The sequence below is a fragment of the Astatotilapia calliptera genome, chromosome 13, assembly GCF_900246225.1.
Source record: "Astatotilapia calliptera chromosome 13, fAstCal1.2, whole genome shotgun sequence".
NCBI classification, from domain to species: domain Eukaryota; kingdom Metazoa; phylum Chordata; class Actinopteri; order Cichliformes; family Cichlidae; genus Astatotilapia; species Astatotilapia calliptera.
Window position 1 is genome coordinate 9,294,775 of NC_039314.1, and position 54,763 is coordinate 9,349,537.

General features: G+C 38.7%; 2 protein-coding genes across 7 annotated transcripts in view; one reads left to right on the forward strand and one right to left on the reverse strand.

Annotated features, from left to right (window-relative positions):
* Positions 1-1,945: 1,945 nt before the first annotated feature.
* On the reverse strand, positions 1,946-30,284 carry tasp1 (taspase, threonine aspartase, 1). 6 transcript variants are annotated; one of them, XM_026190220.1, is made up of 14 exons: positions 30,266-30,284; positions 29,313-29,517; positions 29,052-29,119; positions 27,674-27,742; positions 25,332-25,452; positions 24,504-24,588; positions 24,348-24,427; positions 24,081-24,187; positions 20,226-20,345; positions 17,524-17,602; positions 13,144-13,254; positions 10,390-10,497; positions 9,040-9,113; positions 1,946-2,112 (listed from the first exon to the last, which is right to left on the reverse strand). In XM_026190220.1, the coding sequence occupies exons 2-14, from the start codon at positions 29,473-29,475 to the stop codon at positions 2,020-2,022; spliced, it is 1,278 nt and encodes a 425-aa protein (XP_026046005.1). In that variant the 5' UTR covers positions 29,476-29,517; positions 30,266-30,284; the 3' UTR covers positions 1,946-2,019. The 6 variants fall into 6 exon arrangements, with proteins under 6 accessions (XP_026046005.1, XP_026046006.1, XP_026046007.1 ...); XM_026190221.1 differs by lacking the exon at positions 30,266-30,284 and adding an exon at positions 30,019-30,229 and having other exon boundaries at positions 29,313-29,478; XM_026190222.1 differs by lacking the exon at positions 30,266-30,284 and adding an exon at positions 30,015-30,229 and having other exon boundaries at positions 29,313-29,478.
* Positions 30,285-41,385: 11,101 nt separating this feature from the next.
* The window catches only part of macrod2 (mono-ADP ribosylhydrolase 2), a 401,770-nt gene continuing 388,392 nt past the window's right edge, over positions 41,386-54,763 (forward strand). The window contains exons 1-3 of the mRNA XM_026190215.1: positions 41,386-41,628; positions 48,623-48,724; positions 51,554-51,667. Of these exons, the coding sequence (XP_026046000.1) occupies positions 41,592-41,628; positions 48,623-48,724; positions 51,554-51,667 (253 nt within the window). The 5' untranslated portion in view covers positions 41,386-41,591. The remainder of the gene's footprint in view (positions 41,629-48,622; positions 48,725-51,553; positions 51,668-54,763) is intronic.

A 54,763-nucleotide genomic window follows, 5' to 3' on the forward strand; every position in this document is an offset into this window, starting at 1 on the left:
CGCCATCCAACTCCTGCATATTATTCCACTTCACCAACATCTAATGACTGTAACCTGTTCCATGTGATTGGAAAACTGGCTGGGAAGCATTCCACAAGCAGGCACGGTGCACTGACAGGGAGGCATTTCAGCCTTCAAACAACAAATATATATTTATCTTCTTGAGCAGCTCTATTGCACATTCCTCCTAGACACTACAGTGACCACAATCCAGAGCGAGGGCTAGCACTTTGACGAACCCTGCCCCGGAGCCTGATACAAATCACATAAATAGCTTCTCTCTCCAATCAGAGGCTCGAAATGTTTATTTATGAGGGATCAAAACAATACAACTTAAGAAGAAAACACATTTTGAGAAACATTTAAAATGGAAAATTTCAATGCCTTCACCAACACAGATTTCTTTTCTTCTTCTACTTTTTCTTTCCTCCTCCTGCAGATTTTCTGTTCCCATTTCAGTTACTTTCCAGCATGTAATTTATTCTCAGACTATACATTTTTGGGAGTCCACACTTTAGATTATATTTATTCTGTCTGCGAGGGCTTACACAAACTGCTCTCCAAATAGCAGTGAGCGTCTTATTTCGGAAAAAAGGTACGGCTGGGAGAATACGCCTCATGCCATGGAGTTTAAAAGGACTCAAAGACAGACGCGGATACGTAGCAACATACATTTTATTTTACCTTCTGAGCACTTTAGAAAGCGGTGCACGTATGATTTACATAGCTTATACCATTTTATATTAGTTGCATTTTTTCAAGTAAACAATAAACAAGCTATACCGTGGTTTCGCTGGGACTGAAAGTCTGAGCAAAGAAAAAAAGAAAAGAAGCAAAACCAGAGAAACCAAATATCCCAACAAAAGTTTCAATTCAGACAATTATTCTTTTCAAGTACAATTCTCGACAGCACCATTTCATGGGCTTGATGCATACATTAGTTTTTAACTGTACTTTGTTTTAGCAAGAAAATACACGTCTCTGTCACTGGGACTGTACAAATATAAACTGCGATTTCTATATGATGACTAACAGTCCTGTTTGGCGCTTGGGTCAAATGTTGCTGCCTGAGCACTATATATAGATATATATGTATATATAAGCATCACTCTGGAAGTGCATAGCTTCCTGCTTCTTGAGCATTTCTGCACATCAGAGAAAAGAAAGTGGCTTATTGTGGATTTTGCACATGCAGTATCTAAGTATTCACATTTAAAAAACAAAAATAAAGCAAAGTCTATGGCTGAAACGGTTAGAAAGTTCATCAAAGATGCACATGATGCTACATTAAACAATACGCTGGAGGATTAATAAGAGCATGTGTGTACGAGTATGTGTGGAAGTTGTACGTGGAAAACTAAGTAGGCTTTGTGTCACCGTCCAACCCTTGCAGCTTTAATTCTTAATTCCTGATAACCTCGAGTCGCAGGCATTCCACTCGGTGCAATCTGACATCTTTTTAACATTGAAAAGTATTTGAAAAACGCAACAAGGTTTTGCATTTGAAATTCCTAAAAGTTTGAAAATAGTCACATCTGTTCAGTAATATAAAATAATATGAATATCCACCCTGTTTTGCCAAAAAAAAACAAAATTATAGCTTATATACAAAAGGAAAGAAGCCACTTTTAGTTGAAAAACAGTAACGAAGAAAAGAACATAAAACGGCGCATCAAGGCAATGGTGCATCAAGTCTAGTCCAGGTGACACTGGAGAGCTCGGGGATAAATTGGCATAGAGTACATGCTGGAGGCAGACAGTGGCAAAGGGAAGTCCTGTAAGTGCACTAAGTAGAAGCCAACACTCCTCCCTCCTTCCTGGACACCTGTTTAAACAGCGAAACCTTATTACTTCTGGCATCACAAAGGCCATGGGGAGGTGAGGGTGGTGTGTGTGTGTGTGTGTGTGTGTGTGTGTGTGTGTGTGTGTGTGTGTGTGTGTGTGTGTGTATTTGAGGGTGGATGGAAGAGTTTATATTGGAGTATTGCTGAAGAAGCCCAGAAGGAAGGAAAACACGCTTCACTCCACTACACCCGTCAGCCGACACACCCCTCCCTCGATGGCCAAAGACTGTCCAGGAACTGTCCCAGGTGGCAATCTGGATATGTGTGTCTGCAGGCAGCAAAAGAAAACATTCACACAATGAGAAAAAGAAAAAGGCAGATCTATATGGAGAAAAAGAAATGCTGATAGGATTTTGATTTCTTAGATTCCTGTACAATCATCAAAGTTCAGTTCAATTGGCACCAAAGAACAACATAAGCTTTTTCAGGGCACTTTACAAACTAAGGTCTTCTAATACCGATTTCAGAGAAAAGCCCAACAATTTCCTCTGAGCCAGTATTTGGTGAGAGTGGCTTAGCACCGAGCTTAACTACTGCATCCCACTCAGTGAACTCCAAATCCAACACCAGCACCCAAACCCATTACGCCTGATGCTGCACAGCTCCCGGAGATTAGCGGCACAACCAAACCACACAACCACAATGAAGTTTTTAACTGCTTGGTGGGTAAACAGAAATGTTGAGAAAGTATCTACGTAAGAAGCTACTTTTGGATCATTCAAGGGGTCCCTACAGCAGATAGCTCTGCGTGTTTGATGTGACCGATCTTTACGCTGGATGCCCTTCCTGACACAATCCCACAAGGAATTCGTGTCTCCTCCTGGGATCAAACCAAGGATCTTTCCCTTTTTAGGCAAATGTGTAAACCGCTACATGAAAGGACACATCTAAGTAGAAGCTAGAAAAAATAAATACAATGCAATCAGAGGGAGCAAAAACACACACTACTACTGTGCCATCATGCATTTTTACCTTTGAAGTCCAAAGGTGCCAAGTCGGTGTTTGCAGAGACACAGAGTAAACGGAGAAAGAGAACAAACTGCTGGTGTTTTCTTTTTTGAGTTTCTTTTCTTTCGTTTGAGCAAACACTGAAAAGGAGTAAGAAGAGGAGGGAAGGGGCAAACACAGCTGTGAAGACGGGAGTGATACTTCCACTGGGGGATCAAAGGTGACCGACACTCCCTGCGCCAATAATGGCTGTCATGCTCCTTCCTCTCTTCCCACAGAGGGTAACGCTGGCTCTAGCCTTAGGGGAATAATACAGCCACTTATTTACCGGGGCACTGAACTGGCCTGACATCTCTCTTTCAGTTCCAGGACTCTACTGGTCTTTTTCTGTGTAGCCAGCGACTATGGCCCAGAGCACCCTGAGGGCAACTGTCACTTCAATGGGACAACAGCCAGACAAGGCCACGCACACATGGTAACACTCTGAGGGGCCCATTCTGCCTCCAGTACACGTTTCTGGACTCATCTTCTTCCCTTCATTTTCTGAGGACAAGGTTAAGGAAAGCCCTAATTTAAATGGTTTTGAGTGAAGGTCTGTAGTGAGTTATAATAAACTAATGTTGACAAGCTAAATGTTTTCCTTCAGATGTTTGCATGCCAAGGAGAAAAAAACACGTCTTTACCTCACTGACTATACAGCTCAAACTGTGTGCAGTTACCTGCTAGCTTTCTCAATGCATATATCCGTGCTTGTGTCTGACAATGATCTTGTGCCCTGCTCCCACTCCGATTCAAATTCGTGCCACATGTTAAGATCTTAATTTTGCTTTTAGCTGACAGAAAGGACAGCGCGACTTAGTCAGCAGGAAGAGTCAAAGGCTCAGTAAACCAAACAAGTGAGTAATGACAGCACTGCAGGGCCAAGAGCACTGCATGTGTTTTACATGAACTGGGACAAAGTAGCGAGGATGCTTCAGGCTCAGAAATCACACAACAGATGTCCCGACACTTTGGTGGCACAAGTCAGACAAATAACGCTGCAGCCTTATGTGCAAACAATAAAAAGCTCACTCATATTTAAAAGGTCTCTCTCTATCTGGAGGAATAATCAAAAACTAAAAAGGTATAAATATTCGTTTTTAAAAAGGGAGGTATGAATGAAAAAAATACACTACAACCTGTGAAGTGTGGAGAAACAACTGCAAACAGAAATACTGTAAATAAACAACCGTTCCACCTCGATGTTTGGTTAAATGCTTAACGGTTTATGGGCTGGTACTTCAATTGCTCATTAATGCAAATACCTAATCAGCCAATCACATGGCATGCAGACATGGTCAAGGCGACCTGCTGAAATTCAAATTGAGCAGCAGAATGTTGACGAATGCAGAATGCAACGTGGTTTAAGTGACTTTGAATGTGCCATGTTTGCTGGTGCCAGACAGCCTGGCCTGCATTTCAGAAACTGCTGATGTGCTTGGATTTTCCCACATAGTTATCTCTAGGGTTGTCAGAGAATGGTCTGAAAAAGAGAAAACATCGTGTGAGCAGCAGTTCTTTGGGTAAAAAGGTCTCGTCGATGTCAGAAGCGAATAGTCAAACTGCTTCAAGCTGACCTAAGGCAACTGTAACTCAAATAACCACAACCAATGTATGCAGAAGAGCATCTTTGACTGCTGAACCTTGAAGCAGATGGGCTATAACAGCACAAGACCACACTCGATGTCAATGCAATTAGCTAGGAACAGGAAACCAGGGCTAGAGATCACATGGGCTCACAAAAATGGAACAATAGAAGACTGAAAAAATGCTCTCTGATGAAAAATGTCCGGCATCTCGTTGAATCTACGCCACGAGGCCCTTTTGCCTTCAGACTTTTCATTGGCAAAAGTAGCCAATGAAGTGGACGGTGAGTGTATACAGGCCTTTTCCAAACTTAGTGACTACCATCAGTTGAAAAAATACTCCTTATCACCTTGATAATAACTTATTTTAGTCTGCAGCAGTAATTTGACTCACAAGAACAAAAACAATACATTCTTTTAGCTATTATGCTCATTAATACAAATGCTAAGACTCAAACCTTGTCGCTGTGCTAGTCAATATCAGTGACCAATTCACTTCACAGCAACCGGTGATAACCAGTTTAATTAAAAACAGGAGCTTGTAACCGTGATTGTAACACCATCTGTTGGCGATCCCCAACATAACTTGTCTTCCAGTTTAGTTTGCAATGATTCCTTGATGCAAAACCCAGGCTTGCAAAAAGCAGCACAAGCTAAATATAAAAGCCAGACAGGTTAAAAGTAAAGCAATGAGATGTAGAATTATGTGACAGCGGGGCAGGACAGACAGAAAGAAAATGACAGCATGCAAACCTACAGTGAGCCTCTTGTCAGTTCGTTACCCTGTGACTAAAGTGACCACATGACAGGACTACGACTGAGTTAAAATATCACATGAAAAACACATTTCCATTGTATCTGTCAGAGAAAAACAACATTCTTTGGAGATATGAATGTGTTTAGGAGTGAGGAGAAGCCACTCATTAACACCACAGCATAGACCAAAGGGTAAATTTAGCTCTATGACTACGCTGTTGTTTTTCTCTTGTGGTTTCCACATTCTTTGAAAATATAAAAATAAATAACAAAAACAATCATATGCTATTTATTCTCCCTGCAAAATGGATAATAAAAACAGCATGTAACATAAGAAAAGACGTCTGTCGTGTAATACACAAAGCAGACAATAACCATAAGGCCTGAGTTGCACGCCATTTGATTGTGTCTGGCCTTAAAAATCTTTATAGTGGTAATGATGTCCACAAGGAGGAAACAGAGCCATATTCGCTGTGTTGTGGATCCTTTACTTCTCTTTCATCTGTCCAATCATGACAATCATCATATAACAATGGTCCGTTTCAGAAGTACCGCCACTGGCTTGTCCGTGCAGTTTTGTGTGTTTCTGTAAAACACAGCTTGATGTTCTGATGTCTATCCAATGCAAACAAAGGTGAGTGTTTGAATAAAACCAGATGCTCTCACTCTTCTGCACCGCTGCCATTTCACAGTCTAACGTCTAAAAGATTAGGACGCAGACTCGACTTTCCTTAGAAACAACATCTGACTGAGAAGAAAGAAAAACCGGAGCAGAGTTTCCAGCAGTGTCAAACAATCTGGCCTGAGATTTTTTTTGACTGGCCTGCAGCAATTCAATCTAGATATTGATCGGTCATAAAAAATACATGCATGTAAATCTCACTAAAACACTGTAAAAGAATAGAAATCCAACCTGACCTCTGGCCTAAATACTCCTGCTCAGCTCTTTCATGTTCTTATCATGGAAAAGCAGCGGTAGATGGACTCTGGGTGGTTTGAAATGCCCAGCGAATAGGAATGGGAGGAATGTCTGCTGAACAGCAGCTGAGCCAGTGTATGGCTGTGACTCTTTATGCTTAGAAAACAGGCAACCAAATGCACAGAAAATTGGCTTAAACTCAGAAATGTTAGGCCAGCCGACTAAAATCAAATCAAAATATGACTCCATACAACTGATTTTCTTTATAACAGATTTACAGCAACACAGTCAGCCAAATCTTCACTAGAGGCACTCATTCCCTGTTACTTGCTCTGCTCCTGGTGCTAAAGAGCAAGATTTAGACTCTAAGACTAAGGCTTTGCATTATACTTGCTTCCCCTAGCCAATTTTATTTGAAAATGCCATTACTATGCAGATAACACCCTACTGTATTTATCTATGAAGTCAAATGCTACAAATACATTAGTTAAAGTACGGGCAACTCTTAAAGGCATAAAGACCTGAATGATGTTTAATTTTCTGCTTTCAAATTCAGACAAAAGTTATCAGACTTGGCCTTCTAACCTGGTTCTTAATTCTTGATAGCTTGACCTTAGCCTTCCATATTAGTGTGAGGCGCTTTGGAGCATTTCTGATGAGGATATATCCTATAACAGTCCCATTAAACAAATACACTGGACTGCCTTCCTCCATCTGCTCTCTACTGCTAAAATTAGAAACATCCTGTTCGGTCCGAAGGTTTAAAATTCTAAACTAGACTACTGTAATGCATTATTAAGCAAAAGTACTCAGCAGGACGTGAAAAGGAAATCATATTTCTCCCATATTAGCTTCTCTCAATTGGCTCCTTGATAAATCCAAAATACTATTAAAATTAAAAATTTTCTTCTTACAAAGTAAGACCTAAACTGAACTGAATACTCCCTCTCAAGATGACTTATGTCCCCCAAACTCATAGCCTATTCTCTTCTGCTTCCTGCCTGTTAGCCAGAATCATCACAGGTCTGCCGTAAAGACACGCAGGTGGCACTTCCTGTGCCTCCATACTCTAGAGACCACAGGAGACACGACTGGAGCCCGGCAGCATTAAAGTGCTCCTCTTTGGCTCTGTTCTCAGTAGGCATAAAGGACAGGATTGCCACATTGCTCTGGTATGCAGATGGTCAGGCACAGAGACACATCATAACTTCAGTTTCACAACAACAAGCTACTCAGTCTCTGTTAGAGCCGTGTGAGATTTGGTGGAGCAGCTGTCTTCTTGGCTGCACTCTCCAATATCACTGTATCACCAATCGCCCCACAAGAGGAAGTGGATACCCTCCCCCAAGAGACCCAGAAACCACTACTGACAGATGATATTTCTGGATCTCCACCCACTGAGCACAAGCACTTTACAAAGAACATTTTTGCATGCATATCTCAATGGAGTGATGCTTGGTGACTTCACCACAGTAGATTTTAAAGCTACTTGAGTGCTTCTTTGGGACCCAGACCCTAGACGTTTCTGCTGTTTAGATTAAAGGGTAGCCTACAAATGCTCTTCCCGAGCACACTGCACTACTTCGAACTCTGTCAACACAGCAGCTTGAGCCAAAGGGGCAAAAAGAAAATGTGTGGAACAGTAAAAGACCACCACATTTGAATCCTGCTTTCATGACGCTAGCTGTCTTGGGAATCAAATTCTTCTCTATTATCTGGTTAATATCAAAACATATTGTGCTTCAGTAGTCACGTGATGATTTAATGCCTCCTACCTGTCACTGACATTAAAAAAATAGCAGCAGATGGATTTTGATGTTGTACTTTATTTATGGCTGAATCATTCACAAATGATTATGGAACTGACATTTTGCTGTAGCAGCAGTAAACCCACCCCACATGTTAACTTTATGTGAGTGTGTGGGGCGGAGGGAGAGCGGGTGGAGGACTGCAAATTGAACATAACAAAGCAAACAAAACAGAGTTACAAACAGGGACTTTATGTTCACTGTCCTCTGCTTACCTCTCTCTATTGGCACTGCCATGACAGGACAGCGTGCAAGCTCACATTCCATCCCAGAGCCCCATGCACAGAGCAAATCTGACAAATATGCAGATTGATACTGATATCCCCAGTGGCGCATGACTTTCTGTAAACTTTATGGTACTTTAAGACCAGGTAGTGGCCACAGAGAGAGGGTGATGAGAGAGGCAGACCACGAGAGAGAGAAATAAAGGGAAAGAAAGAGAGAGAGAGAGGGTGGAAAAGACGGGTGAGTGAGGTGGAGCCAGGGGACACAGGACAAACACTTTGAAATCTGAACCAGACTTCAACAACAGTGCCCTCTCTTCATACAGAGTGACAAAGATACATTAGCCAAACAAATCAGTGCGAGCTGAGACTCCACTTAGAGCCAGGAGACCAGGCCACTGGCCCCTACTGCTTAAGAAACCACAGCAACAATATCTTAAAAAGGCTCAGAGATGCCTTTTTTAAATATCATTCTATGACAGCAGACATAAAAGTGACATTTATTACCCAGTATACCATACCAATACACAATGCACCCCACCGCAAAAAAAAGAAAAGAAAAAGTTTTTTGTTTTTCATAAGAAATTAAATAAAAAGTGCTCGGCTAAAATACAAAAATATGCTTCATTTCATTCACTCAACTCATAAAGCACTGGACCCTCTTGAGGGAGGAGGGTGGACCCATGTGGCTCCTGTTTGGTGAACGTGGGCAAAAGTTCCCGTCACAATGCACAGGACCGAAGCATATACCACAAACTACCAAAAAATCTTTGAACTGAAAGCTAAAAAAGGAGACAAGCTATTTAAAGCCAGCCTTTGGCATTGGTCAAAGATGCAACCATTGTAAGCTCACTTTAAGACTGTATTTAATTATAATATGTTTCAGTTTAGTTGGTTGGCTAATTCAAATCTCACCTTTGCTTTGCTATCTTGAGCAGACATGTAGCCAACACACATGCTTTCTGTGGTGTGACTCCACAGGAACTCCACTGTAAATAAAGACAGATACAGGTTACAAACACCAAGTCTTCATACACAAATATCCATACACAGATTTAGCAGCCGGAGCAAAGGTTTGATAGAAACAGGAAACCATACAGAACGAAAGGTTCGATTTCCTAAAGCGAACAGAAATGAGTAATCCTGCCGAAGAAGAACATCAGGCGGGTGAGCCGGTGGACTTAGCACCGAACATGCCCATTACAATGAAAATATATGACTGGCAGTTGTGACATAATTGCATAGAATAGCAGAACTTGAGAGGTGAAATGTAAACTCAATTACTGCACCAAAAGGATGTGGTCGACATGATGTTTATTCATGTAAATCAACAGCAATCTGTGGTAGGTGACACAGCACAAAAGCTGCGCTACGTACACAACATCAAAACGGGGTCTGCACATCATTCAGTGTCAACTGAAAATATTTTATTATCCATGCAGACTTAATGTTTTATGTTGCACTCCATGATTTGGAGTTAAAACAAAAGATTTATGAAAACATAAAGAGCCCAAACTTTGAACTGGACACAATGAGCACTGAGGTCAACTCCATAATAGTAGAAATCCAGAAAGTAGGATCATTCTCCTAAGCTCTGGGCAGAGAAACCAAATCTATCAATACAATCAGTTGGCAGTATTCAGAAGGCCTCCACTTCTCTGAAGATTAGTGGTTGATTCCATAGTGGGAGGTCTCTGCTTAAATCTGAGATGAAGGGTGTGAAACCAAAGCCTGATTGTGCAAGTTAAAACACAGACCACCTGCCAGGAAAGCCACAGTGCCTTCTCTTCTGTCTTAACATCTCACTAATAAATCAAGGAGTCACCCTATGTCTGTGCTTTCTTCACATTTCTCAACAACACTTCATCCTAACCACTTCACTCTTGGTGGGTGCACTACAAGGAACCCAAAGAATTGCAGTGTCGAGTTTGAAGTCTGGATCAAAGTTGTCTTTTTCTTGTTTTTGTACTTTCATAACTACTGCAGTCATGTGCGGCATTTAGGGAACAGCTGTAAATTAAATTCCAGCTGCCAATCAAAAAAATGTAACGTAAATTTCTGTAATGATGCCGTCGCAGGCACGGAGGAGATGGACTGGACACCAGTGTTACTACCGTCTGCTTGGATTTAAAGTTTTTATATATGGCTCACGAACCATCTGATGCTGGCAGCTGCCACGAAAAGAGACGACTTTTGTCTGTTTATCCATTTTATTACCAACCTGTCAATTTAACCAGCCAAGTCTTGAAATTATTAACATCTTACCCAGTATACCCTGAAAATTTTGAGACGGCTGAGCCTCCACACATCTGCAACATCGCAAGACAATTACTCCCCCCAAAACACGATCTTCACTGGCCAGAATGGGTGAACCTGGACACAGAGGAAAAACAATACATTTAAGATGATTGAAAATGGCATATGTGTTTAAAAAAAGGAAAAGAAAGGTTCTCGTTAATCAATAATGTCTCATACTTTTTTCGTTTTCCAACCCTAAAACATAAAACCAAGCATAGCATGACATAATTAGGCAATACACAACCTTTGATGTACGAGCAACAAAACTTTCCAATCCAATTCTCTCCCTTTATATCCAAATTATACAAATTGAAATAATTACATCAGTTTTATCAGGATTTAACCCAGAAATAGTGAATAACAGGTAGTGTCATTTTAACTCTACATACTGTATGTACTGTTATAACACAAGGCTTCATTTTAAGATCTAAATAATGCTCAAATATGTTTCAGCTGACTTTAATAACACATAAAGAAAGGGCCGTTCTTGCTCCCTGACTAAATTCCAGGAGAGACAAACTTCAATGAGGTGTTGTATATACAGAAAAACTTGGACGCGGCCATTAGCCTAGCGCAATAAAAGAAGAAAGGGCTCGGTTTGGAAAAAAACAATCTATAAACAGCTATAGCATGACTTGAAATGTCTCAACACAGCAATGAGCAAAGGAAAACAGGACTATTTGGTGCAACTGATATAAATATTGTTGTGTCTGCATACCATTGTTCTTTTGTTGCATTTCACTCAGATTTTGGTTCCATGTCGTAATGTTCCCTTCACTCTATAAAACACTGTGTGTGTGTGTGTGTGTGTCTGTGTTTGTGTAGCTTGGACAGCGTTCACACACAAGAACAGATATTTGTTCTACATTTTCAAAAAGGCAAAATATTCCATCAAAAACTCCATTATTTAGCCTGCAGCAAGAATTTAACAATAAATAAACAGAAATGAACATTTTTGAAATATCACCCCATTCGATATGTACTTGGCAGGTGTGTCTATGGCACTACAATCTTTTATTAGCATTAAACAAAAATATTTTTTTGAAGTGTTTAAAAGTGTTTTATTCTGTAGACCAGCGGACCGGTACCGGTCCAGGGCCTGGGGGTTGGGGACCGCTGCTATAGACTGAATCACCTGACATTGCCGTGTTCTATCTACGGTTTTGTGTAAAGGTTTTGAGCCACCATCATGTTTTAAATATGGCTGTAAAACACAAAACTCACTCTCCCTTTTCTGACACTTCATACACTGAACCAGAAATGTAACATTTCATAAGACCTGTTATCACTGATTTTCAGTCCACTTCTTGCAGATTTTCAGTTTTTCTCCCCGTTTCCCTTCATTAAGAATGGCTTCTTGACAACCACCCTTCCACTGAGACGATTTCTGATGAGGCTTTGGTGAACAGTAGATGGATCAGCTGTTAGTCAGATGTATCCCTCAGGTCCTGTGTCAGGTCTGTGTTGGATTTTTTCCTGTTTCTTACTTTCAGATGCTGTTCATTTGCTATAGATACTGTTTTTTTAGACCTGCCACTTCTTTTGTCTTTCTTTTCACTTTTCTTTTGTAACCCACTTGACGAGTTTCATCAAAATTTTTAACAACACACTGCACACCACGCTGAGATATGCCAAGGTTTGGGTATATAACTCTTTGGAAATTACCTTTTTGGTACAAAAAAAAAAACTTTTTTATGCCTGTTAAACTATGTTAGATTTGGGATTTTGCATCTATTCAACTAAAGAAATGGGAACAAATGATGTGTTTTTGCCCAAAAATACTATTTAAAATTGCTCATCCCTTAATAACTTCCATGGCTTAACAAACAAACAAAACATTCCTCTGAAAATGGTCACATACAAGAACGAAGAGAGTGAAAAATCAGGATCTTAACCTTAACCAGGCAACATTTAAAAACTGCAAAAAAAATGCAAATCAAAATCAAACCGCAGTGTCCAGGGCGAAAGTCCTGTTTGATCCATTTATCCAACAGGAACATGCTGAGTTTGTCATTGTCCCACTGCTGCATAAATCACATTTTTGTATTTGACACAAACCTATGACATCTTAACAATGCAACGGGTAAATTGCCATGACTGTACAGAAGCAACATTAATATGATGTTGTGGCAATATTAATAACATAACAACATTCCTGTCTCATTCCTACTGTTAACATGCGTTCTGCAAAGACAGGATTTGCGCAGCTTTGTTTGAATAAATTGAGACGGACGAAGCCAAATTGAGACGGACTTCTAAAGAAGGCCGGAACAAGGCAGAAACCACCACATGTTTCCATATGTCCTTTTTCCCTCTGCTCTGAACTATCCCAGTGGTCATTCACAGGCACAGCAAACACGGTTAACAAGGCTTTCAAAAACTGACCACTTCTGAGAATAAGTCAAAAAACTAAAAAAAAGCTCTTCATATAAACCTATAAACTTTCAACAAAACAAGCATGTCTTCCAAAATTATCTGTGGCTGTCAGCTATGATGTGTGCACCATTTGAAGGCCCTTTTTAAACAGTGAAAAGGAACCATAAATCAAAAGCTGTCTCTGATTCTATAATTTCCAACGTTTCCAGTTGTTCTCTCATTTCTTATGTTATGCAACATCTGTTTGTATAATTCTCTCCACGTGTTTCTCACAAACACGTTCTTGGCTGACAAATCTGTGTGTATGGAAAAGAGCGGTAATCAGGCTACATGTGTGTGACTCACTGATGAACTTGTTTTGCATAGCCTCCAGCAGGGCTTGGTGGGCATCTTCAGACTGCATGGCAGCAGAGCATTCCCGTGCCAGCATGGTGCGAATCAGATGCTCCCCGCAGCCTGGCAAAAGACACAAAATGACACACATAATAAACAGAGTTAACTTTTAGAGACTTTTGGCACATCTAGACTAAACAACTTCCTTTCAAATCCAAAGCACGTGAAAGTCTTAAAAAAGTCTTTTAAAACTTGTAAAAAAAAAAAATCTTTATTTATTATTAGATTATATTATTTATCTGGTTATTAGGTATATAATGGAAGCTATTCTAAATATCAAAGGGTTAAGTTTTGTTTATTGAGTTCAAATAAAAATAAAAATGATAATGCAATCCTTTGGCATATTCTCACAAGTGTAATTAGGCAGTTTTTATTTCAGGTAATACTGAAATCACTTCTAAAGTACAGCTGCCTTGCTCATGGGTACACTGACAGTGATTACAAAGAGAGGGTTTTTGTTTCAGTTTTCCCTGCCTTGATCCCAGCTAGTTTTGGAGCTTTAAAACTGCCAAACACCCAGTATTAATTCCCCCTCTGTAAATCCTGTGCTGTAGCTGGCTCCCGGCACAACTGCAGGGTGTGCAGAGAGCCATACTTACTTCTATCGTCATGACACATTCACGCATCATTTTTATTTAAACAGGTTTAGAATTTCTATGTTACTGTAATATGCATTTTTAGAAACAAGATTTTACAAGTTTGTCTAAGGAAAAGAAACTATTTTTGATCAGATCACTGTTTAATATTTATAAAAGCAGTGTAGTGACTGCATGTACAACTAAATAGAAATAATAATAATAATAATTTTAGAGTACACAGAAATAAAACTGCAGTATAGAGGTTGTTTGCTATAAGAAAAACCTAACCCCGCTAACCCTGCTAGCTCCAATTGATTGTGGTAGCCACCTGAATCTGTCTGATGTGCTTCCTTCATGGTGCATGCGGTAAATACTCCAAGGAGAGAAACAAAGCATTTTGTTAAGAATTCAGGGAAACCAGGAACCATAAAAGCATGGGCAGCCTGCTCAGTCTCTCACATTACCTTCAACCACTTCCAAGTCAAAACATAGCAGGTGTGCCTTTTTATATCAGAGATAATATGCTACTTATTCCTTAAAGAGCAAACATTAAATCCAACATATTGCTGTTTTTAAGGAAAAGACAGTTGCTGAATGCAAACTGCATGCTTACAATAAAGCCTTTCTCACATGTAAAGTTTGCACGTACCGGAGAACAAGACAAAAAAATCTTAAATTGTAAACAAAACACATCTGGCAAAGGCTCCTGTGAAAACCCATAAAGACTGAAGAATATGGCCTCATTGTTTCTGTAAACACAAATGAAGGCCCCATAAAAAACAGGTAACTACAACAGAACTGAATGCAGGTCAGTAACTGTGGAGAACAAACGCCCGGAGCAATTTGAAGTCCTTTTTTTAAGGCAAGTAGAAAACTGTATTGGCAATGTACTGTGCCTTTTGTGCTGTGTTTACCATAAACCCCCACGAGTCTAAAGGGAACTGGATATTATGGCAGCGCAAACACAGTTGAATTAGGACGGCAGAAAGAAACCTAAAGCAGCAACTCACCAGGAAAAAAAACCCCAAAAAGACCAACAAATGTGGACACAGTATGTGACAGCCGACAGCGGCACGAGTAAACAGTAAACTTTGTGAGTTGTTGTCTCGCTGGCCGCAGCAAAGTAAAGGCCAGATGAAGCAATAAAACAAAGACACACATGAGCCGCATATTACAAAACTGACTACAGTGGAAGAGGTGGGAAGGAGAGAGGGCGGGTGCGTGGACGGGCAATGTGTTGGTGTGGTGGAGGGAAGAAAGGGACATTCGGGGTGAGGATCACACTCCTTGTGTCAGAATGGAAATGACTCTTTCTGTTTCTTTTTGATGGAAACATCTTTCATGTTAGGAAATGAAAGACAGGTGTTGTACTGGAACACACATTATGCTCTCTGAACCCATACGGCTCGCTCCTTTTTTTCACTCACTTCAAAGACAAAGCCACAATATAGGAAGACAGGGTGAGAATGCACACAGCGCAAATATCAAACATGCAGCCTACACTTGATCTTCTTGGATAATTAATGAACAACAGACCACTACCACAACAGTTGTCATATACTGCTTGTTTAATGTAAGAAATGCTGAACAGAGCTGCTGAAATGTATCCGGCCTATCACCTTTAACCTACAGACGGCAAGCAAATGACAGATCCTCACCAAACCAGACTGGATGAAAAAGCATAAAGTCCTTAGCATGTCTTAAAATTAGTTAAATACACTTTCAGATGAACAACAACACATGAAACTTGTCAAATGTCTTTATTCATTTAACAAAAATGACGCCAAAAGCATTTGTGAAAAACTAAGTAAATTGTTACTGCTTCTATAGGAATTAAGGTAGTGTGACACCTCTATAAAAGCAAAAGTTTTGGTAATTTGCTGGTCTGGAGCATTCAGGTGCATGTTAGCTCAATGCCAAGGAGGAAAGACATCAGCCATTATCTTAGAGAAGCAGCTGTTGCTCCCTATCAATCTGGGAAGGGTTATAAGGCCATTTCCAAACAATTTAAAGTCCATCAATTCTACAGTGAGAAAGTTTATTTACAAGTGGAAAACATTTGTGCCGATCTTCCCAGCAAATTTACCCCAAGGTCAAACCAAACTGCAAAAGCCCCAATGAAGCTACATCTCGGACTCTAGAGGCCTCGGTTAGTATGTTAAATGTTAAAGTTCATAGCAATAAAATTAGGAAAAAAATTGAATAAGTGTGGCTTTGCAGAAGAAAGTCTCTTCTCTCTAAAAAACACTGTGGCAACACAGTTTAGATCTGAACAAAGACTTTTGGAATGATGTTCTTTGGACAGAACGAGACCAAGACGTCTGGACTTAATGCACAGCACCACATTTAGCAATAACCAAACGACGGTTATGATTCTGGCTATTTGCAGTCTTTGAGTCAACCATGAACTCTTCTGTATATCAAAGTATCTGGAGTCAAAGTGAGGCCATCTGTCCAACAGCTAAAACTTAACCCAAATTGGATATTGTGAGAAAACAGTGATTCCAAACACAGCAGCAAATCTACAACAGAACGGCTGAAAAAGAAAAGAATCAAGATGTTGCAATGGACCAGTCAAAGTCTGAACCTCAACCTGAATTAAATACTGTGCAAAGACCTTAAAAAAACAGTGGGAATGTCTGAAAAGCGTAAAAAGTGGCCAAAATGATCTCTACAACGATAAGAGACACTGATAAAAACAAACAGAAAATGATTACTTATAAGTTACTAAGTTATTGCTGCTAAAGGTGGTTCTACAAGATACCAAATCATTTTGTGTGCGTGTGTTTTTCACACACTGCTTCTGCATTTTGGCTTCATTTTTGTTAAATAAAAAATGACCCTGTGTGTGTATGTCATGGTTTGCAATTTATTTGATGTTGTATTTAAATAATTTTAGACCTGATAACCTGACAAGGACCAAATGATTTTTTAAAATTATATGCTGATAGAGAAAACCTCGAAAAAGCATTCATTTTCACATGACTGTTTGCTCCAATAAAAACCACAAGACAGCTAATAATTTAAGTGAAATGTTCTAGATAAATGCAGAACTAACCACCCAAATCATAAATTCTAGGGCTTGTGGACAGCAGAAAGCATATTAGGCCATCCTGAACTACAATAATGATGTCAAGTAAAAGTCCTGTCGAGTGCTGCTCGACCACATAGTTTTTTGTTTGTTTTTTTGTTGTTGTTTTTTTTTTTGGGGGGGGGGGCATTTGTTTTTAGTTTTATTTAGATTTTTATATTATACATGTACTCTAAGTAAAAGCTAAGTAAAAGTACATGAAATGCAGAAGTTGATACTTGATTTAACTGCCAACTATTATACCAGTCAAGTTATGATCCAAATCTGGACAAGTACACTTTACAAATTCACCATTTTAACACTGCAATGCCCTTCCAGCAGCTCTCCTTCAATCATATCTACAACAGGTGTCCCATGTCACAAGTCACTGAAAATCCAAAGAGCTCTGCAATGCACCTGGCGTGCAGCTGACTAACACAGAGTAGAGAAAGATGACTCAATCAGTTGAGGAAGTGACTGATGAGAAATCACTCAGCGGGAACAGTTGAAGGTCATCGGAAAGTATTATCAGGCTTTTTGAAGCCTGACTCGCTCGGACTGATTCATATCATCCTCAACAACAAAAGAGAGGCTAATAGTGAACCCAGAGTGAACAGAGTGGAAACAAACACACACAAACACACACAACTATAAAAGTGGATTACAGAGAATGTGCTGGTTTACCTGAGGTACTCACTGCTGTAGAGTAAGAGTTCATATGACAGGCATTTTCAGCCCAGCAGCCACATCCATAGTGAGCAGCCTGAGAAATGGAAAACAAAAAAGACATCTTAGATGAAAAGGATTATTGCTTTTGCCTTGAAATAAGCAGAATAATTTCTTAAAGAGTAACTTTGGTTACTGGTTGGTTATAGCAGACTTATTTATATTTGCACATCTTTAACTAAAGCAGCATGCCAGGCTTTCTAGCTCTATTGCTCTGAGCTTCAGGTTTTCCTAACACTACAAGTGATAATTAGATTGAGGCAGTAAATCCCACTGATTCATTCATTCTGTTCAGCCTCAACTGTTACATGGCTGTTTTTTCCCGTAAAGCTGCTTTTAATAGAAAATGACAACTTCCTTTGTTTCCTCGAAGTAAAAGTTCTTCTTCAAAGAAAAGTTTTGAATTAACATTAAGTAGAGCCCAGACCACTAGTTGTTATTTTTGACTATCTCCATTAAAAAGTAAAATTTCAGCTCTGTTAATTACAGGCAGCAATGGGAGAAATAAAAGAAAGGGAACCAAACTCTGGGGGTCTTTACTGGCAACCGCTGCTTCCTGAAAAAGTCCAATCTGCTGCCCTTAACCCTTCATAAGGTGCACTGATCAGTTAGACTTATGGCCACTAGAGGGGATCAAAACTCACGTAACACACAACCCTGGCACACTGTTTTCCTCCTATGATTTTAGTGGATAGTGAGTTAACAAAGAACATACTGCAGACGCGCCACCTCTCTACTGATAACACATTTCTGGTCAAGTCTAAAAAGCCCAGGGTGATTTTTTGCACTCCAACTCTATCCTTTTTGACTTTCCTCCAAAAGCAGGTTACATTTAAAGAGCATGTCCTTAATGGTTGCTGAGCTTTCAGTTTCATTATACCCAGATTCCCCACCAACTATGGGATTGGAATCTAATGCAAAAGCTAATATACAACTCTTTTTTAGCTCTGCTTTGGTCCCCACCAAAGTCGCCCAAAAATATCTGCGTTTAACGGTTGGAATTCTTTTAACAGCTTGCAGCAAATTTGAAGCAAAAATGACACTTTTTTTCAAGCAACACTGTTCTTCAGACAAAAAAAAACACATAAGCATGGAAAATTGACTGATTACAAAAAAATTAAACAAAAGCTGCAGAAACACACTGATGTCAAAAAGAGGAAAAAGTCTCTATATGTTCACTGGCAAAACTATAGTACTGCTCTGTTGTTGTTTTTGGACAACTAAGAACAGACCACTGGGAATAACGTGACCTAGGTAGAGAAAAACAAAGAGTGAGGTTTTTTTTGGCCACAGTGAGAGGAGACATGTTCGGCACAGAGCAAAGACAGACTTTCAAAAAGAAGAACTACATGCCAGCTGTAAAACATCGTGGTGTGAATGTGCTTTGATGCCCTTGGGACTGGACAGCTTGCAGGCATCGGTTTTACTATAAACCAGCATCGTATCAAAGAGTGCTTGAAGATAATGTGAGACCATCTGTTCAAAAGTTGAAGTTAAAGTAAAGCTGGCTCTTCTAACAGAATAATGATCATAAGGGGTCTAACAGATTCACTGAGAAATGGGTCAAAAAAGAAGAAATAGAAGGTTATGCAAACACCATCAAAGACCAGATTTGAATCCCAATGAATTGGATGATTTTAAACAGGCACTACTTGCAAAAAAAACAAAAAAACAAACAAACAAACAATAAAAACAAAATCTCTTCCAACTAAATGTTGAAAAAAAAATTGGTGGTAAAATTACTTACAACAATATCAATGACCAGTGGACATTTATGGAGAATTGAAGGAGGCACACTAGCTTTGAGACCAAGATTTACCCCTCCACGGAAGAATGTTACATTACAGCTTTTCAGCCTTTTTTTATATTAGTATATCACCTTTATTTGAAGAAAAGAAGTCTGTATTAAAGAAGAGGAAAATGTTTGCCTGTTAAAGTCAAACAGGCATACGTCCATCCATTCTCTCCTGCTTAGCCTTGTCAGGGGCGCAATGGGGGGGATGGAGCCCATCCCAGCTACCATACGGTGAGAGGCAGGTTACACCCTGCACAGGTTGCCAGTCTGTCGCAGGGCTAACACAAGAGACAGACAACCATTCACACTCACATTCACACCTATGGACAATTTAGAAATACCAATTAACCTAACCCCACTAACTACATGTCTTTGGGAGGAAGCCCGAGTGCCTGGAGAGAATCCACGCAAACACGGGGAGAACATGCAAACTAAAAACAAACATTTCCAATGGATTTACTGACTTGCCACACATGAAACTGAAATTATCCCCAAGCCAGAGGCCCATAATTTGGAGCAAAAAAAAAAAATAATTCTCCCTCTTTTAGACGGCAATAATTTGGATACGGACAGACATCTTTTGAGCTTCAATTACAGGCAGCAGCATAACATTAGCATTAAACGCAAACAGTATGTAGGTGCACAGTGCACTTATTTTGTTCTCTAAATAGAGCCCTGTATGCACGACATAGAAACGATATCTCACAATGTTGAAATATTTCACTACAGAAGAAATGATGTCTATAGTAATAAGTGCATCAAATATAATTTTAGCTATCATTTAATTGAGTTACATTAAACATTTATTTAAAGACATTATCTGGACAAAGATATTGTAATAAAAAGAAGGAAAGGGCTTCATTACCTGGCCAACCCTGCCGGGATGTTTCATAGCCAAGCCTCCACTGGACACTGCTGCAGCTACATTCCCCTCCAGGTCCACAACAACAGCTCCAACTGTGTCGAGGCACCCTGAGCCATTTCCCTATATGACAGTAAAGGAAAAGAGTCACATGAACTGCAAAAAAGGAGCTAAGAAATTCAAAAGGACATCTTCAAATGACAATTTTAAGTAACTATAACTATAAGAGGTGGCAAAATGAAAAAACAAAAAAACATCACCTTCTGAACTTGAGATGTTAACTTTTGACTAACAATCACACTAGTAGGTGAAGGAACCTCTGTATGCATCTGTTTGCTTGTACCGTCTTCACAACTATTCATTAATTCGCACCTCTTAAGTCCAGTCCTGAAGAAGTGACAGTGTCAATGAGCTGTTCTCCTATTTTTTGTTAAAAACTGTTTTCTATTAGGCTTTTTTAACCACCATTTCAGTAAATATTAGCACCTTGCAATAATGTGTTTTTAGGGCACGGCATAAAATGACCTAGGCTACACTTCCCTGCACATGTTGTGTTATCCACCAACACTCGTAAACTAACAAGCGTTTAGAAAACACATCAACAAATTTTAGCACCGCAGTAAAAGAATTTATAGGGAAAAAAATGAAAATGGAATATCACTACACTGTGCATGCTGGCAATAGTGCTAAACTCAAGTAAATGCTATCATTAGTGGGTAACAGCTGCCTACTTGTCTATTTTAAAAGGGAACTGACTCCAAAATTAAGACAGCACTGCATGAAAATATGAACCACTCTTTCTTCACATTTCATAAAGATGTGCTGCTGGAATTCCAGTCCTCTGTTTTCTTCCTTGATTGCAGTTTGCTTTGGAAGTGACTTCCTTGTGAACCATCATGAGTCAGACTGCATGACAAATGAACTTCTACAGGGCAAATGTGCAAACTGGCATTATTACACATGATCACAACCCAGCTTCTACCAGAAACTGAAGATTACACCTTGGACTAAAAAGACAACAGTTAAAAAAAAACAACAATGGATCAGCTTGTCTCCTCTGCTTTCAGCTCTCCTAAATCACCCCTGGGACCTGAGCTCCAGAGGCCAAAAAGATCCAAGGCCAGCTATTTTCAAATGCTACAGACACCATCCTGTCATACATGATCAGTGTATTTGAACCCCACAGTAAATGACGACCGTAACACTTGTGAACATCTTTGGAAAAATAACACTTAATCTCGCCATGAGGACACAGGTACCAACCCTGGAAAGATTTTACTGGCTGGCAAAAAGACAGAGCCATAAAGAAAAGGCCTTGCATGTAAATTAAAATCAGGCTGCAATAACATTCTTTTCTGAGATCCCTCTCTCATAAGTCATTCTTGATACATAATGTTATTTCCTATTAGCTGATTTTACATGTCAGTGGCAGAGGAAACATTAAAGATGAGGTAAAGTATATTAAAATTCTCAACATGGACCGTCCCCATCAGAGTACAAGCTATTTCCAGATCAGCTTTAACTGCACCAAATGGCCACTTATTAATCTTAAGTGTTTGTCATATGTAAGTTTTAAATAAACATAGCAGACAGATGAAAACTGGGTGACTCAATCTTTTAACTCTAATTAAGCAAACTAGCTATTTGACATAAAAATCAATCACCGAATCAAACCCCATTTGATCACGGCTAAGTCAACAAACAGCTGGTCCTAGATGTTAGTCTTTCATTTAATGGATATATCATTAATAAAGACGATTGATGTAACTGAACTAAATAAACCACAATAGAATTCAAAAACAGATCCAATGAAGCAAATCAGGCTGTGTCTGTTTACACGTTTTACTCCATTTAACACAAATCACATCTGAACCAAGATAAACTTTCCCACCCTCTTCTGTGCTGCTTCCTCTGCTCGTGAGTTTGGAGCAGAGGGAGTTAGCGTTTCAGCTCATCATGAGGCCACCCTTCAGCTGTGCTCCTAGGAGCCCTGAAAGTCAGCACTAACTCTCAACAATCTTTCCTGGAAATGTCCACACAGCTGTCTCGTAATGCAATTGTCTTTGATGCCCTGGGAAGAACATGAGAACTGAGAAAATGTATCTTTGTGTCAGGCATGAACAGCCCTTTTCAAAAACCGCCACAAATTCCCTATCAGACTGAAATCTGAGCTTTGACTCGGACGCCCCGCAACATTCACTTTGTCTTTAAACCACTTCCATGTAGCTTTCGCAGTGTGCTTCAAGAGACTGACTTGGTGAGAAACAGATCTTCTGCAAAGTAGCAGTTCTCTTGCAGACTGAGTCTGAATGTCCTCCAGGATTTCCCTTTTATTCTCTACCTTTAGAAGCCTTCCAGGGCCTGCTGCTGAGAAGCATCCCCACATCATGATGCTTCACGATGGGGTGGCGTGTTTGCAGACGTGTTTGGTGTTTGGTGTTTGGTGTCAGCATTGAGTCTGATGCCCGCAAAACTCTTTCTTAGACAACCCCTTCTGTTCTTCCACTTGACTTTTGAGTCTCCCACATGCCTCTGGGTAAACTTTAATTCAGACTGGCTTTGTTTGTGCTGCTGTCCCATTAGAACCTGGGCAACAGGTTCAGAGCAGTCACAGGTGTCTTAGTGGCATCTCACATTTGTCTCCTCCTTGTTAATCAGTTTATGACGACACATGCCATATATCCTCCGCTTCTTAAAGAACTCCTTCTTTAACTGCATTTTCTCAGAGCTGCTTGGAGTGTTTTATTTTCATGGTGTTATTGTAGCCAGGAATGCCAATTAACCTATGCCTGGACAGTCCAGATACAGATGTCTATATTCTACAATCACATGAGACACATTCAGTGTACTCAGGTTACCTCCATTTAACTAATTGTGAGACTGCTAGCACCAACTGGCTGGATCTCAGTTGAAATAGGTCAGTCACTTTAAAGGGGGTGAAAATATTCAGTTATTTTACATCATGTGTTTTTAATAAATTAAAGAGGTGTTTTTGTAAATTCTCATAAAAAACAAAAAAGCCAAATTATAATGACCATTATTTTTTTTTAATGAACAAAAGGGGAAAAATCTAAATAGGTAAACAGCTTTTATAGGAACTGTATATCTTATTGCATAACCTTTAATAACCTGAGTTTCTGACCACATCAATCACCACCAAAAACACACACCAAGTGGAGTCGTCATATGTGGAGTCATGCTGATTTCTAATTAAACCATTTAAGACTCAACTTTCTGCCGATATAATAATCACATGCACTTTTTTCTTGTCGTTTCTGCCCTTTCTAGCCTTTGTTAGTCTGAAGGTTTGGGTTTATCACATTAGGTTTCATTCCAGCGCACAGTCCGAGTACTGCTTGCTCTGTTCAATGCTACAAACAGCTCCAAGTATATTGATTAGATGTTGCCTTTATAAGTTTATTTAACAGTTCTAGCTGCTACATTTTTCAAATGTCTTATAAAATTCAGAATTATTCAGAAGGAATTTTGTGGATATGTGGCTGTTATCCCACTTTTGAAAGCTTTTATTTTGTTAAACTGCTACTTTTCTCTTACTTTTCCATCTGTCTTATTTTTTAAAGTCCCTGTTCCTTCCTGCCATCACTTTAAAACTGCTAGTGCTAAAGTCTGTATAACCTTGTTATTATAATGAATGCTACTTGTTCAGAGCATTTTGTTTGACATAAATGGTAAAACAGTCAAATCTGTGGAATGAAGAAAAGACAATTTGATTGCTGAGAGGAAAAACTACCTGAATAAAAGCAAACTATCCATGCTGACTGTTAGAATGGATATAACACAGCTGAGAAAGAATATACTTACTACTGTTAAAATTTTAACTGACAACATATCACTCACGTTTTCACTTGATTGTCGTCTTTTCTTTGTCTGATTATGTCCTGTGTCCATTTTCTCTGCCAGCTCCATCTTTCGCTTGTTCCTCTTGTATGCAGATAAACTGAACTCTGGGTGTGACAAAATAGGTTTTTTTTTCCTGCATCCACAGAAATTCAACCATGTTTTTCTAGATATTTTTAAATGCAAGTATTTTGGGGTCACTTTATAACTGCGGTTAATTCGCGTCTTGGATAATTTATGTTTGCGAATCAGTGCAAAAGTACTTACTGGTGGCCATTTTATCTGAAGGGCATGGTGGTATTCCATGGCTGACAGCCCAATCATGTGCTCCCCGCCCCACTAAAAAGCTGAGAAAACAACAATTAAATTAGGGGTGGACACCATCACATTAACGCAAAGTTATTCATTAACCGCAATAATCACCAGGGTGGTATTCTGCCAGCTGAAAGTTTCCCTTTCTGTGCTTCACTCAGCAGACGGTTTGCAACCATTACTGGGTTCCTTATACCTGAAAGAAGAAGAATTTTTACAGGGCTTGCAGTTCACAGTAAGTGATGGTATTACTGTGTGAATAAATCAAGACACCAAAACTATTTTTTTTTAAACATCATATATCATTGTGACCCTTGAGGCAAATCAATAAAAAGACTAAACAGATTAGAAGATGAATATATACATTTTTACTTTGTAACATATTTTTGTTTTTGCTAGTAATCGTCACACATGTAGAGCTATGAATTCTGAATCTCTTTCAGCCCATTTAAACTCATTTTTTCAGAATTCCGAGACTTTATAAAAAGCACATGTTGGCTAGCTAAGCCAAATGCTTAACATGATGCAGACCTGGCTAAAAAAAACAAAACAATCTGTTGTATTTTGGACTGCATGGTAAGTGTCAGTTTTCACACCTTATCTGTTGTTTGGAGTTCTTGCAAAAGCAGAAAAAAAGGAAGGAAAAAAAAAGCATTTGCTGAAAGCCTTAAAGAAAAACACAGAATACAGTGATTGTATTAACATTAACATATTAAAAACACTTCCTGGTTGCCCTTCATCTAAAAAAAAAAAAAAAATGAGGTGATCCCACACTGGAATGATTAATGGTGCCAGCGGTTTTTAAATAGTAGAAAAGTCTGTCAGGAAAATATGACCTAGATTCTTGTCTTACTGTCAATATGTCCAGGTGACTGAAGTGCATGTAGCGCAATAATGTATGAGTATTATGCAAGTATCACCACACATGTAGTAACTCACCACTAAGAGCTCCTACGGCGCCAAAATGCAGAGACTTTCCATCCATGATACTTGCATCACACTCAATTTCCCCTGACAAATTAAGGTTGGAGCCCATGCCAGCATTTGTGAAAGGAGAGTCCTAAGGACAATTAAAAGAACAGAGTCCAGAATAAGACAGTGCCTGTCATGAACCGTTTTGTCAGTGTGAATATGATGAAGAAAAATTTTTCTTTTTTTTTTAAATTTTAACCACAAAAGAAAGCTTCATTCTTTGTTTTTTTATGATCTTCAGTTGGTCATTGTAAGTCTATGTCACTTTGTCAAATCGTTCAGATTTAGCATGTTTACCACAGAGAAGGTTAGGCAACAACACTTACAAACACACGGATACTTTCAAAACAGATCTGCTAAAGGAAAACTGCTACAATGATCAACCAAAAACCAACAATCAAAGAAAGATAATTAGCACCACTTTAAGTGTTATGAACCAAAAACCGCTGTTGTGAAACTTCTTTCTGTGACACAATAGCAATCAGACCCTGGGACACGCACACTGTTATTACTCTGCTGACTGTACATTTTGTGAGATTCTGGGGAAATGAGAATGATAAAGCAGACGCCTGTGTTTTTTCATACCATCCAATTATGATTTGTTTTTGAGGCCAATTCAGTGATTTCATTCTAGATTTACTTCTTAATTGCCTGCTTTCTAAGGAATTTCTTATGTATTCAGTTTCGCAAAGACAAAAAGGGTACGTCTATCTCAGCTAGCATGGAAAGCTTACAAAAAATAATTTTTTAAATCAGAAAATAACAAGTATGTAATATGAAATATGGACACATCAAGAGGAAAGTGTTTCATTAAGAGTCAGCTCATTTGGCCAAAGGACTGATGAGCTTATGCTGTGGCAAGACGGCCATTATCAATCATTCCATTCACAATTCACAAGAATCGCTACTCCTTTTACAGTATTGGTCAGAACTTGCACACAGTGGGTCTTCATCCAAACTGTACTCGAGGTTAAGTCCAGCAATTTGTAACTGCTGTTTCTGTCTTATGATGCACAGAAACTCTTCAAATAAACCATTCCTTTGCAAATGATCAGTTTGCAAAGGAAACAACTGCTCTTTCAAGATTTCTTTTAAATAAAAGGAAGGTTAGAAAGCAGCCTATAATTTGCTAAGAGAGCTAAAGTAATAACTTCAACTATTGTTGCCTTAAAAGCCTATAGTTCAGTTCATAAATACATTTATTCCAGACAGGCTGTGCTCAATTTTTAGAGGAAGTTTAACAAATAAATAATGCAAAATAAAAATACAGTTTTTAATATTTTGCCAGTTATTCAAAAACAGTCAGTACAGTTTGTGTAGCCACACTTCATTTATATAGAATAGCTGCTCTGAGCCCTAAAAGCACTCACTCTGTAAGACTGTCTTTCACTGAAGCTCCAATCAAAGGCTTTCAAATGGATTTGAGAACAGCCCAAAAGACCATTATTTGAATGCATATAATGTATATTTATTAAGCTATATATACATTCTGCTTATTTTAGCTTTTTGTTTTACTACTTTAAAAAAAGCTTTTCTTAAAGTATATCTTAACTTCATCTTAATGGAGGATTGCCACAGCCAGCAAAGATTATGGTTATCTTGAATAATGCAAACTTGTATTACTGTTTAAAGAAAGTATTATCCAGACACTGTCAGTAAGACTGGGGGTTTATTTTAGTCGCTATTCAACACAAAAAGGTCCAGTTAGCTCATCCTCAGTGGTAGCACTTCATACCATCACACTTTACGCTTTAAAGTGCTGCCCTGCGGATATTAGTGATCCAAACTGGAGCCCATCCGTCTGGTCCATCAAGACTCACTTTCTTGCCATCTGACCATAAAATCTTTTAAAAGAAAATCTGTCGCTGGGTATTTCTTGGCCAGGTCTTACTAGTGTACTTCAAGTTACGAATTTTATTTAGTGGCAGTTGTGTTTCACCCTTCTTTCATTGGCCACATCTCCAAACACTTGAAACTTTGTACTTTCTCAACACTCCAGGGAGGGTATATTTCAAGAGTAAGGTGGCAGTCAAATAGGTTCCCAGTGGACTTATTTAAAATTTGTCTTCTCCTGCCATTTTCTTGACACTGTTGTTAGTCTCAATAAGCATTTATTTGTGCAGTGGTCACCCCTCAATAGTCTGACTATTTCAAGAACCTGAAAGGCAAACCATTCCAGTGATCTGGGATTTCAAAGTTAACTTGTTTTTAAGGTGTATCTGGGACATAACATACTTGTAGATCTCGTGTAACTGAAAACTGTGTCAATATAAGTTAATTTTCTATCATCTGGATCAGAACCAACCAACCTCAAGTTCAACTAGTGCTGCAGCCACTGCCTCCACGGCAAGTGCCCCAGCTTTGAGCTGGTCAACAGCCTGCAAAAGAAACAAAACAGGTTTATAGTGAAAAACAGTAAATATATAACTAAACTCAGTTCATATGAACAATAATGTCAGTTATTTATATGAGCAAGACATTTTTTAATATCCCTGAAGCACCCAACTTAAAGCAATTATCAAATACACTTTGAATTTAACCTAAAGAGATACAAAAAAACTCTCTACATTAACAGGTTTAGGTAAAAAGAGGCATAAAGGATGTAAACATTAGATTAAAAAGACTCACAACTTGTCTAAAAGTCACATTGCTTCAAAACTGGCAAAACTATGTTTTCACAATTCATGTTTTACTACTTAAAGAAACTATTAGGAATTTCATAATGGAACATTATAACACATCACTCTTTCTAATCTAAGTGTGTGTGACAATATCTCTGTCACATGACACATCATTTTCGTTTGATGAAGAATGCGTTTGATTAGATAAATGCTGTTTTTCACTTTGCCCCCGTAAAATCAATCAAAAGATACACGTCTGTCTGTGTATGAGAGGAAAAGAACACAGACAGACTGCTAAAATCTTTTAACAAGGAAAGAAATTATCATTGGCATACAAGCAAAAGACTCATTTTCAAAGGGAACTGTTTCTGCATCGTGTTGAAACAAGCTTCTTATGCATCTACCGCTTTATTGTATTGCTTTGTTGTAACAGTGCTGGAAATAACCTGGGGCTCAATATTAAGGATGGAAGCACAATAAATAAAACTCAACATAAGTAAAAGAGGGTGCTTTAGAATGCAAAACAACAAAGGCTTTCCCACTGTAAAATGAAATTAACACAGGCAAATAAAAACTGGAATGATTCTGTATGAGTACTACAGTCAAAACACAGAAAAATATGCGGAGACAGGTGCTCTGAGAGACTCCCCATCTGACCAGAGAGAAACTGAGCAAACAAAAAATCCCAATAAATTGATTTTTAGGATGAAATGCTAAAAGTTTGGTAAACAATCTCAAACAGAAAACAACTAAGTCTATCTCTACATAAAGTAAATCAAGAGTAGAAAACCAGTAGTAAAAAAAATTGACTCTAAGGTGTCAACAAAATATGACTACCAACATATTTATTTACAGTTTAAAGTAAATGTACATGCAAATTAGGTCATTCTTTATAAAAAGCTACCTCAAATTATGGTCCATGTTGAGGTTATCTGTAATCAGCTAGTATTTTGCAGAATAGTGTCAAGTTATTTAGACAGAAGAAATACATTTACTAACATTGAACTGATTATGGGTAGCATAGCAAGTTTGCAGTTTGCTATAGCAGGCATAAAGGTAAACTTACTCGCTGGCAGGCTCTTTTGCATACATGCTTGTACTCCTTGGCCTTAGATTCTGAATGGTATCCTGCACCTAAAAGTAAATCGTTAAAGAAAAAGAACAAAAGAGGCTTTAAAAATACCATAGACGACCCCCTAAAACCAGGAAATACTTTTGAGAAAAGAGAAAATGTGAGCAGGTGTTTTGTGAATATCATACAACAAAAATATACTTGCATTTATATTTGTGCTTGATTCTGCCTACTAATTATGGTATATATAGTTACCTGCATGCACTAAAACAAAGCCACCAACGCCATTTGGCTTTTGACTCTTGCTTGATTCCTGTTTTTTGGCCCATGAGTTGGTCAGTGGAGAGGAGGGCTGCTTCTCTTCAGCAGAATTCATTAGACTTTCCATAACCCCCGCATAATTTGTCAAGCCTATCATTGCCTATCACACAGTGGTAAGAAAATCATTTTCATCGCATACCTGGAAGAGGAAAGGACATTGTCATTTCTGTCTAATACGACACTATGGAAAAGAGCCTCTTGTATACCAGCAAAGTAGCTCTAAACTACACAGATTTCCCATTGACTTAAAACTATAATTTCACGTGCACTGTATTCTTTTTAATGTTACTGTTTGCACATTTACAAAAAACAATAAACTTCGGGGATCATCCTGAATTGTCAGGGGCCAGAGGTGGATAAAAAAAAACACATTTCATGTACCCATTCTCACCCATGACATCACTCATCTCGTTAACGTTCACGTTATCAATAACTTTCAAAACAGTCGTTTCACTTAATGCAAAGCATGCCACTTTATGATTTACGTTGTTTTATAATAAAGAGGCGTTATTCCGTTTGTGTTACGTGCACGGTTGATAAGAAGGACACTGCAGACAAATAAGTTACTTCGAGTCAAGCTAGCAGTCTTGTGTTTTGCTTGTTAGCTCGCTAACACACCAATAAAACAATCCTTACTTACAACGTGCCCTTCTTTCCTGTAAGCGACACGACTGTCTGCTAATCACGACATTCACCTGGCATATGTCTTACAGGCAAAAACGTAGCATGAATCAAACTGAAACAAACTTTACTGTCAGACAGTTTCACTCTGTGCTATCCACGGCTAGCTAGTTAGCTAAAGGATACACAAGTGCTTCCTGGTTCAGATACACGTTGCTAAGGAAGTACGTTCAGCGCAAACATTGGTACACGTGGATGAGACTCACTTTTAGAGGAATAAAGAGTAAACGCTGGTACTGATGTTGGCAACTTTGTGACAGCTTTAAAATAAAGGTAAATAAAGTCATCGCTGAATGCTTTTTTTTTAAATTAATTTGACGTCAGTATTTTTTATCATTTGAAAAGCAAGAGCAATTTCAGTTCATTTAGTCTCTCATCCAATTCAGAAACTTCTGTTAAAACTAATTATTCTAATTCTCGCATGCGTTAACGTCCGCAACCTATGGTTAAGTGCCATTCACTCAACTGATTAGTTTTTGTGTATTATTATATTGTTTTTGTTGTTATTTGCCCATGTTATGTGCTTTTTCAGAATCTACCACTTCAGCAATACATAGATGAAGGAACTCTGTTATATCTTTGAGGTACTTACTTGAAAAATCATCGGATTTCCTTTAGTTGCAGAGCGTCTGGTTAAGGAAGAAGTTCATAACAATGTTGCTGTTGTTCCCCTATGAACTGATGTCCTTATAGTTTCTGCTGATGTATAATACAGGGAGTGCAGAATTATTAGGCAAGTTGTATTTTTGAGGAATAATTTTATTATTGAACAACAACTATGTTTTCAATGAACCCAAAAAACTCATTAATATCAAAGCTGAATGTTTTTGGAAGTAGTTTTTAGTTTGTTTTTAGTTTTAGCTATTTTAGGGGGATATCTGTGTGTGCAGGTGACTATTACTGTGCATAATTATTAGGCAACTTAACAAAAAACAAATATATACCCATTTCAATTATTCATTTTTACCAGTGAAACCAATATAACATCTCCACATTCACAAATATACATTTCTGACATTCAAAAACAAAACAAAAACAAATCAGCGACCAATATAGCCACCTTTCTTTGCAAGGACACTCAAAAGCCTGCCATCCATGGATTCTGTCAGTGTTTTGATCTGTTCACCATCAACATTGCGTGCAGCAGCAACCACAGCCTCCCAGACACTGTTCAGAGAGGTGTACTGTTTTCCCTCCTTGTAAATCTCACATTTCATGATGGACCACAGGTTCTCAATGGGGTTCAGATCAGGTGAACAAGGAGGCCATGTCATTAGTTTTTCTTCTTTTATACCCTTTCTTGCCAGCCACGCTGTGGAGTACTTGGACGCGTGTGATGGAGCATTGTGCTGCATGAAAATCATGTTTTTCTTGAAGGATGCAGACTTCTTCCTGTACCACTGCTTGAAGAAGGTGTCTTCCAGAAACTGGCAGTAGGACTGGGAGTTGAGCTTGACTCCATCCTCAACCCGAAAAGGCCCCACAAGCTCATCTTTGATGATACCAGCCCAAACCAGTACTGCACCTCCACCTTGCTGGCGTCTGAGTCGGACTGGAGCTCTCTGCCCTTTACCAATCCAGCCACGGGCCCATCCATCTGGCCCATCAAGACTCACTCTCATTTCATCAGTCCATAAAACCTTAGAAAAATCAGTCTTGAGATATTTCTTGGCCCAGTCTTGACGTTTCAGCTTGTGTGTCTTGTTCAGTGGTGGTCGTCTTTCAGCCTTTCTTACCTTGGCCATGTCTCTGAGTATTGCACACCTTGTGCTTTTGGGCACTCCAGTGATGTTGCAGCTCTGAAATATGGCCAAACTGGTGGCAAGTGGCATCTTGGCAGCTGCACGCTTGACTTTTCTTAGTTCATGGGCAGTTATTTTGCGCCTTGGTTTTTCCACACGCTTCTTGCGACCCTGTTGACTATTTTGAATGAAATGCTTGATTGTTCGATGATCACGCTTCAGAAGCTTCGCAATTTTGAGACTGCTGCATCCCTCTGCAAGATATCTCACTATTTTTGACTATTACTTCTACATACTTTTTAGTTTGTAAACTGAGAGAATAGGACAAACAGTTTTTTTTTGACTGAGTAATAACAGCTCGGCAGTCTTGTTAATGTGTTCGTGTCACTAGCTCAGCATTTACATGTCCCTGTGGTCATCGTAATAATAATACCTTTAGACCAAGTTGTAAAGACAGTTGCCTACAAACATTAAGGAAATGAGAGTCTTACATGTTCTTCTACAATAGATTTCTCCCTTTATGGGTTAAACTCTGTGTGAAAAAATCTGAGAACATGAACAGAACTAAGCACTTTGTCTTGGATTATAATGTGGTTACACAAAAACTGCAAAATGGAATTCTTTTAAAAATAAAAAGGCACACAATTATATAACTGTGACAGGCCTTGTCTCAATGTGGTTATGGAGCATTGCTGTATGGAATCCTCTCTTTCTTTTCTTTCACTTAGCATCAAATGTCCAAGAACAGAAGGCAGATTGTAAAGCTCCATGGGACAAATTCATAATTTGTGCCATTTTGTAAAACGAAAAATGACTTGATGTGACCCGATTTCACCTCTCTTGCTGTGTTTCCTGGCCTTCAAAAGTACCAGAATTGTTACTGGCATTGTTGAGGTTCTTCAGTCTTCTTATATAACTTGAGTGTTTTGCAAGACACCAGACTGTTGAAAACTTTTAATCAACAACCCTTTTCTGCTCAAGGTTTTTACTGCAACGTTTAGTCCCACAGCATCCAAAGCCAGTTACACATGTTTTTCTCAAGAGCATTACTGGGGAGTTTCCTGGGGAGGTTGAGGAAAGAATGGGATGTCCATCTTGAACATTTTCTGCTGAGCCTGTCAGGCAGCTGATAATTAAACCACTGAGAGAAGCATTCAGTTCTTGCCTCACTGTGAAGAATGACTCAGTGTTGCTGTAGACACAGACAATTACAGCATCCGTGACTACAATTAGCTCTTTAAATTTCCAGGCCAGGAACTCTCCAGTCATTTTCCTCTTCCCTCTTTCTTCTTGGTCGACACAAGAACTGCAATGTAAATAAAATATGCTCCATGCACATGTTGAACGTTTGCAAAGATTGTTGCTGAGACAAAACTAATACTGTCTGAAGAAACGAAAAATCGTTAAAAAAATTCACCATAAATGTAGCAAAACTATTTTTATCTAAATCAAATTAGTTACACTTATTCTGTGCTTTGCCATAAGACCCATTCATTACTAACACAGACTTTTATATTTACGGCGCAGCAGAAGTTCTAGAGTTGGACCAAAATGAAGCACATTCTCTAATCATAATGTGAACTGTAATGTTATTTGCTTTGGATCACGTTAACAGAGATGAAAGAGTGCTGCTGACCAATTAATGGAAAGAGGGCTGGGGCCAGGGTGCACAGTGCCAAAGAGGGGCCATTCAGGCTTTAGAGGGTTGCTTTAGTATTGCATACCATCAAATCTCTGTGGAAACTTCTGCTAGCTGTTGTTAATGGTGTGCAGAGGGAAAATGCCAGTAAATTTCATTTTAATAGACATGATATCTGCCATGACCACACAGACTGGAGATAAGATTCATCTGATGCCTTCTCCACTTCGTTATCTTGACCCAGGTCACAAAGAACAGACTTTGTTAGTCTTTGAATCGCGTTGTACTAGGTTTATCCAGAAGAGCAAAAATGGAACAGAAAGATAGTGAATTTGAGTTGTATAAAAACAGCCCCGATGCAACAGTTCGATGAGACCTACATCATGTTTTGTATTCATTAAAGAAAAACACAAAGAAGCAAAAGTTTGAAATGCTTTGGCGCTATTGTACTGAAAGAAAAAAAGAAAATGGGGAGAAATAACTCAACTCTCTGTGACCAGCATTCTCCTGGAAAGAAAAGCTTTGATACAAAGAAGTTTGGAAGCATCTTGTGTCCTTTTTTTAAAAAAACATCTGAGCATCTCTCCACGCTAAATCTAATCAGCATGAGTTCAGCCAGCGATCAAGATGAAATCCCTGCTGCTCTGAGTAGGCAGAAAGCAGGCGGGTTCTGGTATGAAGAGACATGCTGGATATGGGTTTTATTAAATAAAGTAAAATAAACAGTCATAGTCATTGCAACATATTTTTCTAAAGTTACAACCCACAAGAATTCTGCATGAAAAGAACACTTGCAGTGTGATGCTTATTTAATCCAACCTCGAAACCACGCAAGGGATGAGGGCTGTGCACATTACCAATCAGCAAACAGCTCACATAATCATTCTAGTTACATTTTTAATCAGGACTAACTCAGGAGCAAAAGCAAGTGGGAAAAAAAAGTTAATTAGGTGATTCAAATTTATAATTCTGAGATACTTTGAGATATATTATATGTATAAAAGCTAGTGTATTGCTGCAAACGGGATAGTTTTATAAATGGGGCTTAATAAGCGATCTGCATGTTCTACATTAGGGAGAGGCAATGAGTAATAATGAAAATCTTGGCAACATTTTACAATTTTTCTATTCCTTTAATCAGCTCTCTGGAAAGTTACAAGAAAAGAATCTACAGCTACTTGAATTACTGACGTGAAATGTATGCCAGCTAGTCAAGTTGAGGTTTACATCCATGTTTGCCCAAATCTGTGTAATACACTGTATGACATGGAAGAAATTAAATAGGCAGCCTTTAAAAATTACTGTCACCTACTTAGTTTCTGAACAAATCTGATATTTAATCAGTCTCTTGCTCTGTTCCTGAGCACACTGTCCTGGTATTGAACACTGGCTAGAAAAGTGGGGCTTTTATCTTGTTCTGGGTTTTGTTTTGTTTTTTGTTGGTCTTTTTTTTTTTCTTTGTATGTTTCTTTTGCATAATGATGTAATGCAAACTTTTGACATTTGGATGTGAAATGTCATTACTTTTTCATTTATTCTTTTAGACATTTATGTGGAATGTTTTCATAATTTAGTCCACAAAAACTTGATTTTATTGCCAAAAATTTGCTTTGTGAGGTCACAGCAACCTTTGGCAACCAAAATCTAATCGTATGCCACGGAGCTGAAGTTAAAGTTCGTGGAAAATTTGAAGACACTCCCTCTGAGCAAGTGTTTTGGTGAAACCTCTAAATATTGAGTCAAATAATAGTCTGCATCAACTACAGTTTGATTTTCAGCCTCATTATTCCACAGAGACTGCACATGCTTTTTTACTAAACAACTTAACTCATCAGTATAAAAAGGTGATGTAGGTGCTGTCTATCTGGAGATTAAAAAGGCAACTGATACATTAAATCAGCACATTCTTATCTTCAGACTTTCTAAGGTTACATAACTTGACAAAACCTTAGAACTGCTTAAATCTTATCTTTCTTATTGGGAAATATGTGTTATTAATGAAAAATTAATCTTTTCTAATCTCTAAGGCAGGTGTTCCACAAGGACCTGTTCTCGGCACACTTCTTTTTTATACTAATCAGGCATAACATTAGAACTACTTGACTAATATTGTGTTGGTCCCCCTTTTAATGCCAAAACAGTCCCAAATGGTTGTGGGACTGACACCACTAGATCCCCAAAGTTGTGCTATAGTATCTGGAATCAAAATGTCCTTTAAGTTGTGAAGTGGGGCCTCAATGGATCAAACTTGTTTGTCCAGTGCATTCCAGAGATGCTTGGTTAAATTGAGATCTGGGGGATTTGGGGGCCAAGTCAACATCTCAAATTTATTGTGCTCTTCAAACCATTTCTGAACTACTGGACTGTTTTTACTTTGTGGCAGGGTGCATAATACTTCTAAAAGAGGCTACCGTCATCAGGAAATACCATTTCCATGAAAGGGTTCATGTGGTCTGCGACATTGCTTAGGTAGGTGATGTGTGCCAAAGTAACAGGACCCAATGTTTCCCAGCAGAACATTACCCAAAGCAACACATTGCTCCGCTACCTTGTCTTCTTCCTGTGGAGCATCCTAGTGTCAGATGTTCCCCAGTGAAGTGACGCACACACACCTGGCCCTCCATGTAGTGTAAAATAAAATGGGATTCATCAGATCATACCTCGGTAGTCCAGTTCTGATGGACAGGGTCACCCTGGGCACCCTGACTGGTCAATGTCTGTGCAGCATCATATGCCACAAAGAGCAATAGCTGTTCTGGGTCAGTTTTTATAGATACTGACCACTGCGGACAGGGAATACCCCCACAAGAGCTGCTCTCATCCAGTCATCTAGCCATCACAATTTGGTCCTTGCCAAGCTCACTCCAGTGTCACGGCTGCCTGGGCAGACGTGTGGAGTGTAGAGAAATTGTACCCAAGTGCGGACACTGTGAATGAGCTTTTATTTGCAGTGGGGACAGAAAACAAACAAAAGCGGAACATGACAAAAACTACACTAAACAAAGACCTAAACGAGGAGGCAGCTACAAAAGTAATGTAAAGGAATCGGAAACCTGAGAGAAGACGTAGAACACGGCACATGAATGGCTTGGATGAAGAACATGGAGAAAGGACATGGATGATATGCAAACAATCTGACAACAAACAGAGGAAGACAAAGGGCCTAAATACACAGGGGAATAATGAGGGAATGGGAAACAGGATGGAAACACACCTGGGAGAAATCAAACATGACTAGACAAAGGTGGAAGCAAAACTAAAAACATTAACAAAGGACACAGGACTATCAAAGTAAAGCAGGAAACATAACAAAGGCACAGAGACACGGACTTTACTCTGACACAAGGAGACAGAGGGAACATGGATCACAGGTAAAGCACAGAAATCAAGAGACTAGAAATTCTACATAATAATGAAAGCAAATCCTATTAATAATTCAAAACACAAAACACTGGGTCACTGACCCACGACCATGAGATCCAGTCTTTATGATTGCCTATTTTTCCATAATGTTATGCCTCTCGGTGTATAGGAATGATTTTCCACTGTCGTGCTTTAGTAGGTTTTCAAATATATGCTGATGATAAAGTGATATATCAGGAAAAAAATGCCTTGTCTGTCTTCTTGCAACTGTTTTATCATTTGCATTGCTTGGTAGCATAGCTTGAAAAGTGTTGTCTTACACTGAACATCAAGGAAAGTGTGTCAGTTTGCTTTCCCTCCAGGGCTCACTGCTTAAAAGAGGTCTATGAGCCTACTAGCACATTGAGGCAACTGATGTGATTTGGATTCAAATAAAAAATCTTGATCTCATTTTAGAATTCAAAATTGGAAAAACATATTGAAAAGGTGACCAAAGTAGCAAAAACAAACATACATTTAAAACTTTTAGAGACAGTTTATCGTTTCATTACTCTTAAGTCTCAGCTGATGAAATATAATCCAATAAATAAAATTTTGGATAAAAAAATCTATAAGGGTGCACCATTGCAATGTGCTTAAGAAACTAAAAATGTGAAGTTTTGACAGTTTATCACATTTACTAGTCTAAAGTTAATATATAAATATTTATATAATATTTGTCACTGATTCTGTTCATAATTTGTATGAACAGAATTTCTAGCCAAGTGGTGGAAGGCTCAGAATCTTGTCTCTGCTTTTTGTAGATAATGTCGTTCTGCTGGCTTCATCAGGTAGTGGACTCCAGTTTGCAATGTTGCAGTTCCCAGCTGAGTGTAAAGTGGTGCGAATGAGAATCAGCACCTCCAAATCTGAGGCCATGGTCCTCGCAAAAGGAAAAGTCCGGAAAAGGATGGAGTACCCAATACAGGTTAGGGACGAATTGATCCCCAAGGTGGAGGAGTTTAAGTATCTCGGGGTCTTATTTACGAGTGACGGGAGAAGGGAGCGGGAGATCACGAGACAGATTGGTACTGCAGCTGCAGTGATGTGGATGCTGTACTGGTCTATCATGCTGAACAGAGTGCTGAGTGTAAAAGTGAAGCTCTCAATTTACTGGTCAATCTACGTCATTCCCCTTCCCAATGGTTACGAGCTCTGGGTAGTGACTGAAAAGAACAAGATCACAGATACTAGCGCCGGTAATGATCTTTCTCTGAAGGGTCTCTTCCTTAGAGATAGGGTAACAAATTTGGCCATCCAGGAGGGCCTCAAAGTAAGGAGCCAGTTGAGATTGTTCGGGCATCTGACAGGGATCCCTCCTAGGCGCCTCCTGAGTGGGGTGTTCTGGGCACGTGCCTGGGATGAGACCCCAGGGCAGACCCAGGACATGATGGAGAGACTAAATCTCTCTGCTGAACTGGGAACGCCTTGGTGTTCCCCCAGACAAGCTAGAGGAAGTAGCTGGGGAGATGGAGGTCTGAGCTTCTCTGCTAGGCTGTTGCCCCCGCGAACCAGCCCTTGATAAGCAGGAGAAAATGGATAGATGGTTCCATAAGTGTTCAGGGACCATATGGCTCCTCTTAAAGTTCTGGGTTCAGCAACATGCAGAACAGATCTTAGATTAAGACTAAACAATCAAGGTCCTACATAAATATATACCTACAGTACATAGAGGTTTTTTGTTTCAGATGAGCAGAGACTATCATAACACATAATAGTTAATATGGTCAGACAAATGCTTGATTGATCAGGTAGGATGGAGAAGGAAAAAAAAGCCAATACATGCATTATTTATGTAGTCTAGGGACACATTAAGACATTATCTAAGGCTTTCAGAGCTGTGTCCTGTAACCCTGTTAAAGTCCCTTGCAAGATATGGAAATTTATGGAAAAACACCAGATAAGGGAAGGCATCTAGAAAAAGCTTCAGTGGGCCAGCTGCACAGAGGCTTAAACCTTGTTTTCTGCCGGAGATCCCACTGAAGTTGAAATATTTTGTCTACACTGACTGATTGATCTGTGACAGTGAAAACACTAATTATTGTATTAAGTAATTATGTGTTTTATTATTAGGCATTGACTGAGAACAGATATGATTACATGATCCCTTCAGATAAAACAAATTAAAAAGTCACAAAAAACCTTCAAAGGGTATGTGGACATTGACATAAGAACACATTTAAACAATAATTACATAATTGCATACTTATAATTACTATAGCCTTTAGGCTCACTTTAAGTCAGGTATAATTTTGTGCATTTCTCTGTAGATAATTGCATTATTTTACTGTTGTCATAAGTGGGATATGACATATATAGCCAAAAACAGATCAGACGATGCAATGTTCTTGCCAGTGACTTGTAGGTACAGCCTCCGGCTTAATCTTCTTGTGCTGTAACCATGACAATAACAATAGCCTACGCAAACTTACAAATATAGATCCTCCTCTTTTGGGAGTATACAGATTGCCCTAAAGAATCAACTCTTCACTGTGGCCAGCAAGCCAAGACTTATCTTGTTGCTCTTTGCAGAATCATGTCCTCGCTGTAGCCAAGACAGTCAACATTTATCTTTCTGCTGCTCACCAGACATGCAGACAGGTTGTCTGAATTACTGCTCCCTATTACGCAAACTATAACACATTAGTTAAGTAATACATACAGTATGTAACTAATTTAAATCGATTCCAGTTTTTAAAAAAAAGTCCAGACAATGGTATTTTTGTTGATTTCTAATTCATCACCCTATTAGAAAAAGAGAAGACATTACCATCATCGCAATCAAACTCAGAAAGCCATGCAAACAACATTAAATAACACTTTCATCTACTTTGGCTGATTAAATATCTACTTAGGCCAGAGCTCTGTTTTGAAAAATATGCTGTCACAAATTTTCAAAGGAAACAAACAACGTTAGTTATTCCAACATGACAGACACAACAATTCTAAGAGTGAAATGAAGACCAGTGAACAATAAAATAAGATCCAAACAGATAACATAAGAAGAAAATGCGGATATAGGTACTTGAATGTGAATACTAGACCTATGTTATAGTTGGTTATATTTTAGTATAATAGATATATTATATTGGGTATCGTGTAAACAGACGCTATGTTTTAAAGAGTGTATAAGAGCTTTTGAACCTGAATATTTACTCTAAAGTCCAAAATCAGTCCCGCTGGCTAAAATGTAGCAAGGTTGACACCCAGTGGTTTGATCCGAACATTACAGCTGTAAACCCGCAATCTCCGCCTTATTCAAATACAATATTTGTTCAAATACAGGTCAGAGGCAAACACTTAAGTTTGCTATTCCCAGTGTGGATGGTGTTCAACAGTTGGGTAAATCCGTAATAGGCAGTGAGATTGGAAACTAATTAAGAAATTATGAGGAAATTACGAGTTTCTGTGCCAGATGTGAGAGCTGATTACTTTGTCTTAATTTCCTAAAAGGTGCACCAGCTCAGTGTGATAAAGATCATTAATTTGACTGCATTAAGAGGCGGCTGGCGAGCACGTTTAAAATAGACTATGAGCAAATTGTAAACCGCGATGGCGTCCATTTATGCTGCCCCTTTCTTTTATATTTTTCCCTCAGTTGAAATGACTGAACTGCATTTAATCTGGATGCATTTCATCAAAAATGATGCTCAAAATGTTTGTTTGTTTTAAATATGGATAGGGATTATAGTTCAGATTGGATGAAAGAAATTTTCCACTATCGCATAATGTCAGTGGTTTTAGGAGCAGATGGGTCTGGACCAGACCATGGCTAATACAACAGATGACAGACGGTGGTCTCTGGAACCAGTCTCTCACATATGACAGCCTCACTTACTGGTTTGATCTGGTCTTTCCAGTCCTCTTCCATCTCTGTCCATTTGTATAAATATCATTTTTATCAGCCACAACTACAGCCAAATTATCACAAAAATCACCCAATGCTGTTAAGAATTACAAATAGATTGCACAATTGCATTGAGGCAACATTACTTCCTCACACACTGCAAATAGTTGCTCCATCATGGATAATGACATGTCATAAGAATACTAGCAAAGGGAAGTTTAGTTAACATGATTAGAAAAGTCAAAAAGTCAAAAAGGCTGCTACTCATAAGCAACAACCCTTTACATTACTCTCAAAGTAATAACTACAGTGTTCCTTGGTTTTTAACAAGCTGTTTACATATAAAAGACAGGAGGTTATATCAGCCTACAGCCCATATTCATTGATTATTATGTTTTAATTATACTGGCTACTCCGTTTGTTTCCGGAGTGTGTTCAGAAATTAATTTCGAACTACCGTAATTATTATTAATAATAATAAAAACAAATGTTTGCTTGCAGTAACTGAAAGTAAACTGCACTCTTTGCAGTGTGGCTGTAACTAGACTACCGCCTCACACGCCAGGAGGGTGAACCGCCGGAAACAACCTACCCTGCCTTCTCCGTGCGTGAACCTTACGTGATTGACGGATCAGCCGGACCAATCGCACGCCTACTTCCCCTTTCCCGCGCTCCAATCACTTGCCCAGGACGAGTACACAGAAAATTTTACGGCGCAGTCACGGTAGGTTGAGCCGACTGAGGTCCATAGAAATTTGACAGCTTCACAGGTGAGACAACCGTCCAGAGGCTGTTTCACTTTAGCTTCCAGGTTTTTTTTTTCTCTCGGAACTCTATTCACTGTGAGCCTGGGGTTGCCACAGTCAAAAAACAACCATTCGAAGTCTAATCATTCCGGCAGCATGAGCAAAAAGAAAAAGGACTGGAAGACTGAAAAAGGTAAGGCTTGTTTTGGAAAGGGGGGGAGGTGGAATGAGGCTATCATCATCTCCATGGCAGACGGCGTGAATCTTTACCACGCCAGAAGACTGACAGACACTCTTTCCGTCTTGTCCGTGTGCTGCAGTAGTAGCCTACTTGTTTCCTAGACTGCTTGATAATCCCACAGGGCGGACTGTACAGATGTTGTAATGATGTTCCGCCTCCTGTTTGTGCCGCCGTAATGTGTGTTTGACATTCGCAACAACGCTGCCGACACAGTGCTTGCTTATTAGCTTACATTTAAGGTGCTCACAGATCTTTCTCGAGTCTTCACGTACCTGTCAGAGTACCCCACCACCCCCAACTAACAGTTCCCGTCTCCCACCTGTATGATGCAGCAGCAGCAGCAGCAGTTCGCTGAGTTGCAAACAGCATTCTCTGCAACTGAATGCCCTTGTAGGTATACAGCTCTCTTAGGAATTAGCGTGCATTAATATAAACCGTGCACTTATTCTTAAAGCCGACCACAGTTTGAAGCATACAACGATAGCAGGTTATTGTGAAACTTTTCTCTTTGACATACAGGACAGACCTGTTGTCTGACAGAGGCAGAGGCAGTAAGGGAGACTTCAGCACTTTGTGAAGTTTACTTGTGAGTTGTAGCTTTGTAACTCACAGCAGAGCTTTTTCGGGGTAAACTTCTTTCTTTTGGCTTAGCAGCTGTGGTTAGTGTGGCAGTCACTGGTTGCATTGCGTTTCTGCCACCTTAAAAACGAGCAAACAGCAACTAGACTGCAGCCACAATTATGCATGTCGATTGCACATGTATTTTCCCTGCTATGACATGCTTATAGAGAGAAGCAGTGCTACATAATGTCACAATGGGGGCAAATTTCCTTATCTGATCTAGCTCATTCAGTAAATGAAACGATGTTTTTGTTTTTTGTTTTGCATTATTTTGGTTGTCAATTTGAATTATGCATTTGTTTTATGGTTCAGTCTGTGTCTAAAGGATGTTTCTATAAATGCTTCCAGTTTGAGCAGGAAGCACCACAGAATGAATATCAATGTAAGTACTATTGTTAATCTACGTCAAATCCCTTTAATAGGAGATCATGGTAAGTCAAAACATGAAAGAAAGAAAAACCCTTTAAACTTAAGGATATTAACATTCTTATTTCTTAAAATGCTCCTTGACTTGGGCGAGTCTCTAGGCTTTGGGAAATCCTGCTATGTAATAACACCAAAGATGAAATAATTTCCCTCATTTTGACACTTTTAGTTTCTCTGGAAAGATCAGCCTTATTTCTGAAGCGGTTGAAAATCTGATTTGCCACATTTACCAGAATTCTGACTGTAGTAAAACTAGGAAGATTTATGAAAAAGAATGAACAACATATAGAAACATAACCGAGAATATTCATGAATAAAAAGACAGCATATGCTGTTCAGGCTGCAGGTACTTGGATAATGCCAGTTTTTGTAGTTTTGCCTCTGTACGCCACGACACTGGAATTTAAATCAAACAGTCAATATGAATTTAAAATTCACACTTTGAACTTTAATTCAAGGGGCTTTGCATAATTTTTTGCATTAACTATTGAGGAAATACTGTTTCCAATGGCTCAAAAGTAATTGGACAACTGGCTGACAAAATGTTTCATGGTTAGATGAAGTCAGTTTGCTTATTATTCCAGATAAAAGATCTGGAGATTATTCCAAATGCTGAACTTGAATATGGTAACTTTTCACTGGAACTCTAAATGTGATGTCCAAAGTGATGTCAGCGGGAGTGAGGGAGGCCATCATTAGGCTGAAAACCCAAAAAATAAACCTATCAGAGAGACAGTAAAAACTTTTTGAGTGGCCAGATCAATCAAAAAGAATGAAAACACTAGCTCAGCCATACCAAAAGGTCTGCGAGACCACAGAAGACTAAGTAGATGAATTCTTCTCTTAGTTAAGAAAAACGCTTCACAGCATCTAGCAAAAACACTTTCAAGGAGGTTGGTGTATCATTACCACTGGTTACACTCATGAAGAGTTTGGCAGCAAATATCTAAAAGAGCCTGCACAGCTCTGATTGATTGGAAGAGAAAAGTCTGGAGAATGAAAGGATCTGCTCCAAATGCATAACCCTAACCCTGATCCAAAGCATAAAACATTATCCATTGAACATAAACGAGGCAATGTTATGTCACGGGCATGTGTGGTTGCCATTTGCCTAATGGGCCTAGTGTTGATGATGTGACGGCTGATAGAAACAGCGGGATGAATTCTGAAGCGTAGTGGGCTATACTCTCCGCTTAGGTTCAGCTAAATGCCGCAGGGCTGATCGGACAGCACTTCAGTGTGCAAAATGAACCAAAGCATACTGAAAAAGCCATGGAAGAGCTTTTCAAGGCAAATATTCTACAACTGCCAAGCCAGTCACCTGGTCTCAACTCAGTAGAGCAAGCTTTTCAGTTAGTGAAGCGCAAGGAAGGAAACACAGTATCTAGTTATGGTGATTGTCTTGAAGTATTTAAACCAGTCATTATATTTCAAATTATGTCAGTTTGTCCCATCAGTTTTGAACCTCTGAAAATGAGGCCATATGCATAAAAATGAAATATGTTAAAGGTTTTTTGTTAAACACCTTCAACAAAGTTGAAAGTTTTCAATCACACCTTTTAAAACCACTGGAGGCAAAATTAGAGAAATTGCCCAAAACTCATTGATCTACCGTATTTCCCGGACTACAAAGCGCACCTGAATATTAGCCGCACAAGCTAAAATCAGGGGAAAATCCTGTTTTGTACATACATTAGCCGCACCTGACTAAAAGCCGCAGGTGTTTCAATGTTGACTTATCATATGTAAGAGAATATGCACAAAGCGAATTGTCAGGAAAGAGATGGCTGTTTGGAGACACACCCCTTTTATTAATATTTTGAAAAACAAGTTAAGGGTACATATTACGAAACATGTGCTGTGCTTCATAAATGAGTAACAAATGTAGTACATAACAATAACCTACAGCACACCAGAAAAATAGATTCGGCTCAGGTGCAGTGACATGGCTTTAACAAGAAGAAAAGTCAGTCATTCACCACCATCTTCCTGCGCACTAAAACCACCAAAGTCCTCTTCTCCAGTGTCGGATACGAACAGGCTCAGGATGGCTTCGTCATCCACTCTCAGCTCCTTTCCTTCGTTGTCACTTTCAAAACCAAAGAAATCCTCGTTGTCAGTGTCAGAGTCGAACACCCTCAGAAGGGCCGTGGCGGTGTCCTCCTCTCCATCATGCAGCAGTCCAGCCCTTCGAAATCCGTTGGTGATCATGGATGTTTTCACACTTTTCCACGCTGTCAGATTCCACCGGTGGAGTTGAGCATAACTTGCTTTTTGCAAGTTTATCGCCGCTCGTCATCCACGCCTCCCGCTGAACGCGTAGCGCTACTTTGAAGTTTGTTTTTCACGCTACTTGTGTGGCACTATGTTGCCTGGCGGATGGACATGTGACCACCACTCTTGAACCCCGATACTGTGTGTCTGATCACATGCCCTTCTGCCAGGCAACGTAGTGCCGTACAACAGCGGAACAAACAAAACAAATCGTCTTACGATATGACAAAAATCATGGACAATCCATAGAAAAGCCGCACCTGACTAAAAGCTGCAGGGTTCAAAGCTTGTGCAAAAAGTAGCGGCTTTTAGCCCGACAATTACGGTACTTGTGATATATGTTATATGTGTGCAGCACAGGTGACTTGCCCTTTCAGCCAGGAGTTTAGAAAACTATTCAGGCCGTTTGATTGATATGATACTATGTGAAATAATCTCATGACCTCTAACCCAATCTTTGGGATTCTGCAAAGGACAGCAACAAAGTGCTTCACTGTAGTCCAGAGAGCCTTTCTGTGTTCAACTCCAGAACTGCCTTTTTATTCATCCATGTAGAATAATAGCTATTTTAGGAGTAACAGCAGTGGGCAAGAGGGAGAGAGAATACATCAGGGATACAACAGATATCCCCTATTGCTGCAAGGCCTTCAATGTAAGCCTGACCTCCTGTGATATTCTGTGTAACGATGATCCAAAGAAGCTTACATTTCTGACCAGAACATAGTCATCTCTTTTTCCCTGAATATGTAGGCTTTTATTTGTGCAACAGTCTCATAACCCATAGTGCCATTTAAAAAGAAACAATACAAGGTTGATATGACATGCATTTTATTTGATCTGTTACAGAGGTGATTTCAAAGTACACAGTGTAAACTAGGCTACTTATCTGGCAATGATTTCACAGTAGCACATAATTAGGATGATTTGCTTTTGCTTTTGCGCAACAGCTCAATGCTGTCAACCAGTAGCAAGCAAAGGCTCTGTTGCAGTCAGAGCAGAAAAGCAGCAGAAGTTATTTGATATTAGACAATTATAATGTAGGTTGTTTTAAAAACAAACACATAAGCAGCACAAAGCACTGAGATTTCCTGTACATTGATTAGATAGCGCCTAGTATGAGTTTAAATGTAGTGAGATTTTAAGAAGTAAGTTCTTTGAAATAGTTTCTTGACAGACAAAGGGCAGGACAGTGTAGATATAGTTAGTATTTATTGATGGGTTCTGTATTTCACTCACTGGCTGCAAAGGATTTTCATTCAGGTATTAAAAACAATCCTTCTGCTTAAAATGATGTTAGTTGGTCCAGTTAATTTTGAGTCTCTAAAAATGGGGGGATTGTGTAAAAAAACTGTTGTATTTCCTAAAGATTTAATGCAAAAAAATTGTGTTAAACCCTTCATATTAAAGCTGAAATCTGAACTTTGATCACATTTTGCTTGCCTGATTTAAAACGTATAATTTAATTTAAACTTTATAGATAACTGGAAAACTTCTGGTGTTATTAGAAGAGGTGACTTCATCTCACTTTGGATGGAGCAGGTTGCAATTCTAGAAATCTAAATTGTATAAATTTCCTGTGAGACCAACAAAGAACAAACCAAAAATCAGCAAAAAATAATGTAAATATAAAAATTCACAAAAAAATCATTAATATAACTCTCTCGACCACATCAAGGAGTAAATTAATTAAATGTAGACTGTTGAACATTAAGCTTTTCTCTTCTAAATCTCTGTTAGTAAATGATTTATTAATTAATTGATCAACATTATTGATTTATTTCCCCTACAGAAGCCCGGATGCAGCAGGATAAATATGTTAGTTTAAATTAATCAGCACGCTTAAGTCATACTAACTGTCAGAAGCACAGGAGGAGGAGCAATCTTTCACGCTAGCTTAGTTTAATCAAGCAGCTGATAAGCCAAAGTGCAAAGATCTAGAAAAGTTCTAATTCATTTGAAAGTGAAAAACACAAAAAAACTGTTTTCCTTTTTGTTTCTTGCTCTTTTTCAGAGTTTCTATTGATTTCATTAATGTATTTTCTTTACAAAGAAAATGATAACCATTACAGGAAAAAGATATTCCGAGTTGACCCACAGAGCTAACATGAAGAAAAGCAACTTTAATAAATGCTGATATATATTTAGGCTCTTTCTCTCATATTGATCTTTAAAGTTTAACTTCATGTGTTTACTAGCTCCAAACCATCAACAGTCTTGCAGGAATAGGGTCGATTAGACTCAGTTCCTACAAGACTATTGATGGGTCTAATGTACCCCATTCCAACAACACTGTTCAAAGAAGTTTAACCATTGTTTTTTTAATACGATCAATTTATCTTTATTAACAGGCTACATATCACAGGCTTTTAAGGTGGTTGTAATTAAACCACATAAGTTGCTACTTGGCTCAGGCAGGATTTATACCTTTCATTTTATTTTGAAAAATTCTTGAATGAGTAGTTGTAAAACAGGTTGTTGATCCCCTGCAGAGGAATGGTTTGTTTGAACTTGCAGCCACTGTTGGTATAAAGAAAATGAGTTGCAGTTGTTTGAGTCGTATCTATCTGACAGATTCCATATTGTTTATGTAAATCATTTTGCTTTGTAGATGATCTCCAGCTTTATTTATCAATATAGCCAGATGAGATTTATTACTATGAGACTGATCTGTTGTACTTGATTATTATCAGGTCACTCTAAAAACACTCTGAAAAGTTGCTCCAGAACACTGCATTAGAGTACTAACAGGGGCGATAAAGAGACACCGTATTTCTCCCTCTTGCACTGAACATTTTTTCCATTTTTAGTTCCTTTTACTTTCACTTTCTTTTCTCCCTCTACTCCTTGCTTCCTCCCCTCACCGCTAACGGGTCACAGCAGAAGGCTAGCCCTCTTTGAGCCTGCTTCTGCCAGAGGTTTCTTCCTTACCACTATCACTATGAAGTGCTTGCTCACAGAGGACTGTCTGATTTTTAGGGTTTTCTCTAGAAGATCATCGGGTTCTGGGGCAATATATTAAGTTCAGTTCAATTGAAAGTTCACTGTGGTTGAGTACAGAGGCAAAATTACAAAAATTGTTTAACTTTTCAAATATTTATACACCTTGACTGTATTTTCAATGACCTGTAAGTCGTATAGGAGTTTGTGCAGAGAAAAAGCAACACAGAGCTTTGAACAGGGAGGACTAAAAGCTTGGATTCATGCACGAAGCCTGCACTAAAATAATGCTTGTCTGACAGGCGTGTGGTGTCCACAGCTGCCAGTTTAAAGCCATAAGCGATGGCTAAACAACCTCCATCACAATGCTACTGATGAAGGGTCTGTCTCATGACAGATCCAACTAACTTGTGGAGGGGAAGTTCCACATTCGCATCAAGGCCTGAAACTATTACTGATATGGGTGGGGGCCTTCAGTAAAGCAAGAGCACTTTTCTATGACTTTGGTTAAGAGAAGAAAAAAAACTATATTAAGTTAAAGTGAAGGAAGGATGTTTGTGATTTTTAACATAAATCAGTACAGCACCTATTTGTGCAAGGACTACATTTTTGGCCTGTTTTTATCAGGTTTTTTTTTTAGTAAAACTGTTTTTATTTTCTGTCACGTGTATGCAACTTGTCTTCACAGAGAGACTGCTCCATCTAAGTTTGGATGACAGGCGCAAGGAGTATCGTCGTCAAGATTTCATTTCTCTGGACAAGATACTAACCTGGAGAGAGAAAAACAGATGTAAGTGACGGAGTGTGCCATTTGGGATGCTGAAGTGTTTCTAAGTGTGTAGTCGTACACATTGTGGTATTTTTTACAGGTCAATCAGAAACCAGGAGTGCTGTTTGTCAGAAAAGCTGCGCCAGCATAAGTACAATTAATTTAAGCTAAAAATTTAAGCTGAACAGATGTATTTTCATAATTTCACTTATCTAAAATATATGTATTATCTATCTTTTTTATTTGTTGCCCATTTCAAAACCTAAATGAGAAACTGGTGTTGGATTATATAGCTGTAACAAAATTAACCCTAGACAATGGCTGTGCTACATGAACATTAATCAATTGAAAGAGACATTTGTAAACAACAGTATGTTACTTAGTCTTTTATCTCAAACTGTGGACTACTGCTCTTTATTGATAGCTGAAACTTTGGTGCTCTGTCACTTGCTGAACAGAGCAGAGGCAGAAAGACAACGTTTTGCAAGAACTTGTTGCAAAATAGTGATGTCACAGACCCCTTTCCTTTAAAAAAAATTGTTGCTAAAAGGGTGTGAATGGTTTCTTCTAGGGCTGCTCAATTAATCGAATTTTAATCACGATTACGATCTGGGCTTTCAACGATCATTAAAAATGACTGAGCCGATTATTGGCCCCTCCCTCATTTATCCGCGACACCTTAAAGGCCGGTCCGTGAAAATATTGTCGGGCATAAACCGGTCCGTGGCGCAAAAAAGGTTGGAGACCGCTGATTAAGAGGACCCGAGGGAAGCTCGGAAAGCTAAGCAGAAGTTATTTGGAGAGTGACTGCCGTTGGTTGAAAAGAGAGTTTAAAAAAAAAAACTTCAGTGGTGTTGCACACTATGTTATATTATTTTTTTAAAGTCATTGTTAACCCTTTAAAGCCGGTCAGAGCAGCACGCTCCGTTTTGCGTAACTATTGTTAAATCCCTGTAGAACCTGAACCGTGTAAGCTAGCGCAATAATTTGTTTTGCATATGAAACCGGAGGAGTTGTACTTACATCTGATGCCATCAGCTTGTCCTCGGTCATGGTTTCGTTCCACATATAGCTTTGCAAAAAGTGCATAAAAAGCGCTTGCAGGAACAAAAACATAATATTCCAGAAACACGCTTTGCCGTTCCTATCAGCTGTTCGTAACACTTCCCACAGTGAAATGATGCACATGCTGTTTTCTTTGCAAATTTGCATCATAGGATTGTTTTTTGTTTTTCCTGCAGTATATAAAAATTGTTGTATCTCCAAAATAAAACTATGAAGACACTCAAAATAAATTTCCTGTGGTGGAAAACTATTTTTTGCAACTTTATTGTATTTAAAGTTTTGAGGGATAAACCTCTTAAATTTCTCCAAGTAGAAATATATGTAAACAAAACAAAAGCGATTTTCAATTTTTTTTGTAGTTTATTGCACTTTTTTGCAATTTATGTAATTACTATGTACTTAATGCATACATATTATTAAAATATGGGCTATAACAGTTGTATTGATGTATAGCAACTTGAAATGCTCCCACAAATGGCACTACAGCATGTAAAAAAATAATATAAGCTCTGGTGGACTTGGTTCTATAGTAGGTCTTAAAGGGTTAAATAAATATCGTCAAATAATCGTGATCTCAATTTCAGTGAAAATAATCGTGATTATCATTTTTACCATAATCGAGCAGCCCTAGTTTCTTCATCTGGCCAAAAAGGTAAAGTGAAATGGTGGGGTTACAGCTGTGAGTAAGAAGGATGCCAAAATGGAAATGCATTGTAGCACACCTTTATTGCTTCCATAGCAATTGAGAGAGTAAGGATCAGCCAGCGCCTGCTAATCAAATGCAGTTTAGTGGGTGATCATCACATGTTTAACCAGCTCTTTTGGCTTAATTCCCTGTTCTTAGCTGACAGAAGTGGCAACCGGTGTGGTCTTCTGCTGCTGCTTAAAAATTTGTCTAGGGTTTTTGTAAGATTCTGTTCAGAGTCTTTCCCATCCTGATGCTCAGTTTTAACTTTAGCAGGTTGTCTCAACCATCTCTACATGGGGAATTTTATCTAGTTTCTGAGTGGCTAATAAGATAGTTACATTAACAAACAGTTAAACAGGTTTCCCTTAAAAATTGTCCAGTGAAGTGTATTTTCCTATATTCAGTTACTTGGACAGGAATTGTATTGATTTAAAGTTGGAATTAGTGTATTTAATTAACATTACAATTCACAAAACATATCAAAATATGATGTAAAATAGAGAAGCAAGTGAAAGATTATGAAAAATAATTTTTTAATTGTGAAACAGCGTGATTACCCTGTAATAGTGTCAGAAATAATAAGCAGAACTCATTTAGATTCAGAAAGCTGAATTATATTTTCTTAACGTATGAAGCTACCTTTAAATGGCACATTTAAAAAAATAAGCCATTTGTTATGTAAAAAAAAGTCATTTTAAAGTTGAAGATAAGAGTTAATGGAAGGCTTAATATGTTAATATTATAAATCGACCTGTCATTCAGTATGTGACTGTGTATGCTGTATGTGAAGCAAGAAGCAAAACTCATTGCTAATAAAAACCAACACAGGCTTTTAAATTGATTATGACAAAAAACTCTGCATCAAAGAAAGCTGTTGATTTTTACTATTAATAGACACTGTGGAATGGTTATAAGTGAACTTGTCTTGCTTGTCCACTGTACTTAACTGGTTCACAACAAAAATCAATACTACACACTGCATCACACAAGTATTTTTAGACAGCTTCTACAAATAGAATAAAAATGTGAGTATTGATGTATAGGACACTGGAATCATTGACAAAGTGATCCTTACAGTCTTTGTTTTCTTATTTCAGGTGATGACCAAGAAGATGGGAAGGAGGTGACAGGCGGAGGAGGGCTGAGTGATAAAGTATCTCTTTACAAAGGAGATATTACTGTCTTGGAGGTGGATGCCATAGTCAATGCTGGTAGGCACTCTGTTCTCTGACCTTTTAGAACAGGTGGATGGTGTTTGATGCCTGAAGGCTGTTAAGTTGTCCTTGGCTGCCCTCTGCTGTTAAGACTTGGGAAATACTGGTTGTTATGGCATTACACAGTGGTCAGCATGACTGAGACAAATGTTAAAGTACACATCTGCTCTCGCTGATCTGACTGTCCGAAAGTTAAAATACAGTGCTGTTGAGACTATAATTGCAGCTCATGGCCTTTCTCGTGAAAGTGACAGACAAGGGTTCACGACCAGCTGCTTTTGGTGAGGTTTATCTGGTTTGTCAGTGATGCGACACAGATCTGTCAGTGATTATTCAGTGCTGCTGTTGGGGGAAACAACATAAACATCTTTCAAAGTGAGTGAAAAACCAGGATGAAGAAAGGTTAGCAGAAGTGTGTGTTTTTTCTCATTATTGCATCACTGTTATATAATATTCTGCATTCTGTTCACAACCTACACACAGAGTTATAAGTGTGGAAGAATTGCTTTACCTGTTGCTACAGCTGATCCAGAGGAGAATGTTTCAGCTTAAAGTTGTGGTACCTCAATAACTGTGCAGGAGCAGAATATTAATATAGTATATATTGGATTTCTGTTGTTTCACAACTTTTCTTTTCTCACAAAGTGTTTGCAAATACATTCATATTCTCATTAGAGTCTACTAGGCAGTGTTCACCTTGTGTGAAATTAGTGCCCTATAATTTATGCAAGATTAATAGATGTGAAAAACAGACTGCTCCATCGGATGAGGCTAATGAACTTAATGTATTATGTAAAAAGCCATGCTGATGAGGTTGGCATGGTGTCAGCATTATGTAAAAAGAGTACAACTGACATGAACCTTAATCTCATGGCTGTTGTGTCTGTTCATCAGCATGTTGACCTACAATGTATCACATGCATTATTATAGAGGTCAAATAGATTCTTCCACTAGTTTTATTGTTGCATGTTATTTACTTTGGTGTTGTGACAGAATCAACTAATTTTGATACAATATATGAAAAATATTAATATTCAACACTATGTTTGATACTATTGTGAGGAAAATGACCACAACATTAAAGTTTGTTACTTTGAACTTTTACTAAAAGATAAAAACAATGATTATTCTTTTACATTAATGAAAGCTTATTGAGGTACTTATCTGTACAACTAGTATCTCTGTTCTGTATACATACTTTGATATAGATAATCAATTGTTGCACTCAAAAATGATTCCTTGTCCTCATGAACATGCCACAATAACGTTGCATAAAATGCCGCCAAAATATTAAAAAAATAAAGGTGCGTTTGTTTAAATTATTAATCATTAAGGAAAACGTGCCTGCTGTAAAGTGAAAGTATGTTTCATTTGAACAGATGCCATTAAATTTAACATGTAAAACAAAAAACATGTAAAATTGACATGTAAACAAATTATTTAAAATCTGCATTTTTGCATACATATTTTTTGAGTATAATGCTATAAACATACTGTATATCACATACTCGTATGAAAGTCAGGAAACTTCTCTTTGCAATTTTACCTAATTTTACTGTTTAAATTTGTTACATGTAAGTCTGTGGCCTCAAAATGAAGTATTTAGGTTATGGATAAAATGAGCAGTGCTTTGTGGCTGGATGCTTAGGGCACACGAGAAGAGAAAATAAGGTTCAGGATGCAACGTTGCAGGTTTTTGTTTTACACTGTTTAATGCTATTGCAGCAGAGGAAGGTTGTTTACTTCATCAGCTAATGCAGCCAGACATCCAGGCTGTGATTGAGCAACATGCTGGCTAGGAGGCAATTGATTCTGGTTAGCAGGCTGTCAGAGGTGCTCGAAAGGTCAAATGAATTGCTGAAGCCTTTTATAATTTTTTAGGTCTCAGCATTTGGCCCTCTGTACCTCCATTCATACTGTCAAGCCACTCGTCTTTGTACAGGTGGTAGCACTGATAAGAACACAGTGATGGACTTTACTGTCCAGTTTTGTTTATAGTGTGGGGCAGTTTTGCACAGTAGTTTGTTATGAATGGGAATTTTAATGTAAATGGAAAGTTCCAGTGCCAATGTTTTTGTCACTGGTAACAAAACATTTTACAGGATGACATTGTGCTATATAAATATTGCTGGCAAACGATTTAGTTGATTAGGCTGCACATGCTCTTGGTCGTGTGGATCTTGCCCAAATTTTTTGTGACTAACACAGTTCTGAGCAGGCATTGTGGATGTTGAGCAACATGCACTGATAAGATCTTTTGGATAGCTTGTTCAACTTCTTGCCTTTCATCTATTCAATGGTTCCAATCTCTGGCCTGCAGTACTTCCATTTTCTCATGCTGTTTTTCACTTGGGCTTGGCACCAGCAGACTGCTGTGTGTGAATTGTGGGAGTTTTTGAAAGTATTACTCACAAGCTTAATAAACAGTCCGAATGACTTTTTCTCACTACGGTCCAACGTGATTTATAAATTGAGATATTACGAGTGCAAATTGTAGGTATATGTGGAGGTTGGTGTGAAGGAATACATCTTTGTGACCCCATATTTATTTAGGCTACTAATTATGTCCTTTGGTTCATTTATTTGGCAGTTTAATATCCTGTTGTGCTGGGCTGTGATGTGATATGGAAGACACAGCTCATTATTTATTATGGCATACCTTAACTATTACTTTAAAACTGCATTAGCAATGTGTTCTCCAGGTGCGGTTCATTGCAGCGATCAGCTTGTTAAAGCTGACACATTTGTTTTAATTATGTTCCATTTTCATCCATTTCTTAGGGAAAAGACTTTACAACAAGATTTTGTCTCGACAGCAGCAGTATGCGGCTTATAAAATAAGAAATGTCCAGCTTGCCGTTACCTGTTATGGCTTCTGCCTATAGCTTTAAGAGGGTGTCAAGTTGCTTTATGTGCTCCATTAAAATTTAATTATTGGGCTCATTGAGTTTTTAATTCTTCTCTAATTCTGTTTAGCTGGAGGTTGCACAGGAGGCGCTTAAACTGTCACCCGTGTGCGAACCTGTGGGAGGTGGTGTCAGTTAAGTGCAGGGTTAGAGGGCAGAGCAGCTATAACATGACACGGTGAGTCA

Bases quoted from the DNA above. Each gene is read 5' to 3' on its own strand.
- tasp1 (XM_026190216.1), bottom strand. The intron at 29,120-29,312 runs GTAACTATATAT...ATTTACTTTTAG, and splicing joins CTTTGTTTTAGTGCATGCAG to GTGCAGGATACCATTCAGAA. The intron at 25,453-27,673 runs GTTGGTTGGTTC...AATTGTCCTTAG, and splicing joins CAGCACTAGTTGAACTTGAG to GACTCTCCTTTCACAAATGC.